This window comes from Cucumis melo, chromosome 12 (assembly GCF_025177605.1).
Source record: "Cucumis melo cultivar AY chromosome 12, USDA_Cmelo_AY_1.0, whole genome shotgun sequence".
Lineage (NCBI taxonomy): Eukaryota > Viridiplantae > Streptophyta > Magnoliopsida > Cucurbitales > Cucurbitaceae > Cucumis > Cucumis melo.
Window position 1 is genome coordinate 27,319,783 of NC_066868.1, and position 70,712 is coordinate 27,390,494.

Genomic DNA, 70,712 nt, shown 5'->3' on the forward strand with positions numbered 1-70,712 from the left:
AAATCGGCAAATTCGAGGTGAGTCACCAACTCGGTCACCGTACGCGCGGGAAAACGCGTGGGCCCAACGATATTGACAAACTAATGGGTCAACCCACCAACCGTTTCTTTTTTTCCCTTTTTTCTTTTCTTTAATTTTTCTACATAATAATCTCAAAGCAAAACAAATAATTTATATTTTTCTAAATAAATAAATAACTTCTTTAATTTTAAAATCTCTTTTTTAAAAAATTAAAATATCCAATTTATCACCGTTTTCCCCAAAAGGACATTGTATTGATTACGGGTCAATCATGTTTTTAGTAAGAAAGAAACAAACCACTTGCCTTCTTTCTTTTCTTCCACCTTGATTTGTCACTCATTAAATGTTTTTATTTCAATAATCTAAACTGATTTCATAATTTAGATGTTCAATTGAAACAATTATATGTCCAATCAATTAAATAAATTATTAATTAGAACTTTTTTTGGATAAAAAATAAGAATAATTATTGTTATTGTATATTTAGTAATAAGCTTTTAACGGATAATAGATTCAAAATGTAGAACATTCTATGTAGCTGATTCTGCGAGCTGATCTCAAAGTTTGAATTTTTCATGAACAGTAATGAGATTAAAGATTAAGGGCAAAAGAAGTGACGATTGAGAGCTCCAAGAATTTAAATATATATATATATGTGTGTGTGTGTGTGTATGTGTGTACAATGTTCAAACTATTGTAGAGATATAGAGACAGAAATCTGTCGTTATCACTATTATAGTTATGAAGCAAATTGACGTGTCTTTTCTTCTTCGTCTTCTTCGTTTTCCCAATTCCAAATTTCCCTTTTAGCTTCCTCCACCGATTCATCTTCTTTCAGTTGACATTTTGAATTTACTATGACTTTATTGTGACATCCACTTGATTTTAACTTTTTTTTTTTTTTACCAATTTCAATTTTTGTTTTCCTCAAATTCTCAAATTTTGACTTTTCAAACTCACAAATGATCTCTCCACTTTTTCTTATTCCTCTGCAACGACGGACTTAAGAGGCAGAGTCACATAGCTCAAGACTTGGTTTGATTGTTTGTGGGTTTCGTTTGAAATGGCTAGAGACGGCGGCCCAAGAGGCCGAAAGAGGGGTTTCTTCAACGGCGAAGGGGTTATGGAGTTTTTCCACCATTTAATGGCGGAGAAGCCTCTTCTTCGATTTCTAATACCTTTGGTTTTGATTGCTTGGTCTATTGAGAGATGGGTTTTCTCTCTCTCCAATTGGGTTCCTTTGGCTGTTGCTGTGTGGGCCACTTTACAGGTTTGTTTCCTGTTCCATTTTCCCTCCATTTTTTTTATCCTCGTTTTTCTTTTTCTTCTTGTTCTTTGTTTCCTTGGTTTGTTTCTGATCTGTTTCTATTCTTTTTGAACGCCATTCTTACCTCAATTGGAATGTGTTTGACTGGAATCTTGCATTTTCTGTCTCTGCGCATATGGTGTTTGATATTTGTCAGAGTCAATGCTTTGTTCTTCAACCATTTTCTTATAACGTTTGTGGATTTGGATTATGGAGTTTATTGTTATATAGTGTGTATGCTTCATTGAGACCTTGAGGTCCAACTCAAGAACTGTTGATCATTTAGATCCATCTTTGATGATATAGAAACTGGATGATAACCCCCACCGACGGGCTTTTGCAGCCACCACTGACCAAAATGTGTGGCAATTGATAATCAGATGTACAATGTACTAGAAGACGTTAATTCTAGGATTAGCAGCAATCTGATTAAATAAGTTACTGAACATTCAAATTCTTTATCCAATGTAACATGTCAGTGGTTTTTATTTATTTGTAGTACATTCAATAAAGATTAGAAACATGGTATTGAGTAGATTCGTTGATTATTGAAAACTATCAAGTGAATATTGTAATTTTGGTAACTTCTGTCAGCATAGGCCCTTGGTCAACATCCCTGACCACTTGGCTTAAACATTGTAATAAGGAGAGATGTTGGCTGGAAATTTGTGTTATTATTACATCATTGTATTTGGGCAACCTAAAGATTGACACATGTTTGCAGAAAAATACAATTTTATGAGTGGTGGTTCTGTGTCACTTTGTTGTCTTGACCTTCTTGAAGTTTTCTGTGTTACTCTTACATCTACTCGCTACAGCTTTGGCAGTTTTCAATGTCTATAATTCTCATTATAATGTTTCAGTTGAAAAAATGTCTTAAAACCTTGATTTGAAATTTATTGTTTTCGTGATTCTTATGTGCTGCAAGTTAACTGATTAGATTTAGCAGGGATTGCATGCAGTACTGACCACAATATCATCTTTCTCCTGCAGTATGGGAGTTATCAACGCCAATTAATTGTTGATGAGTTGAACACAAAATGGAGGCGAATCATAACAAACACTTCGGCATGTCTATTCTTTTTCTTGACTTGAACATTATTTGAAATGTTGAATGTGCTGGGCTAATAGTTCTCTTTTTCTTTCATTGATAATTTATACAGCCTGAAACACCTTTAGAACCCTGTGCATGGTTGAATAAGCTGTTGATGGAAGTATGGCCAAATTATTTTAATCCAAAACTTTCCACAAAGTTTACTTCCACAGTAAATGTGAGTAGCATACTCTTTCTCACTTCCTCATGAGGATAACATGATTTACATTGTTCAGTTGTTTGTAGGTTCCAACTTAGCAGTAGTTCTTCTTTCGGTTGCGCTTCTATCATGACTGGATTTATTATTATCTGTTTGGTGAACAATGGATATTGAATTTTCTGACCTTTCTTTAGTTACCCTTATGTGGCCTCATCAGAATTGAATTGATCCTTATTAAGGGGAAATATATGTTCTAATTTTTTTATTATATAAATAAATAGATTTTCAATTCTAAATATTTCGGGAGTAAATTAATGTGAAAACTTGAATCTAAGACAAACTACGGGCAATTGTATTGTTATTCCTTCTTCGCTTCACCCTTCATTTTTTTTTCCTATTCTATTACTAAAACTGTATAATTTATTCAGAGAATATACTTTATCGCTATTGGTTATATTAACAAATTTGGCATCATTTAACTTAGTTAAAAATTTCTCTGTGCAGAAACGGTTGAAGGACCGAAAGTCCAGGCTTATTGTGAGTATACTAACTTTTGGCCATTCCATCTTGTAAATCTTGTATGCAAAAACATAGACATGCTCATAACTCATACATAACCAAATGCTTAACTTTTTTGTAGGAAAAAATTGAACTGCTGGATTTTTCTCTAGGCTCATGCCCTCCTAGCTTAGGTCTTAGTGGGACTCGATGGTCAACTTGTGGTGATGAGGTCGGTCTCTTCTTTTTCTCCTTCGTCTCCTTCTCTGTAGATAACATGTACTCTTCTGGAAATTCTTTCAAGGAGCTTCCATTTTTACCTCCCTCTTAGGTTCTTGTTTTTCAGTAGTTGTCTTGCTATTGTTAAGGTTTATGGAAAAACAGTGGAGAAGCCGTTGTGGCTAGCTCCTGTAGTAGTTCATGGGTATAAATGGGGTGCACTATCCCAATTAGCTACAAATGTGATGCTAATGATCTTTCGGGTCTGCTGCACTGTTTAAAAAAGAGTCTTGTTGACTGTTGATTATCCCATTGCTACTAGATATGTTGATAATAACAATCACGTTATATACTTCGCAACTTCAATCCCCAAATTAAGACTAGAAATCTGTATACTTTGCAACTTCAATCCCCAAATTAAGACTAGAAATCTGAACGAAGTTTTCTCATTGAGTTTTGACAGAGAATCATGCATTTGAGTTTCGATTGGGACACAAATGAAATGAGCATTTTGTTGCAAGCAAAATTGGGCAAGCCATTTATGGGAACTGCACGGATTGTCATAAACAGCCTCCATATAAAGGGCGATGTAAGTTTAATTTCTTCCCCTCTTTCCTCAGTTGTCCTTCTTGTAATTTTTCAGCATATGTAGCAAGGTTAATTCATGAAATATCATTGATTCACTAAAGAGAGAGTGATCACATTCATTTGGTTTCAAAGTCATTCACTAATTAAAATCTCAGGAATACCAGAGTCTCTTCCTTTTGATTTGAATCAAATAGCAGTTTCCTATCTGTTACAAATGATAGTTACTTTAACCAGTTCTACCTGTGCTACTGCCAAAGTTGTTTTGGTACGATACTGACAACTGCATTCACCTTGGCTCATAGTTCAAGAGTTTTTCCTATGTTTTTAGGGTGTCTTTGGAGTTTCGGTTGTCGCTCAACCATATAAAATCCACACTTTCACTGAAAAGTTAGCAGCTTCGTAAAATTTCATCTGTTGTTTGGATTACCTTTACAGCTTGTCTTGATGCCTATTTTGGATGGGAGGGCAGTTTTATTTTCATTTGTCACGACTCCTGATGTAAGAATAGGAGTTGCTTTTGGGAGTGGAGGAAGCCAATCATTACCTGCAACCGAGCTCCCTGGCGTATCGTCCTGGCTGGTATATTTCTACATCTATAACTGGTAGTCCGTAAGTAAATATCATATGCCAGATATTGCCTTAATATATCTGCAAAATTGTTTTTATCATTTTTTCTATTAATCGCAAAATTCTTTCAAATAAGTACATAGAAAAAATGCAATCAACACAATGGTTGCAAAGTCCGTTTGAGTCGCTTTAACAACCTGTCCTCTTTAATGCAGGTTAAAATTTTTACAGATACCTTGGTTAGAACAATGGTCGAACCTCGCAGGCGTTGTTTCTCTTTGCCAGCTGTTGATCTGAGGAAAAAAGCTGTTGGTGGTATTGTATATGTGACTGTCATTTCTGCCAGAAAACTCTATAGAAGTAGTTTAAAAGGAAGCCCAACCAGAAGACAACAAAGCTACTCTGCCAATAATGGTTCATTTGGAGAGCATCTTACTGATAAGGATATGCAGACATTTGTTGAGGTCGAACTTGAAAAGCTTAGTAGAAAAACAGATGCAAGATCAGGGTCAGACCCTCAGTGGAATTCGACATTCAATATGATTTTACATGAAGATACGGGAACTCTACGGTTTCATCTTTATGAGTATAATCCAAGTCATGTGAAGCATGATTATCTTGCAAGTTGTGAGGTTAAGGTATAAAGTTATTGATCATAAGCATATAAACTCGTTTCAAGTTGATGTGTGAATTTCTGAAGATTAAGCTGGCAAAAACATTTTTTATGGAAGATGAAAAAAGGAAATAAATACGTTTACTGTCACGTTTTCCAATACCATGATTAATATTATATCTATCTTGTATGAAGATTATTAAAACTCTTATAAGAGATGAATTATTAGACTTCTTTTTACAAGGGGGTCTTCAAAATGTGGCATATCTTCATTTAAAGAGAAATACTTGCTAAGAATGCAAAATGAATACTGGGAGTTTTCAACCAAGCTCTAGTATAATTCAAACTTTGTTCTCTATGACCAGATGAAATATGCTGCAGATGATTCCACAACATTTTGGGCAATAGGACCGGATTCCAGTGTGATAGCCAAGCATGCTGACTTTTGTGGAAAGGAAGTTGAAATGGATATTCCATTTGAAGGGGCCCATTGTGGAGAGGTAAAACCCTAGCAACTCTGTCCTATATATATCTACATACGCACACGCTTGTGTGTAGAAAAATGAAGAACAAAAGTATATATAATGTTGATGGGGGAGAATGAAACCCACAATTTGAATGGTTGAGCTTTAGTGCCTACATTGATCATGTGTCTTGCAAGTCTTGGAGAAGTTGGGATGAATCTTGGAACGATGGAAATTTCTTTAACTAATTGTAAAAACATTCTAGAGGAAGTATTAATTAGTGATATTTTCAAAGAAAGTTTATGAAAGAAGTGTTCACTTAAACATCATACATTCAAAAGTCATCAAAAGCCATCCTAAACTCACTCTAACAGAGATGGAACGAAAGACACCCGGGTTACTCCATATCCTATATGTTTTATACCCCTTTATATGTTATGATTTAATGATTTTTTTCTTCCCCACTAAGAAGCATGGAACACTTTAGTTTAACTAGCGTGTCTGTGTCCATGTTCGATACTTGTTGGACTCGTATTGAACACTTGTTAGTGCAACAAATATGTTCAGATGTTCATAGAATAGTTGTTAATTACATTGGAAAGACATATATGACAGTATTAATAAATTTTAAGTGTGAAATATGTCAAACTGATTTTTTAAGCTTATAAATGCATCAATTCATTTACTTCGAATTTTCTTGTAATTCAAAAATGATATATACTTTTAAAAATGTATATTTAGTAAACATGTCCTTGATGTATCATGCTTTGCTCTAGATCTTAAAAAAATTACATTTTAATTGTGTTTGTGTCATGTTGCGTACTTGTCTTGTATCCCATATCCGTGCTTCATAGCTTCCAAACCTCTGTTTGCAGCTGCGGGTGAGGCTTGTTTTAAAGGAATGGATGTTCTCGGATGGTTCACATAGTTCTAACAGGTATCATGTTAGTCCACAACAATCTCTCTATGGGGCGTCAAGTTTTCTTTCTAGCACTGGAAGGAAAATTAACATCACTGTCGTGGAAGGAAAAGACTTACCCACGAAAGACAAAAATGGAAAGTGTGATCCATATGTCAAATTGCAGTATGGAAAGGTAGCTTTATTGCCTTAAGATTTCTCAAATATTTCTTCGATAGCAATGCTCAATATTGGTAGTATCAATTATGCTACCTTTTAACGATCTGTCTTGTATAATTTCAGGCTCTCCAGCGCACAAGAACTGCTCACTCCTTCAATCCAACATGGAATCAGAAGTTCGAATTTGATGAGATTGCTGGTGGTGAATATCTCAAGTTAAAATGCCTTACCGAAGACATTTTCGGCAACGATAACACTGGCAGTGCAAGGGTAAATCTTGAAGGATTAGTAGAAGGGTCAGTTAGAGATGTATGGATTCCGCTTGAAAAGGTCAATTCTGGAGAATTAAGGCTTCAAATTGAAGCCATCAGAGTGGATGACAATGAAGGATCGAAGGTAGCCAGTCAATCTTCTGTAAAACAGATAAGAAAAAGACCATATCTTATCGATAAACTTAGAAATAGATCTATCTTTTGCTTGTTGACATGATTTGATTCAACATTCCTCCATTTCCACAGGGCTCAAGCTTGGCTCCAACAAATGGCTGGATTGAACTTGTTCTAATTGAAGCAAGAGATCTTGTTGCTGCTGATCTTAGAGGGACAAGTGATCCTTACGTGAGGGTCCAATATGGAAAGTTGAAGAAAAGAACCAAGGTATCATTCAAGTTCCACATCATCAAGTCAAAATTAGTTTCTTTTTTAGGTCAGCTTGTTGAGAAAGAAATGGTCAATTTTCTTGCAGGTCATGTACAAAACTCTAAGTCCCCAATGGAATCAAGTTTTGGAGTTTCCTGACAATGGAAGCCCTCTGCTATTACATGTGAAAGATCACAATGCTCTACTTCCCACATCAAGCATAGGAGATTGTGTTGTGGAATATCAAGGGCTGCCTCCAAACCAAATGTTTGATAAATGGATACCACTTCAGGGGGTCAAAAGGGGAGAGATACATATCCAAATCACCAAGAGGATTCCAGAATTAGATAAAAGATCTAGTTTGGATTCAAAAACCAGTTTGGATTCCGACATTCACATGAACAAAGCACATCACATTTCCAGTCAGGTCAGTGTACTTAAAAAACCTCTTTTAATTCTATTTTGGTTCCTCTAATTTAGGTTTTGGTTCATTTTAATCCTTTTACTTTAAACATATTTTGTGTACTGAAAAACCCCTTTTCTAATACTATGGTTGCTGTAATTTAGGTTTTGCTTTATTTTAGTTGCTATACTTTTAACACATATATTTTGGACTTCATATTTTTAATTTTGGTTCATTCCGACTTGCCTACTTTCAAAATGTTTGTTTCAACTTTTATATTTTTAAAAAGTAACCATTTTGGTCATCTATTTTCATTTTTAAGGGATCAAATGATTCTCAAGTTTAAGGATCAAAATAAACCGAAGTTGAAAGTACAATGACCAAAATAAACATTTTGAAAAAACCGAAATAAACCCAAATAAAAAATAATGGGGCCTGAATAGTGTTTTTTTTAAAAGTATTTTAGCAAATTTACAATCCAACTTCTTGACATGATAGCATGGAATCCCTTCATCTTGCAGATGAAACAGATGATGAATAAGTTACAAACATTCATTGAAGATAGCAATCTTGAAGGACTTGCAACAGCAATGAGTGAGCTGGAAAGTCTAGAGGATCTCCAAGAAGAGTACATGGTACAGCTTGAAACTGAACAAATGCTTCTAATAAACAAGATCAAGGAACTTGGTCAGGAGTTTCTCAACTCATCCCCTTCCTTAAGCAGAAGATCATCTGGATATTAATCAGATCCATCAGAATTCTCGACCTTGGCAGTTTGCAGTACAAATCACGACTCTGTCTTCATTTGGAGATTCTGATGCAAGTGTACATGTTATTTAGAATGAGTCCATAAATACATATGGACCCGTCAAGTTCATTTTCATATAGGAATTCTTATTTCTTCTGAACAGTTGGGAAGAATTAGCCTCATTTGTTATAGCATTAAACTTTAAGCTAACAGCCCCCCCCCCCCCCCCCAAAAAAAAAAAAAAAAAACAAAGAACTTGTAGATGAGGACCGTCAGATATCTGAGTACGATCACGATGAAAAGAAAATGGTGCCCCACGATGTGGCTCTTTGTATTTTGACAATTTAACAATATTGTTCTAAGCATTGAAAAATCTTCTTACATAACAGTTTCCACATCTTAGTTTGACTAATTCTACTTTCATCTGCAAAGCTGGCTTTATGAAAGTAGTCGTTCACACAAACATGTAAGAATGCAAAAAAAAAAAAAAAAAAAAAAAAAAAACAGCCCATTGGATAGCAAAACTGTAACATATCAGTCTGCATGGCAATACTTAAGAGTTTTAAAGACGGCAGTAAAATGGCTTCCCCTAGTAGCCTAAAACCATTTAGATCATGATCAATGATGTAAGAGTTGACAATGGGTTGGGGGGAAGAAAACCAAGAGAATCCTGCCTCTTAAAACATTATTCATTGGCGCAATATCTTCTGTAGTTGAAGCACTTGATTCCTTTGCTCGGGAGGAAGGAGATTAATTTGTTCGGGTGTGAGACTCATGACTTGTTGAAGTAACATCTTTTCCATCTCCTGACTCAACTGAACCACGCACCGGGAGAAAAAGAGGGGAACACAAAATCAATCACAAAAGATGGAAAAAAGATGAGAACTTGTCATTCCAAACAGAAAAAAAAAATAAGGTCATTAGGTAAGTACCGGCGGTGCTGGACGAGGTTGATTGTTAGGACCCATCTGACCACCAGGAACCGATGGTATAGGTGGTGGTCCGGATAGTTGCTGTGGAAGTGTAGGGTTTTCTGGAGGGCCAGGCATCCAAGGCCCTCTGTCCGCAGGCTTTGAAGTTCCAACTTGATTCATGAATTCTGTACCTAATTTAGAACCTCCAGCCTGAGAGAGAAATGCACCAAACGAGATTGAAACAGCTAATATTGTGGTTATTTGTTAAATTATTTTTAACGGCATTAATAATTTGGTCTAAATGTAGATGGCATGTTCATTCAATACCTGCTTGCATATACAAACCCTATTTTTTATGATAACTAAGAACTATATATAGTTGGCTTGCATGTACAATATCAATAACAGAAAATAATTAAACAATAAAAGCCACTCATATTAAACATTTGAGAAGATAAAATTTAGTCCTCCATACACCTAAAACACCAAGAACACAAACAAAAACTCAATAGAGAACCATGCAAGATTAAAGGGATATCAAACCCGTTTCTCCTTAGAGAGAGGCAGGGCCAATAGGAATATCTGCGACTATGCAAGGCAAATCAAACACGAACCATTATGATATTCAACTTGAATCCTCTAGAACCAACAATTCTATTCCGCTTCTATGGTGTGATTACAATTTACAATATCTACACCAGCTAATAATGCCTTACCATTAGGACTTTTTTTAAAGAAACATTTCATTGAAAAAATAAAATATGGGGAACCCCCAAGCACCTAGAGGTGATTACAATAAATATTTACACCAATACAGCAGAAGAAAAGTATAATCTAAGATTATACTGCCTTACCATAAGGATATTCAGGCATTTTCAATATATGCCTTACGTTAAATGAATAATATCATAAATATTTAAAATGATAAATATTCCACAGACACATATATTTACTATAAGTCAATAGCAATGAGCACATCCTAAGAATAATACTGTTGCAAAATGAGATTATAAAGATGTACAAGTTCATAGTGTCTAAACTGCTACTATTGTCAAATAATAATTGAAAAAAAAAGATTGCCAAACATAGTAATCCAATCAAACAAAATTTAGTTTTTTCTTCAAACAGAAGACATTAGCCCATGCTCAAGTCAGGACTCATCAGCTTTCTAGGAACTCAGTCGATCTAGTATGTGCAGGACAAACACTTTGTAGTCAAGTAAAAAGAAAAGGGAAAGAGAAATACCTGATACATTGATTGAGGGGGTGGTGGCTGACTAGGTAGTCCAGACTGTCCTTGGGGAAATGAATTTCCTAGGCCAGGAGGGAGTTTGGTACCTGACTAAAACATTCAAAAATAGACTATAGAGGTTGAGAGATCATTTTCACTTGAAGATTTGTGTACTGTAAATCCCAAGAAGAAGGAAAACTGTGGCATGAAAACTAAAACCCCAACTTACATGAAACATGGGTTGTGAAACATGCTGTGGGATGCCAGGAGGTTGGTAATTCATATTGTGGCCCATTTGAGGGGGGTAGTGCTGGTGGAAATTTGGACCCGTAGGTGGCCTGGAATGTGGGGGTAATGGTGCCTGTGGAGGCAGGTGGTGAACTTCGGCTGTTTGTAATGGCTGCTGCAGCTGCATGGAGGCCGTTGAAATCTGAGGTTGATGAAGTAAAGGTGGCTGAGCAGCAGATGGAAGAATTGGAGATACACTTGGAATTTGAGAGGGTTGTGGGACAGAAATGGGATTTGCTTGGGGGACATCAAATCCCTTGGGATGCTGCGGTGTCTGTAGGGGAATCAGAGGTGTTGGCCGAGGCTGAATGTTTGCAGTAGGAAGAGTAGTCGATGAGATAGGCATTGATGGTTGGTTCTGATACTGTTTTCTAGGGGGGGCCAAAGGTGGTGCACTTGTCTGTTCTTGCAAACTTATTTGAGGAGCGGATGTTTGAGTAGGCTGAAGATTTGATTGTTGAGTTGCCTGTGTTGATGGCTGAGAATGCTGGGAGGCTGAAGGCTGAATGCTTGGAACCTAAACAGAAGAATAACTTAGATGTCTACTAGAAAATGCAGAAAAAGAAAAAAGAAGGAAAAAAAAAAAAAGAAGAAGAAAAGGAAAGCAGAATAACAATGACATCTACCTGAGGCGGCCGTACCATCCCAAGCATTATTTGTGCCTGGTAGATAAAACAGCAGAATCAATAATATTTTCTAAATGTGCATATAAACTAGTAAAAAGGCTCCTTACTATTAACCACATAACTCTGTATCCCAGACCATAAAATCTTGTTATGAATAACACTTGCGATAACACCTAGTTGCTACAAATTATTCTGAACAGAACAATCAAATGCCTAATAGAATCTAGTGTTCAAACTTAGGCCTTGCAGTCGGCCGTACAAACATTTGACAGTCAATGAAGTCTTCGAGGAAGTAACAAGAAGAAAACTCAGGCTACGGACTACTTTTCTCGTCTTCATGAATACTACACATTCTTGAATGCAATTGAGGAAGATAAAAAGGTGCTTTGAAACTAACTTGATTTCACCCGGTACAGACAAATCCACTCACTCAAGAAAATGATCCAACACTTTACGTTCATAAAGATCAAAATTAAACCTAGTAAAAAATTGTACAAATGTGCACACGATAATCATACATGACTAAAGCACATTCAATTTCCTCGAGATACCAGCAATGATTCAAAATCCGTTTTCACATACAACCCTATTTATACTCTGCCAAGACAAGATTCACTATGCAAGCTTTGAATGGTAGATGAAAGAGAACAATTCTCAATACACGAAAAACCTAAAAATTGAAACCTGGAAAAGAGCTTTGGTTAGTAGGGGGTTTTGGATGAGGATTTGTTTCGCCTGCTGCTGATTCTGTTCGATCAGTGTCTGCATAATAATAAACACAACACTAATCATTCCACCGACATCCAGACATTGCTCGAAGACGAAAACCGAATTCAGAAAGCGGAAAAAAGGGGGCGGACCAACATTGATTCTGACAGCGAGAAGGAAAAAAGAAAAAGGAAGTACCTTCATTTGAGACATGATATCATATAGTTGGTTCTTCGACATTCCTGCAATGCTCTCCGGCAGACCGGCGCCGGAAACTTGCTTTCCGGCCATGTTTCACGTTCCTACGTCAATTGGGTGTGAGGATTTGGTTCCCTCTCAATTTGTCGCCAACAACAACAACGCCGCGAGATTTGGTTCGTATGTTGCTAATGCCAATGGGAGCAGTTTAGAAATGGTAAGATTTTCAACAAAGCACACGTTTCCAAAATTGCAAGCCTTTGCCCAAAAATTAACACAAAATGTTACTCATAAATCATAATTAGCTTTCAAAAAGAAAATTTAACACTTTGGCCATGAAATTATACTTAAATTTGTGAGAAATAGCACTTTCTTTTTTCTTTTTATATTTCAAAAGTTACTCTAATTTAAAAAACTAGTAATTTATGATGAAGTTCATGTGAATAGGGTAACATGTATTTGTGTCCGTGAGATTTTAAATAAGAATTAAGTTGATTAATGTTAGTCTTATTATTTTTAATATTCACTTGAAAAATGCACGAGTACCTTTTAATTTTTGTTTCAAGTAAAGATGAAAAAGAGTCACACCACTAAGTTATTTTTGGACATTTCTTCTAAACCTCGACAAATTTGAGAGTTAGAAACTTTTTTTAGACCAAAACGAAAAGGATAAAGATAATGATATATTGGCCAAATTATGGATCACTCTATTATAACTTATATGAACATAACTCGAGTTCTAAATCCCTAAACTATTTACTTAAGAATAAACCTCAAGATAGATATAGAGATAAAACATTAATCTTATTCGAAACAACCTTCCTAATTCCAATCGACAAGAACCCGAATTAGAACAAACCCCTGCCCAACTAACTTTTAGCTAAGGATACATGTTTTTGCATATTGAACTATACTTAATGTGACAACTTAAAATTATATTTATATTAGTATGTTTGTGCAATTATTATTATTATTTTTTGTATTTATGGAATCTGAGTTTTGAAAGAAACATTTGGGCCAATTCAGTTGGGCTTTATGAGGAACGAGAATGGGCCCAACAACAAAAAGCCCATTAGTTAGCAAAGAAGAATGAATATGGGCGCGCTGTGCTCGCGTGTTGCGCGAAAGCGATTCGTAGACTGAGAACAGGCACAAGGAAGAGGAGAGAAAGAGGAAAAGCTATGGGGAGGAAGAAGACAGTGGAGTTCGATGAATCTCCCCCGGACGATTTCGATCCGGAGAATCCGTATAAGGATCCAGTGGCGATGTTAGAGATGAGGGAATACATTGTAAGAGAGAAGTGGATCGATATTGAAAAAGCCAAGATACTGAGGGAAAAGCTCAGATGGTGCTACCGTATTGAAGGAGTCAACCATCTGCAGAAATGTCGTCACCTCGTTCAACAATACCTTGATTCCACTCGTGGCATCGGCTGGGGCAAGGACGGGCGTCACCCATCCCTTCACGGTAGTTCTCTCTTTTCATCTCCCGTTAAGTTTAATTTTCGAGAAATTTAACAAATTTGCATTTTTTTTTTGCCTTTTTGAGAGCAAATGTTGATATTTCGAGGTACTGGAATTAGGTTGTGATTGGGAATGATGCTCACCAGTGGAAATTTGTTCCGTATTGAAGTTGTTGTTTTCTGAAATATCTTTGATTTTGAATCCCCGTGGGCGTATACTTTTTGAAATTAATCTGATTATTTTTAAAGTTGTGGCTGGATTTTTCTCCATTTTTTTCTTTTTTGTTTGGGATTCCTATGCAATTTTAACGTCCGAGTGAATGAATTAACTATACGTTATCGACAATCATCTGATGTTGTTTGCTTCTTGCTTTTGGTTAGGTCCTAAAGTGGAGCCAGCCGAATCGGAGTGAATCGCTGGGTGGAACAACGGTGAGTTCAAATGTTTGCAAGTTTTTGGTTGATTTCAGTTCCTCGTCGTACTGAAAATCAAACCTTTTCTTTTTTCGAAGCTTGAATAAATAACAGTGTATATCGGCTCTTTGTTTTATTCGTGTACTGTTACAAGGTGTGAAAAGAATTATTAACTCAGATCAGTGGTTAATAATTTCGTTTCTAACTCTCTGTAAGTGTGATAACTTTGTAGCAATGCCTGCAAGATTTCCTAACATTTCTTTCAATGGTAGCTAGTTTCTTAGAATGACTGAAATTGCTGAAAGGCTACAGAACCATAGTTCTTTTAAGTGTATGTAGGAGACATGAAGTTACCATTAAGTGGAGGGTTGTCGAAGCTGTAGGTATCATGGGAATGTTCCATACTGTCGGATTCTCATAATTGGTTGTCCATTTTTGTTGTTGTTGTTGATAGAATCAACAACTTTTATTGAGAAAAAAAAAAAAGAATATGAGGGCCTAGAAAAAACAAACCCACAAAAGCAACCCCTCCAAAGAAAGGGTTTCCAACTAATTAAGATGTTATCTTGGACATAATTACAAAAAACCTTCAATACCAAAGTCCAAAGCGAAACATGAAACCTCACTAAGGTCCTTACGCACACGTCTAAATACTCAATTATTCCTCTCCCTCCAAATGTCCCACGGGCCACAACACAGCACACACCATAGCAAATCACAACAAACGACCTTTCTCTGTAATTGTTTGTCGTTAGAAGTGGTGAAAGTTGGGGATTTTGTCATTTTACGGGGCCCTTGTAATTAGTTTTACTGAGAAGTGATGTACGGTGGTTGTGCTTCTACTCACTTTTCCAGTAATACTATTCCATTGGAATCGATCACTGGTGCTTGTGCTGTAACACTATAGGGAGAGACGTGCTCTTTGAAGGAGCTGGTTCAGCCATCTTAGGTTTTGCAGACAATGTTGGTGTATTTTTGCAGGCTTTAATGTTGCTAGATTCACCCTGAAGAAGTTAAATGTAAATGGGATTACTACTACCATAGAGGATTTTTGTGGATCTATTCAAGTTCATGATGAGTTGGGATCTGCTCCTGTGAGTGGTAACTTCTCTTGGTCCAATCTTTGTCTTTCAATGGTACATTGTACACTTGGCAGAAGCATTTTTTGTCTATAGGGTGGCTTGATATGTTTCAAGGACATCAATCAATATTTCTATTTGTAGACCATTGGTCTGTTCTTTTCAACATTAGGGTTGCTGAGTGGGGCTCTTGGCTATGTAGTTTTGAGAACATTTTATTACGGTGCCCTCTTCTTTAGCTGGATTTTTTTGGCTGGGCTTCATGAATGCCTTTGTATTCTTTCATTCCTTTTCAATAAAAGCAATTAGTTTCTTTTAACTAAAAAAGGTCTTTCCCTCTATATTATGGGTTTTCAGTTGATTGGTAAGTGGGAAGGGTATAATTTTATCAAAAGACTTGCCTCTCCCGGACGCACATTGAGGGGATGGAACTCCAATGTAACTTTTAATCTTTGCTCTAACAAACAAGGATGTGAGTTTAGTGACTTTGAGGACTGAGAGGGTTAGTTTTGAAGTGAGGAGAACTTAATTCAATTAGTTATTGGTGGGATCTTGCTCTTCTCTGTATCTTTCTTTAGGACTTCATCTATTTGATCTATGTTGGAAAAAATGGTGAGAGTGTGTCGATGAGGAGGGAGGGAGGGAGGGAGGGGTGGGATTCATGTTATTATTCAGAGCGTGAGACCAGGTTGTGTGATTTGACTGTTTTGGAAATTGGTAAATGATGATATACCAAATCAATACTTTTTTCGCTTCCCAAAGTGATTGGAATGGTATTAGAGGGATATTAAGGGTGTATTAGTAAATAGCTAAGTCGTTTGTTAGGAAAGTTTGGTTATAAATACAGTCAGCAGGGAAGAAGGGGGGTAAGCATATTTTGGTGGGTGAAACAGGGCTAGAGAGTGATCTCAAGATTGGGAGGGTCAAAGTACCTTGAACACTTGGTTTATTTTGTGTTTTATGGGCTTGTAATCCGCAGCCAAAAAATCCAAGCTTTGGACTGGAATACCATGATCTTAATTAGGGCCTGCACGTCACTTCAAAGCAAGGCTCCCTTAATGAAGAACGTCTCAGACTCTCAATGCCTAGGCTTGACTTTCTACCTCTTTTTAACTCAACTTTTAAGGAGAAAAGTGTTAATAATTTTAAAAGCTTTTTTTTCTCTACAATCTCAAATAAAAGCTTAACTATCTTCAACTTTTCACCATCTAACTATTCATCATGCTACTTTTCTTCACATAGAAAAAGAGGAAAAATTATTAACATTTTTGTATTTTGCGTCTCATGAGAAAATTTGTTTCTTTTAATTATCTTTTGCGCACTGTACTTAAGCCCTATTATGGTTTAGTATGCCAAGAGTTTAATAAGACTCTGGCCATTTTTAATCAAGTGTTCTTAGGTAGTTCATTTCAACCATTCATCCATTGGGACTAGTAGTCAATAAGAGCCATGGGTAGGGTAGGTGGGTGATTACTCGAGGTGCATGCAAGCTAACTTGGACACTCACAGATGTTAAAATAGGGAAGGAAAAGGAAGGGGGAAAAATAAAACTTCACTCCTAGAGAGTCTGTCTAATAGGAAAGTCAATGTCTATTCTTCTTACTTTCTCTTCTTCCCCTCTTTGCCCAAGTTTCAATGATAGTTGTATTTGGATTTTTGTTGCTTGATGTGTCCCCGTGGGTGCTCTTGTTAATCTTTCTGATTTTGCTTGTCCTGAGTCCTTGATCATTCTTTTCTTGGTTGGTTGCTTTAGAGGATTTATCACGACTACAAAGGATCTTATGTAGGGTGCATCACGTGTTCTTTGTTATATGAGCATTACTGCATTAGAAGATCTGAATATTTCCTATTGAGATATCACTTTGTGCAAAGATTTGGAATAGATTCTCGAAGATCTTTAGTGTCAATTTGAATCTCAAGCAGGGGATTCGTGAATCATGATGGAGAAGTTTGTCATCCATCCAATTGTCATGAAGGAAGCTTATCTCTTTGGTAGTTGCTTCTGTGTTTTTTTTTCTTTTAATTATTCGTGGGGAAGGGTATTTCCGTGTTGGCAGAGAAAATTAAGCTCAACACACTGAAAATACTCTAAATATTTATTCTCTAACAATTGGAGCCGCTTATAACTTTTCTTGTTTGTTAGGCCCATTTTTCCTGTCGGCCCATCTTTTCTTTTGTAGCTCGTTCTTTCTCTGTCCTGAGTGAGAGGCACTCTTCATTTAGAAAGAAAAAATAAAAGAAATTGGATAATAAAGGGGAAAAAAAATTATGAACTTGAGCTAGGCTGGAGTTTGGTTTTGCTGGAAAGAGCAATACAGCTACCATTCCATTAATAATCTGTACTAAGTGTATATTATAACTCAATGGCCACAACCCAGCCAACAGAGGGACTACGAGAAAAAAATTGGCCCAAATGTGCCCCAGCCTCTGAAGGCTTGAAACATTTTTTTTGTTTCTTTCGTACCAAATTGTTCATATAATAATAAAGTAGCCAGCCTGCCATAACGAATGGCTTGTATCCTAAAAAGGAGGGCCTAAGATAACTTCATCATTGCACGACCTGAATTTATAACTGAGGAATCCAAAAGTCTTCCAACTACAATGTGATGCACGCCTTAGTTCAACAATGGCAAAGCCGCAAAAGATGGTTTGAATCTTCCAAAGTTTACCTAATACACTATAGGACCAAAAAAAAAAGAAGAAGAAATTCTTTTGATAAAGTTGGATATTATTCCTCATAAATCAGCCAAGAAAACAGCCAGATTTCTTCTAGATCTTAATGGCCAAAGCTTGGAGAGATGAAATGAGGGAAGAAACTTATGGATTACAAAGTTCTGTACTTTAAAGTCAAGTTGATGATGTGTTTCGAGGAAACTTTCTTATTCTACTATCAGCATACTTTAAAAATAGAGTAGAGTTCACTTACATGAAAAAGAGTATGGTACTATTGGAGTACTGGAATTTTTTTTGCCTTTGGTGGTTCTTGTTTGTCGCTATTTCTTATTCCGAGTTGGAAAGATGAAGGTTTTTCGCATCTTTTGCAGGTAAACTAAATGGCTTGCAGGGAAATGTTTGGATGGTTTGACGACCCTCATCAGCTGTAGTTTTTATTATTATTATTTCTTTATAAAAGAAAAAAGGAATGTGCATGGATCATCACAAACAATGCTATTGGCAATTGATTTACGTTAGGTTTTTTGTTATTGTCAATAAAACTTAGACGTCAGAAACACACCCAAATAATCAAACCTCTATCACTGCATCCTTCTGTTCAACCTCCGTATTACTCTTTTCGTTTAAAGTATGGCTTCATCAGGTTGCCTATTTTAGAAAATTGCAAGCCATACTGAGACCCATCACAAGACTTTATAGTCAACAATTCGATTATGAATTTGTAATTGGATTCTGCTTAAGTCGTTTCCTGTGCAAGTTTAATTTGTATTTGGATTACCGACTAGATCATTTTGTGCTTATCTCGCCTAATCTCATATGGAACAATTCTATAACCTAATATTAATTTCTATTCTTGATTGAACTCATTCTCTCCAGGTCATTTATCAAATCCATGATTTTTTTCCTAGACGTGAACTTATTTTTTCATAGAATTATTTTAATATCTTACCTTTAAAAGAGGTTGTTCTTTTTGCATTCAAAAGTGATTCTATTAAGTATCAATATGTTTTTTTTTTCAATTTACTACTGCATATGTTGACGTTTTTCAATATTTGGACTCGTTAGTTAGATTTAGATAAGATAGCATATTTTTATCATTTAATATCACTTAAAAGACACTATACTAAGTACCTTTTTGCACATTAGTAAATCTTGTATAGTATTATTTGGTAAATAAATCCAGACCTCAGACCCAGATTTTTCTTCCCCAGATTTTTCTTCTTAATAAAAAAAAAACAAAGAATCTTCCTTTTAGATATTGTTCAAAGCTCAAATATTTCTTCGTCAATGAAATTTATCTATCATATTTTTCCATAAAGTTATCCATAAACCTGATAAGATTTTATATCATATTCTAAAGTGTAAACCATTCAATAGGGCAATTTGTAGTTTATTATACTCAAATTGATTGATTAGATTAGACTGCCTAACCTATTGGGTTTATGAGTTCATTGGTGATTTATAATTGGAACAGATGGAGTGATTTATTTGATCCTGTTCATTGCTTTTATGGGGTTAAATTCCTGTAGATAAAATAGAATAATGTTGGTAAGTTTCTTTTTTTTTTTTCCCCTCCTTCGAATATAATATTTTGGCCTTTTTCTGATTCTCATTCTATTTCAACTAAAGGCAAAAGGGAAGAACAAAAAAGGAAGAAAATTTTGGAATCTGAAATTGAACAAATTGATGATGTTGTGAGAGAGAATATGCATCTCATTTCAAAAAGCTTATACTCGTATGCACCTAAACATTGTATTTCTTTTTAAGTTTATACTTCCATGTTATCATGTTGAATTTTTCGTAATTTATAAGTCTCTTAAATATTTCGAATTTGTATAGAATGGTTATCGAAAGGGTATGCAAATTTAGAATCTATATCCGACTTTAATCTAAAATAACCTTTCGAAAATAATCATTCCTAAAATCTTCTTAGAAATTAGTAAATGAATAGACCTCTCATTATATATATACACAAGTGTGTTGTGTGTTGTGTGTTGTGTGTGTATATATATTTCTTCTTAGGATTCTTCTTTAATTTCCCTCTTCTTTCCTCCCAACTTCCCCCATAAAGTCCTTTTTGCCAACATCTTAGTTGGTAAGTTATGATGCAATATGATCAATTTATTCCATTTAGATTTGATGACTTAATTTATTGTGCTTAACACATACAAAATATCATATAACATTTGTATCATATTATTGTAGTAAAGTCAATTTGTAGCTTCCTATATGATAAAAAGGAATGAACAAACACAAAAGCATGTATTAAATTTAAAATTATCTTGGTAGTTGGAATCTTTATTATTATTATTATTATTATTATTATATCATGTATTAATTAAATTATATATAAGATTGGGTAAGCTTTAATGAAGAATAATAGAATCTTGTTGTTAGAGTGTCATATCACTTTTAGTAATAGTGTTCCCTAAAAGGGAAATCTATATATATGTTTACCAACAATTTAAAGCTTGAAAAAAGATTTAAAACATGCATGAATTATATTAAAGTTATTCTTTTTTTTCTCTTTCATTCATCTACAAAAGCATACACATAATTTTTCTTGTAATAATCTTTTTTTTTTATATTAGATAATATCATATTCTATTTCTCAAAATGGTATCTTTTTAATTTATTAATCTTGTTATGTTTTTCTTTTCCAACTGACTGTCAACTCTGATTTCTTTTCAAAACTAATTGGTTAAGAGAGAAGAATAAGTCGTTTACTTTATAAACATTTTGAGGTCCACTAATTTTCTCGAGGTGGGTCTTCACTTAGATTTATCTTTTCTCAATCACTATTCTCACTTACCTTTTTTTTTCTTATCTAGTTGAACTTTTATGACTTATATTCACAAATTTTCAAAATGTGATATGATTAATCGTATATTTAGAAGATCGATGAAAACCCAAAACCAACATTTGATTTATGTTAGTTAGGTGCGTTAATTAAATTAGAGAAAAAAATGTTTTGGGAGAAAATAAGACAAAAGTTTCAGCAACCCTATTTTTGGTGTAAAGAAAAGTTAGATAATTCCTAACTTATACGTTGGGGATAGAGAAGAGTAGGATTTGAAAAATTCATACCTTATCTTTTGTTTGCATTCCAAGAAAAAATTAAAATAATAACAAACCACATAGTTTGCTAAAAAAAAAAAAAAGAAAAAACCAATCTATGAATGACCAAGAAGATATATACAATTATATTTCTTTTCTTAATCCTTTATAGCTATTTCGAATAAAAATTTTGATTATTTTCCACTGACAAACATATTTTTAATTGGATAGAACGTATGAAAAGTAATTATTATAATAATATTAAAATACAGTCTTTTACAAAAGTAATATTTTATTTTTAGTCTTTGAAATTTCATTGATGAGGATCGTATTTGACTTTCAAATTTATAACAATTTAGTGTCTAAGAAATTTGATAGAAATTAAATCAATCGGTTATTATTTGTGGTAATTATCCGTAAAGAAAAAAAAAGAGGGACGTTTTTAAAATAAAAAAAAAAAAAAAAAAAAAGAAAAGAGAAAAGAAGGCGGCTGACAATTTGGAGAATGGACCCACAAAGTTTGGTTATTTGCAAAAATAAACTATGTGTTTTTTCATGAAGTGATCTTTGAATTGACATGGCGGCTTTCCCTTTTCTTCCTATTTCTTCCCCTTTTCTTTTTCTTTATTTTTATTAACTTTCTTCGACACAACAACTAAGTCATATTCTCATCATTCATCCAATGAACACTTCAAATCATTTTCCCCTTTTCTTTTGAGGAAGAAAGTAGGGGCATACTTGGAATTTTCTTTTGCATACGTATAGGAAAATGTTCGTATCTAGCTACTATCATATCCATTGATACAAATACGTATATTTAAATAGTCATCTGTTTGATACGTATATTTACAACAATGGAAAGTAATTAAATCAAAACATGTTATATTAAAAGGGTCGAGGATGGGGACTAGGACAACACTGGTTTAGGGTTTAGGATTATATTAAGAGTAAGATGAATAGATTGCATGAGTTGACTTTTTGTAATTAGCTAGGGGCAATATGGACATTTAGCATAAAAAATGACATTATATTGTAGAAATCATTACTATTTTATTAATTTTTTCTCTTAGTTCAACAACATATATACGAGAGTGACCAACATTAGCATATAGTTCAACTAGGGTGAAGTATATGTATCATTGATCAAAAGGTTTGAGATTTGAATCCCCCATCCTACAACATATTGTTAAACTAAACAAAATACATTGATCCGAGACTTTACCTTTTCTCAATAATATAAAAAATTGAATATGAGAGTACTAAAAAAAAACTAAAGGAACTTTTAATTTTGATAACTTCAATTAGATTTCATCCACAACTAACTAAAAGTGAAGAAAAAAAAGCAAAAATATAATAGATTCCAACCTTAATTAGCCTTTATGAGATAGAATATCTCATAATACTTTATTATATATCAATGTCCAAGTCAATCATCAATTATCATTCCAGAAGGTAACAAACGAGTTAAATGATGAATATAAAGTTGCCTCGATCTTGAGAAAATAAACTTCAAATGCAAGCTACACGGTCGAATTCAATAAATTCGAAAAATAAATTATATACTTCTAACATATACATCTCTATTTCCTTATTCAATTTAATTTTGTTCACAACTAAGTTGAATAGGAGAAGGATTAAATCCTTAGTAATTATCAAGAAATTAACAAAGTAATTATAAGTTTCTCAAATGAAATTTAACAGAAAAAAAAAAAAAAAAAGACAGAAACATGTGACAATCAATTGTCACCATAATCAATAGGTCAAAACATCAATTATGTGTATTAATGTTTACCGTAAATAAGAATTCATAAAAAGAAAGGGGAAAAAAAAAAGGAATGAATTACTATTTTAAATTCCACAATTACATTAATGGTTTTCTGAAAATATATTAAATTAAATTACTTTTCTCCAAAATCATATATGATATAAGGGAAAAAAAAGAATTAAAAAAAGAAGTCTGCTGTACTAAAAAAAAAACAGAGAAATTCCCAATATGTTGATAATAATTGAATCAAAATGGGAGAGAGTTGGGAAAATTCAAACTCAACTTTTAAAGCCATGTGACAAAGACAAGAAATCTTTGACTTTTTTCGAATATTGAATGACTTAAGTCAAACGTAAATTTCACTCTAAACCCTTCAAAGAAATTAATTGGTTATTTATTTTTTTTTTTTAAAAAAAAAGATGGCTCCACTTTGATTGATTGTAGTGTTAGAGACTTAGGCTATGAAAATGATTTTTCTTTTTTTCTTTTTTTTTAGAAATGAAATGAATGAAAAAGGAAATATTCTTTTTAATGATAAAAGAAAAGTACATATAACCACTACCCTCAAATTATGCAAATATTGCTTCCTTATCAAGCCATCCTCTGCCTTTGTGCCACCGCCACATTATCAAATTAAAAACCACTCTTTTTTAATAACTTGCCCACCAATCCACAAAATAACAAAATACCAAATAACAATCATCCCTAAATTCTCAAATATATATATATATATATGTGTGTGTGTGTGTGTGGGTGTGTTGTGTCATTTTTCTTACCATTCCCTTTCAACTTCCCTTTTCATGTGATAAGCTTAATTAATCTCTCAAACTTTATCAAAACCTAATCACTCTTTTTCTCATTTCTACAACTAAGCATGTTTATTACTCAAACAAAAAGTTTTAAGATTTACCCTTTTATCAATACATCAAAGACTAAAGATTCCAAAAATATTTAGGGATGGATGTATGTTGCCCTTACAAAAGTTGCTTTTTTTGTTTTTGTTTGAGGTTCATGTTTGTGTTTGAAACTCGCACGTGGGTTTTAAGGATTAGGTCAATTCCTTTGGTCTTGGAGTTGATTTGAGAGGAGTACTCGTGTTGGTGTGGTGTTGAACCGAGTAGGAATATTTAAGTATAAGGAGATAATTTTGAGTTATTTGTTTGCTTCTCTTTTAGATTGTTGAAATCGGGATATTAATGAAACTATTTACAAGACTCTTTCCTTTAACGATTTTTTGGAGTTATGTATAACGTTAGTGGAGTCAAGGTGAGTGACTGTTGAAGTTACAAAGTGCTAGTGGTAAGCTTGGTTAAGTTATTTTTCCTTTGAAAAATTTCTACCAACTCGACTAGTTGACCTATAACATGAAAGTCTCACTTTCTCTTTTGAAACATGCAAATTCTTAAATTATTTTTCCTTCGAGGAAATTCTACCAACTCGACCAATCAACCCAAAACCGAAGGGTCTCACTTTTCCTTTTGAAACACACAATTCTCAAGTTACTTTTCTATCGAGAAAATTCTACCAACTCGACTAGTCGACTCGAAACCCAAAGGTCTCACTTTCTCTTTTGAAACATGCAAAACTTCAATACAACCTATTTTCTTCCTTGGGCTCGACCTTATCCGTGAGCCTTGAGACTTGCCTAGGGAAACCCTTGAGGAGTCGTTTGTTTAGTGACCTAACCGATTCAAGAAAGTAGAAAATAGAAACCAAATTATGAGGTTTGTAAGACATGTTTGATAACTTCAAGGTGAGCATGTTTGTCACGGTGTTGTCCAGCGCTTTCATGGTCAAATTTTATGTGTTTGTATATGTTTCTCACTCTACATTGCCTAACACTTGCCTCCTTGGCTCTATCAATCGTCATAAGGTTTCGCCAAACACTTGCCATAAAAAAAAAAAAAAGCAGCAAAATCAAACAAGAGACAAAATCAGGGAGTCATCTTAGAAAGGGAATCAAAAGAAAAAGCAACAAGTAGGACAGACAAGACCAAAACTCAGAGTTTGTCTCTCTATGACAGTACAGAAGAGGAAAGCAAAATAAAAATGACAGTTTCTGTATATGCAATTGGTGCAGAGCAACATGAAAAACTTATATCAGACTTGCATTCATAATAATAAAAATTATATAACTTAGCACTTAGCAGTACAAATGAGAGTTGAACAAAAAAATATCTTGGACGGCTCTAAAAGCACAGAGAAAAACCCAAGAACACTCTCCCCTCTCGACCAAACATTATCACAGATTGCATCCTCACAATGGTTTTATTTTCAAGATCAAACTCACTAAAAAACAATCTCTTTTTTCTTTTTCACTTTTACTGCTCTTAATACTTACTATTAACTATCTCCTAACTGCAAAACTTACATGCATGATATACTCAACGTCTCGTCGAACCAAGAAAACTCCTTGTCAAATTCTATGTCCATTGGAGGAAGATCAATTGCCCCGAGACTGTTTTCGATGTTGTATAGAGTACAATTGTCTATGTAGTTCATATCATTGGATAACTGATCGAAATCGTTGCAGATCATTGCATTGTCTTCAAGGACTTGAAAATTCATTTCCCGAGCATCTAATGGCGGTATTGGCATCCGCATCGACGACATCGGAGCCTCTTCCAGAATGTTGGAAATGTGTTGCTCATCATTACAGATGTATTCCAGCATGTTTTCAACTCCATCTAGCACAGCCTTACTTTTTTTGGTGATTGTATGTTCCCTAGTTTGATCCACATTGAATTCTTCAATTACATTCTTGAGTCCATTGCTGCATAAACTTCCGGTACAAAGATCAAGTACAGATGATGGTGAAGGATGGGAAAACATAGCTATAATTTCTTCAGATTCAGCAGTGTCATCAACAAGTGATTTGATCTTCTTCTCTTCAAATTTCCCTCCACTTAGTTCACTGCTGTAATTCTCCATGGATTGCATACTTTCAAACTCATGCTTCTTTCTCTGATAAGCAACAGCAGCTTCTTCTGCAGTGTTATAAGTACCGAGCCATAATCTTCGACCGCGAAAGGGATCACGAATCTCTGCTGCATATTTCCCCCATTTCCTTCGTCGAACGCCTTTATACATCGACGAGGATCTCTGTGTTCTTCTACTGCTTTCTTTTACTTCAGTCTTGGCTCTGAATTTGACTCTATCAGCCCTTTCTTTCTGTGAGCTCACCTCCGATGGCTTTCGGTGAATGTCTGGAATCGGTATCTCCCAGACAATCTTCTTAGCCCCTTGACTGACATGCTCATCTTCTTCGCTTGAGTAGTCTGTGGCATCAGGATCATGAAACAGTACACGAATTTTCCTCATAGAAATGGACTTTCCTTCTTTTAGTTGCTTCATTTTCTTCTCTTCTTTACCATACATATCTCGAATTGAAAACTACCTTCAGAATCCGGACGTTTTGTGGTCAAATCCTCAAACTATAATGAATAAAGAAACGAGGGAAAAACTTGTTTTACGAAAAAGGATGAAAAATTGAGAAGGTGAAGGGGAGAGAAATGGAAGGCAGAGGAAGCTTTAGGCGATCTTTAATGTCAACGAAAACCCAAAACACTGAAACAAAAATGAACCAAAATTGAAAAGAGAATATGATATCTGATAGAATCCTGAAAACCCTTCACCCCAGAACAAGACCTGCGGGAGGAAGAAGAAAAGGAAATGAAACAAAGACCAGAACAAGGGGTTTTAAAAAAACACTCATAAACCCATAAATCAGTCCAAAATTCTGGAGTCTCAGGAATTAAACTCTAAAAATAAACAAAACCCACTTACCGATTTGATCTTAATTGCATGAAAAAGGGTCGAAAACTTTGTTGTGGCCAGGAACCAAATTGCATGTGAAGTACAAAAAACAGAGACGAAGAAGAAAACCAGAGCTGCTTCAAAGCTCCAGAAAACAGATGAAGCTCAGAAGACATAAATCCCTCCGCTAAACCCCCTTTTGTGAGTTTTCTTATCAACGTCGACAGAGGAAGAGAGAAAACAAATTCTTCTACAATAAACAAACAACCGAAATGGGTCAGAAGCATAGACTGGAAAAACCAGAAAAACGTCAAAAATCCCACAAAATACAGAATAAATTCATCATGAATGGCGAAAAACACTTCAAAAACAGAGCAGATGGAACGAAGAAATCAAACAATACAAATTAATGGAAGAAAGTAAGCAAAAGGGGAAGGGGTTTTAGAGGACTCACCGAAGATTTGAGAGAGTAATTTGCTTTGAGGGGTGTGTGTGAAGTTGGATTCTGTTGTGAATTCTTGGCTCTCCAACAACACAGAGCCTTACCCTCAAACTCTCTCTCCCGTCTCTCTTCTTTTCTCTGTGTGTTGATTTTCTCCCAAATCTGTGAACAGAGAGACGAAAAGAGAGTGTGAAATGAGGCATTTTAAGGTGAGCTAAAAGAGCCTCTTCTTCCCCCTCGCGTGCTGCCTTCATGGGCCATCTGTCCACCCAATCCCAATCCTTAGCTCCGGCTCCAGTCAAGCTCTTTTTCCATTATCACTTATCTTTATTACAATCAAATCTAATAAGATATAATTCATGAAGAATTTACTATAAAATAAAATAGATTATTTACAAAATATACCAATATAGTATTTACCTATTATTGTTAAACCTAAAGTAAACATAACTCAATTGTCATCGAGTGTCATAAAGTGTATACGTAATTTGCCACGATCATAATAACAAGCGTTACTATCGAAATTATATTTCTTTTCATCGTGGGCCCTTTTCAAATATTGATACTAAGTCATTTCCATGGGTTTTTATTTCTTTCTGCAGCCTAAATTTTTGAACTTTGTATATATCAAATACTAAAAATCTCACTTTTGCCGACCATAGAATTTAAAAATGCTACAAAGGATTTTTTTCGAGACATGCCTTTTTTCAATATATCGTTGGTTGAGTTTAGTATTAACACATGGTGTGAGGAAAAGAACATGCATGTTGAATGATACCTAAGAAGACAATAGGTATGTTTTAATGTCGGTGTTTGTGTTACACGATTGTTGAATAATACATTGTTAAAGTTATACGTTATTTAAGTCTCTCGTTGTCTTAAATAATGTGTAAAATGATTACTTTCAGTCTTACGTGGCTCTATTACGTTATGTATTAAAATACTTGATTGGAAACTCCTTCACTTTGCAACATTGTATACATTTCATTTATTGAATTTTGAAGTTTTTTTTTATTGGTGTTATTTTAAGAAGTGTATAAGTAAGATATATTTTTAAAAAATAAGAAAGAAGAAACTTTTTTTATGCATAAATGGGGTAAATTAAAGTAAAGAAAAGAAACCCAATTGAGGTAAAAAAAAAAAAAAAAGAATAAAACTAAAAGTATCATTGTCATGGTAATTTATAATTAATAGTTTCAAATATGACACATGGGATATACTTGTGTTTTATTTATTTTTTTTATAAATTGAACTAGGTTTCTTGATTATTATTAATATTATTATTTTTCTTTCTATTTTTCCTATAATATCCACATCTTCATAAAAATATAGAATATTCTACATTAAAAAAGATGTATTAGAAAAAGAATTGAAAATAACTTAAATTAATTAATGAATAAAATGGAAATAGGTCCAATAGGATGATGTTTCCTTTGTCTTTGTCTTGATTTTTGGCACTAAGCATATTTGGAAGCCCAATTTTGTCACATTTTTTGGTTTCTTGTACCATTTTTTTTCATTTTTTTAGAATCTTCAAGTCAAAGTTCTAAGACTTTAATTATTCTAAAGTATCAAATATCAAATTCTATTCATCTTAATTTAGTTTGATAACAAATTCAATTTTTGCTTCCAAGTTATTTTTCAAAATTCAAGTTAATTTTCAAAAATTAAAAAGGAAAAAAAAAAAAAGAAAAAGAAAAGTCTTTGTTGTTGTATAATGCAGATTTTAATTTAATTTAATTTTAAAAAAGAAATCTCAAACTCATAATTGTAGAAAATAAACAAATATTGAAATAACCTAATTTTATGTAATTCTGTACTGTTTTCTTAAGGAAAAATAACACATTTTTATCAGTCAAATGCAATCACTTATGATAAATTTATTGGAAATAAATGAAATGCTGACATTGTTACAAAATCTCAAGAAGTAAAGATTCAATCTTTACCTTCAAAGTTTAATGTTGATGACCAAATTGAAAAAATAAAAAAAATAAATAAAGGAAGGAAGGAAGGAAAAGCTATAAAATTCAATACAAATCAGTAATAATTGAGATTATACAATAAATAAAATGCTTATATTGGTTGAATAATTTCATTTATTATCTTTTTTTAATAAATAAATTATTACTAGAAGGGTTTTTTATTATTATTATTATTATTATTGGAAATGTGAGTCTTAATTTAAAAAAATAATGTAGAAAATAAAGTACATGAAAATGCTTAGCTGGAAAGCACTTCTTCCTTTTGTTTTAGAAAGGAAAATTCTAAGGTATATTGTTTAAAATTTAAAGCTATTCATTAATTTGTAAAACAAAAGAACAAAAGATTTGTTTGATAATTATGTCCTTTATTCAAATATTTTCCTTTTAATATTAAACTTTCACACTTCTTATTTTTTTCAAAAAAAAAATTCAAATCGAAAAAAAAAGTAAAGCTTATTATACGTAATATTCAAATGAAAATTTTGGACTGCAATTCAAATTTTAAAATATTGATTTTTTTAGTATTGAGTAACGTTTAATTTAAAATAGAACGGAACCGAATCCAATGCTAATGCATGCAGATATATATCGAAAATAAAAAGAACGTTGGTGATAGGCATCATCTAGAAGGTGTAGAATAGGCACAAATTTTACAACCAAATTGCCTTACATTGCACCATATAAAAACAAATGCTTCCCTACATTGGCATGAAAAGGTGGAATAGTTCTCATATATGGCTTTCTTTTTTGTTATGTCAAGTAAGGTAACCAATTTACTTCACATTTAATGCAATTTCAAATTAGTTAGCCCTTCTCATAAATCCTTTTTTCTTTTCTTCATACATATCATATAAAATAAAATAATTTCGTACTACCCTATTACGACGACCTTCCATTATTGCTCAAATTCACGTTACTAGTACGACCCTTTGTCAAGGACAACAAATTAAAATCTATATCTATCTTTATAATTGTATGATATTATTATTTATTCTAAACCTAAATTCTCATGACTTACGCTTTTGATCTTATCCAAAGTGTCTTGTATGAGTAAAAATAACGAACTCGATCACTTGTATATCATGATTTCACTGTCCTTATCGTTATTCGTTAATAACAGTTTAAATGACATAGTTTTTTTTCTTTGTTCAAAACATCATTACAAACACGAGATGTACGTTACGTTACATTACGTTATGTCATGCTATAAAAGGTTAGATTCGTTGTTGTTGTTGTACGGTTAAAGTATAACGTATAAGAACTCAATGATTGAAACGACATATAAACGACAAGGCAGTTATGTACGTAATTTAAATACCATTAATTTTCGATAAAAGACAATAGAGAAATAGAAGAATTTAGATTTTACGTAGAGTTTTTATACCAATTAATATGTGACGTCAATTCCAAGTCATAGAAAAGACTCAATAATGTGTGATTATGAATTAAAGTGGTATGATGGTATATAAAGTGCTTGAAAATTTTGAATTTTGATGATATCATAATATAAAGTTCTTCATTTTTCTTTTTTTTCTTTTTTTTTTTTTTAATTTGTAAAGACCAAATTTGGGTCCTAAAAACATTAGAGGAAAACACTATAGTGGTCAAAAGCTATAGCCAAGCTGAGGTGTTTTTGTGTTAAGTTTGGTGAGGCCTTTCAAGTCTCCCAATAAAAAGATTCTACTTTTTTTTTTCTTTATTATTATTATTATTATTTGAAAAAACAGTCTTCTATTTATCTTAATTGCCCCCCTCAATGATTTCATTTTTTTTCTTTCCCCTTTCACTTTTCCAAAGCTAAAAAATGTAGTTTCTTCTTCATGTAAGATCAATCTATTATCCAAATAATGTTAACAATGATATCAATTTATTTGTAAATGGTTTGAGGTATTTATTCACATTTCCATATAGAAAGAAAGAATGGGACTTTCATTATCTTGAAAAAGGTAATCAAATAAGTTTCAAACCAAAAATTGGGCTCACAGGTGGGGTGTGGGCCTCTAGCCCAAATTTGAGTTGAGCATTGGCCCAATACAAGCCCAAGCCATTTAAATGACAGGTGGGCCCAATCAAGAAGTTCATTCCTTTCAAATAATATAATAAAGTTTTTTTTTTTTGTCCTTTTCAAAATGATATAAGCCTACAAACCTTACTTTCAATCCTAAACTTAATGGTTACAAGAAATATATCAAGCAACAAATTTGTATACTTATGTTAACAAGTATATCATATTTTAGTCTCATTTCAAGTATATGAATACTATATTAGTACTCATCAAACAACTTTCAGTAATATCGCATGACAATCAACTTTTAAGTATATCGTACATATCACAATAAATTGCATGAATATCAAATAGTATGCCGTAATAGCAATCAAGATGATGATTTTATTGATATTTTAGGTACATCATATCGATATATCAATAATAGAAACTTAATTTTTGACACGTAACATGTAAAATCAATCAACGTTCATTTTGTTTACATTCAAATTATTGATAGCAAATTACATACCATCATTTGATTTAGAACACCCTTGTCATTATTGAGTATAGCTATCATGTTTTTCCTTTTTTTTTTTTTTTTTTTGCTATGGAGAGACAAAATTGGACACATGTTTTCAATAAGGGTATTGATTTTGGATTTAATGTTTGGGTTTGGACCCATTTTCTTTTCCGCTACTTTTACGAAGGTCTTGAAGAAGGAGGACTATCAATTCAATATAAAGGCCCATTTTTGCCAATCCTACGATTGATATGTTTGGGGTAAAAACTCTTCGAGATTATAATAATCACTTCTTATTATATATTTAAAAATATTCGATCAGTTCAATAAATACTATTACAAAACTTATATTTTGTTACCGTTTTTACTATTTTATATTCATCATCTTTTTCTATTTATTATTACGATATTACGATTTACTTCTAAAACTAAAATAACATGTATTTACATCAAACACAAATTGTTATAACTCAATTATAATAATCTAAAACTATAACAACTCACTCCTTATTCAAGCACCAACGGCTCGTGAACACAACATTTATTGAATACTGAAAACATCGGTTCTTGTGGAAAAAGTTTGGGGTACATGTTTAATTATCTAATCCATTTTGCCTATTTTGCCCTTTGCCCTAAAAATGTTTTTTTTTCATATATAGAGAAATTTGACAATAATTCGAATATTTCCTTATAAACAATGAGAATAATTATTATATATATATATATATAAAAGATAGAGAATGTAAGAAAAGAAGAAGCATTATTTGTAAAAGTGTTAATAAGGATGGGACAGCTCCATTTTAGTGGATGACATTTTCTTCTCACTACCTATCTACTTGACTATTTAATTAGTTTAGATTAACAAATTAATTTCGAAAGTAGAGATTGATTTTTCTTTTTAATTTTGAAAAAGTAAAGATGATGATATTTTAGAAAAGAGAGATAGATAAGCAAACGTGTATGTTAACTACTCGACTTTATTATAAAAAAAAAAAAATAAATGTTTCCTCTCCACCAACTTGTTAGTGAAGTAGTTATTACCCATAACCAATACCATATCTTTCATAATATATATATATAAAGAACTACTACTACTATTTATCCATAGTTGCTTTCACTTGCTATATGCTTCTTTTTAATACTCTAAAATCATTTTTTAAATACTTGTGATGGCATGTGTTGGAACAACTATGCATAAGAACTACGTCAAAATATCCAAAATAGCATACAGTGACGGTCAACAAAACTTGTAAAACATAAACTTGTTCGGTGTGCAAATAGTTAGAAAATTGTCACGACATCTCCAGGATAAAACATCTTGGATTTTGTTTATCTTTGTTAAATTTGAACTGAAAGCCGGTTAGAATACTAATACCTTTATGTAATTGTAATGTCTTTTCTCATGGGTCATGGTTTCTCTCTTTAAGCTTAGAGTTTTCGTTTTCCATCTAAACCCTAAGTTCTTGAGCGTGTGTGTGCTTTGTTTCGTTTAATTTCTTTGTTATTTTGTGTTTATTGATAGTGATAATAATGAAAGGTTTTTCTCAACATTTACAACATTCAAATGTAAATTTGTGAGATATTAAATTTAAAGTGGGTGACAATCATGAAGTGAACTCATTTCGTTTAAATTATAATTTTAGAATATAAAACAAAAAAATTGATTCATTATGCTTTCGCACCTACCACATAATTTTATTCTATGGGACCATATGTTGTTAGTGTGGGATCAAATAAATATATGATACTAATGCTCATTTTATTTTAATTACCAAATCAAATATTGCATTCTCAACTATGAACAAGCAACACCTTAGTTCTTTTAAAAAAAATCAATTTTCATGCAAAGAAAAAATTTAAAAATCAGGCATAGATGAATAGTATGAAATAAATCTATGAAGTATTTTTTGAAAGTGTATTTACTTTCTTTCATCATTAGATCTCATGGATCAAATTAATACAAATTTGATTTTTTTAAATTACTTCGAACATACAAAATAATGATAATGGTTTAGACGCTAAAAGCAAAAAATAGATTTTGATGTCAATTCTCCAAATTAATAAATAATATAATATTTCAATACAATTAAAGATACGAGATTCGAATTACACATATCTTGTTATTGGCACACGAAAATGCACTATAAAATATAGTAGTAATTACAACTACACCCTCAAACTTTCAATAATAATTATTGAATTCAAACTTCTAAAAATGATAAAATTTGACCTTGAAGCTTAGAAATTAAAAAAAAAAAAAATTGAATTCTTAAACTTATACGATCACTAAACTCGAAAGGTCAACTTTTAAATTTGAGAAAAATTTAAGAATTTATTGTTTATGTTTCATTATTTTAAAAATCTAAGGGCATAATTGTAAATACGACCGTACATTAGGCCCAAATTGACAATAAATTTTTGTAAAGGTAATTAAGTACAAATTAGAAGGGCTAAAATGAAATTTCACAAATGCAAACTTTTCTACGAAATTGCATCAAAGACACCGAAATTTTAGTCATTTAAAAAAAGGCGACCTAGGGGAGATGCCCCCACCTTTAAGTCCACAAAAGAACAATCAAAGAAACACATCACCCCCCCCCCCCCTCCATCGTCTCTACGTCCACTCCACCACCCAAATCCAACCCTACAATTTCCTAACGATACACCCCCATCACCGCACGTGCATCGCCCTTTACCATTAGGCGCGTGATGTTAAGATACAAAGGTAACGAAAAGTTTTCAATATGATTACGTGGGATGACAAAGCCAAATGACGTCAGGTGTAGTACACACTAAGCTTTTTAAATCCAACGGTGGAAAACGAAAGGCCACACAATTTAAATAACTCATTTAAGACGCGGTGATCATCATTATGATTCAGCATACAAGAGAGAAGAGAAGAGAAGAAAAGAAAAGAAAAGAAAAAAATAAAGGTGGCCGCTCTTACAAATCTCCGTCTTTGATTTCAACGATTGTCATCGAGAAATGCTCTGAGCTTTTAGATCGCCGCTCCGGTATCGAAGGATTTGTGTCTGGGATTTGGGAATGGAGAGGGAAAAGAGGAAGGAAATGTCAGCGGAGGAGAACGGGGGAGTGGTTGAAGAGATGAAGAGGAGGAAGAAGAAGAAGAAGATAAGGAAGGAGGAGGAGGAGGAGGAGGAGGAGGAGGAGAAAGAGGCGGTGGGGGTGGAGGAACCGTCGACAGAGGAGGTGGAGGAATTTTGTGCCATTTTGAGGAGAATGGATGTGGCTTTGCGGTACTTGAAAGGGAAGAGACTGCCGGAGAAAAGAACGACGACGGGTGAGACGGCGGTGGTTGGGGAAAATAAGGAACTGAATTTGAATTTGAATGAAGTGCCTTCAGATTCTAGTAACTAATTTGAACAATGAGAGGAGAGGAAGAACTAAGAAGAGGCTGTCTCGGGGGAGTTGTTTTGTTTGTTCATCGTGTTTTACGCTTAACTTTGCTAATCCCTTTTGTAAATATTAATCGTAAAATAATAATTTTAATTAATTACCTTAATTTGTTTCCATAATTTTAATTAATTTCCTTAATTTGTTTCCATACTTCTTAATTACCATATTCTCATTCGTGATTTTTCTTCTTGCTAAAACTCAAAAGAAAGAAATATATATATATACACACACACACACACATATATACATACTTTATTCATTCATTTATTTAAGTGTAATTAATGCATGGCGTTATATACACTTTCGTATAACAGCCATAAACGTTCAACGGTGATTGGTAGAATTTTTTTCTATAGAAGGCTTGAATTTTCGTTGAAGGGTGGTTGAATTTTCTCTGTTTTAATTTTTAAAAATGTTCAAACTTTTATTTAGAACTATTATGGGTATATGGGACAAATATTTGAACTAGATAAGATGTTATTGGAACTGTTAAATTGTACAAATTGTATGCTATTATCAATTTAGACTAACATTCTGTAGGGTTTGTTTCTTTCTTGAAAGTGTATATTACAACAAAAGGACGAGACCTTGAGAAGCAAAGTCATGTTAAAGAAAAAAGAAAGAAAGAAAGAACTCAAAGGTAAGAGACAAGAAAAACATATATGCACACAACAACGTGCATAAAATAAAGAAAAGAAAATGACAATTAGGGCAATGGGATGAACATCGTTCGAAGGTGAGAACTCAGATAAGACCTATCGTTTACGACATCCACAAAAATCTTCCCCAAGTGTGAAACAATAAGGCAAAAAAAAAGGCAGCACAAATTGAAAAGAGAAATGAGACGAGGATGCCCAGATGAGAGTCGTCTTGGACCAAAAGGCAGCATACGTACGTTTGAATATCTAACACTCCTCTTAATTGTGTCATTTCCTGGATTCAAAATATAACGAATATCTAATAAACGGAAATTAACATTAATTGAAGGGAATACAACAAATCTATAGAATTGAACATCGAATAATAGGCATTATGACATTTGTATATATTTTATTTAATTAAATCATATTAGAGACCAAAATTAGAGAAATTAAAGAACGTTAGACCATGGTTGCTCGTACCCTAAATTAAAATGAAAAGAAAAAAACTAGCACTTTATCTAAAAGTCAAATTATTTTTAATTGAAACTTAGGCATTAGTATTCATTATTTTTCTATTGTAAAATCCAAATCATGTATTAAAAAAAGACTTCTATAGTAACCATATATTAAAAAAAGACTTCAAATCGGACGGTTTCGGTCAACAAAAATTCCACAATTTAAATTTAAATAAAACGAACAACTTAGTCATACATATAAAACTTAAAATATTTATTCTCAATTTTAAGACCTCAAGTAAATTCAATAATTTACCTGTATTTGATAACAAAAATGAAAAACATGATAAGAAATTAAGAAAAACTAAACTTTAAGTTTCAAAAACTAAACATAAAACGTAAAATAATTATCAAACGGGATCTTGATATCCTACTATCAACCTATTGGTAATTGTTGATAGATTGAGTAGCTCATCATTCAATTTGATTAATTTATTTACCAAAGTTTGCCTTTTTAACTATATTATCAAATGTTTTATTTTTATTTGATAACCTAAAGTATTCTGCAGTCATTAGAAAAAAACAGAGAGAGAACTAAAGTCTTGAGGTGTTAGGTTAAAAAAAAATTGGTTTTTGAGTATAGTTTAGAACCAAAATAATTAAAATATATAGATGAAATTATGTCACTTTTATTTCCATTCCACTCTCTACCTAACATTTATTTTAACCATATCTTTAAATATATGTCATAGTCATCAAGAATATTTTCTATCTTCAAAAAGAATATAAAAATAAATTATATGCTTTTTAAAAAAAATTAAAGAGAAAGATAAATTTAACATTTGTAAATTATCTAACAATTTTTTTTAAAAAAATTAAGTCTCAATCCTACATTAGTAATTAGGCTATTAAGTTTATTCTCTCTTTTTTTTTTTCATTTTAGTTTCTTAATTTTTAAATCTTCTATTCTATTATTGATTCTAACTTAGCAAACAAAATTCTATTTTACTTTTAAACCAAGGGACATATTAATTTAGTCTGTTACCTACAACCCTTTCTTTCTTTTTTTTTTGCTTGAAAAGTTCAATATATAACAATTGGGTCAAAATAAAATATTTATTTCTCACACTTTCATTTTTCATGTTCATAATATAATATATAAAAATGGAACTCTTACAAAAATACATAATTCAAATAATAATATAAAGGGGAGGTTGTTGAGTCCACAAAAGACAGTGTATATATATATTGAGAAAGAGAAAGACTTTAAAGCACTTAACAATGAAGACTTTGAAACAAAACCTTGGATTATTGGAAGAGTCTTGGAAAACAATTGGATGCACCCAATTAATAAGTGACAAATGACTTATAAAAAAATTGTGTGTATATATATATATATATATATTGTGTGTATGCAAGAAGAGAACGATCGATTGAAGTTGGTTTCTCAACTAAATTGTCATCAAACTGACTATGGTTTGTTTGGGGAATGTTCAAACCAACTTTAACGGTTGAAGGTTAAAAGTTAGACAGTTAGTCGTTAATTTGGTTGATTAAATTCTTTTAAATTTTTTAAGTTTGTCGATTTAAAATTTTCTCAAATTAACATTTATCGATTTCGATAATTCAGTCGATCGGTTCGATTTTTCTATCTATCATGCTCATTTCTAGTAAAACTTAGATACAATCTAAAATACACAACGATTATAAAGTTATATATATACAAAATAAATTTTTATTGAAAATGGTCCAAATTCTTTTTCTGTTTTTCCTTGAAAGTTTGGTTTAAGACTAATTCATAAGTGGTATATGATAATCAAAATTCAAAGATTGGAATATTTGAAATTTTGGGGTTTTTGAAAAATGTCTGTCCCATGTTTTTCCAATTTTATTGAATTTAAAGTGTTGGATTATTGTTTGTGTCTTTTCCTTTATTTTCAAAGGGTTTGGTTTTATTGACCATTATTTGTCCCTCTTTTCTCTCTCTCTCTCTCTCTAAATAATTAATCTCTTTTTTAGATTTTTCTTTTTCTTTTGTTAATCTTGATTAAATTATGAAATCATATTATTAGTGAAAATTAGTAGAAAATTTTAGAGAAGACAAAACACAAAAATCTTTCCAATCATGTATTCCTCCAATACTTATTTTCTACTCTACTCTTTTTTCTCACTCCATTTAAGAATTATGTCAACTTTTAAAATGAAAACTTAATTTAAAAAATATTAATCAAAAGGATTAAATTATAATTTTTGGCCAAAAGCTTAACTCAATCGACTACGAGATTATAAGTACAAAATCGACTACGAGATTATAAGTACAAATAATCGAAGTTTTAGGAAGGTCATGACAAATATGTATTAAATACTTGAGTTTTTCTATTTTTGTAGATTAATTTGCATGCTAAGCTTTTCCATTTGTTCTTCTTCTTTTTTTTTTTTTTTCAATTTTCCTTATAAAATTGCAATTATTCTTTTTCATTTTTATTAAATCTTATAACAACTAAATTATAGTTTAAATACAAAATATGATTTGAGCACAAAAAATGAATCAACACTGCTCGATTTTTTAAATTAATCAAAGTTATCTGACCAAATTAGTTGAAGTTAAAAGACTATGAATGTGATTAATTTTAACAATTTTATAAATCAACTTCTAAAAAAATATTAACAAATTAACTAAAGAGACATACTTATTATTACTTCTTTTTATTTGTTTATTTATTATAATTTTTTTTGGTGACAATGCAATGTGTTTCATACTAAGAAAAGTATAGATAAAAAGGAAAAAAAAAAATCAAAAGTAGTGGTTGAAGAATAAATCGCAAAGAAATGGAATTCAATCTTTGCTTCTCTACCCAATTCTTTTGTAGATTGTGAAAGAAAATAATTATTCCAAAATAAATTTTCTTATGAATATCTTAAAGTATGAGATAGACATATTTAAATTAGTAATTAATCTACGTAGAGGGTTAAGTAAGTCTTTCAAGTTTCATTTCAAATATAAAAGTAGAGGGAAATAATTAAATTCCCTAATAAAACTAAAATAATAAAAAATAAGTTTTAAAAAATATTCTTATTCAATGGAAGAAAAAGTCTCACTTCTAATACTAATGAAACAATTCTAAAACGAAAAAGTCTAGAAACCCACTGTGGAAAGTAGCAAAAATATCTAGTCAACAATGCACCAATGCGCGTTGGTACACGATCATTTAGATTTGACTATTGTTTGATACACGATTGTTTAGATTTGTTTTTTCAATTCTATCGTTTAATTTGGTTACATGATCGTTTTAAATCTAAACGATTTTTTTTTCTTCAAAATGTAGTATCTAAACGATTGTTTTGAAGATTCTTTATACACAATATTTATGCACGCAACGAACATAGAAAAAGAAAAAAAAAAAAGAAATACATGCACACAAAAAAAAAACAATGAAAGACGATAGAAAAAAAATCATATTTGATTATCCAAATTATAAAGTTTTAAAATTAATAAATTGACCTAAGAAGAAAATATAAATTTGGCCAAAATTGTTTGAATCTAACTGTCTTTCTTCTTCCTTTTCCTATCATCTGTTTCACCTTTGTTTCTATGGCACAAAGCAAAAAATTGGTCAAATTCACATCCTAATTTGGAAGCTTTGTCTTAACTGTTAAAAATAAATTAAAATAAAAATCATCGAACATAATTGAAGCTTTGTCTTAAATTTATTTACCTTTCATAACTTAGGACAGCAAACTGCAATAAACTCAACACTACATTATCTTAAGCCTATCAACCCAGACAACGCATAGAGATCAAATTAAGAAGAAACAGGTGGGAGTCCAACGGTTAATAAAAATTTACAACAAAATCGAACACAAACGAGATATGCTATATGCAGCAGTTGAGATCTGTGATATTGATAACTCAGTGGGAATATGCTTATTCCCTTTATTCTACATTCAAAAAGAAAAAGAAACTAATAATAGAGGGGAGGGGATATATTTGGGATTTAGTAGGACTTGTTTTCATGATTTCAGACTCCTTTTTACATTGCATTATACCTCAATTCTTTTCTCCCTCCTTAATTAATTATCCTCTAATAAATTGAATTAAAATATTTATAAGATATTCGTTAATATATTCAACGGTGATATTAAAAGAAATCTATTGTTATCTATCCTTATCTATCAATATTTATAAAATTTTAAAAAATTTCTTAATTCAGAACCATATAAAATATTTTCTTTATAATACAATACTCAAAATAATAAATTAAATTCAAGTATTTATTAAACCACATCTTAATTGAGTTAAGTTTGCTTCACCCTACTTACAAAATTGGTTAAATTGTAATTTTAATTTGCATTAGAAAACTAATGATAAAAGTCTAAACTCATTAGACTTTACTTTAAAATTATATAATATTGTATTTCTTCATTTATATCAACAAAATGATCATGATGGTGTGACATATGCTTTAAGTAATTTGACTAATTTAATGGTAGATAGATAAATAGATAAATCATAGTTTGTCCTCGTCCAATTATATTTTTCATTTATCTATTTATTTTACATTTCTAACTATATAATATCCCCCTTAAGATAAACATAAAATTAAAAAATAACAAATCCAATCATCAATATTCTAACCTCTCCAATCGATAATCAATTTTAATTTCTTGGGTATTAATTATTTTTGCCTCCCCTCGAAGAATTATTCTACAAATGCTTCCTTGGTCACTAAAATTATTTCGATCTTGTATCCATATATCTTTAGTATTTTAACATTTATGTTACAAAACATAGGAACTTATCAAAGATTAGGCGTTAATACTTAGATAATGGAATCAATATATATCTTACATAATTGATGTAAAATTAAACGTTTGTGAATTTTTGAGGTTTTTTTTTTTTTTTTTCCTTTTGTACTGAACATTGAGAGATTATTAACCTCTTAGGAAATAAAAAGCCTTTGAAGTATATATATTTATCTCAAAAGTTGATCAATTAAATGTAATTTCTGGTTAATAACTATTGATTTTTAAAGAGTGGGCTTGTAAACACTATAAATAAAAAGAAAGTTGGGTAAGCAAAGAATGTCATTTATTTTTTTCCTTCAATCAATGAATGATGGAGAAAGCATATATACATATATATTAGATTGAATGAGACTTTTGTTTTAGATAGAGAAAGGGAAGGGAAAAAAGAGAGAGAGAAGAAGAACAAGATCACTTCTCTTTAATTTTGTTGTGAATAATGCGTACAATCATATATATATACAAGAAAATAAAGAACGAATTTGATTAATTTTGTTACAATGTGTAGATTGTTTCATTTTTTTCAATCCATCAAACTCTCTTCGAGTATTATTGTACATACTAAACCCATTATCCTTTAGCCCCATCCTTTTCTTTTTTTCTTGAAAAAGTACTTATCTTTTAGTACAAATATACGAAACACGAAATTTGAACGTATAACTTCTTTATTCTCGACATACGACCACAGTTTTTTTTATCATCACTAGTAGAAAAATAGCATACGATGACAGTTAAATGTTGTCATTAAAAGCTTTCGTGACAGTTTTTTACAGTCATTGATGCGGCAGTCATGGAAAGTATTTTATGACAGTTCTCCAAGCTGTCACGAAATGTGGTTTTTCATGACATAGAATAAATGTCACGAATTTGATATATTATGACAAATTATAACTGTCATTATTTATTTTCGATGACAGTTAATAATTATCATTGTTTATATTTTATGTCATCGGATAACTGTCATTGTTAATATTATATGATAGATATTAAATGTCATTATTTATCTTTTATGACACTTATTAACTGTCATCATTTCACTTTCCATGACATTAATTAACTGTCAATAAAACTTTTTCGATGACAGTTTTTTTTACATTTAAATGTCATAATTTTGTTTTTAGTCACTTTTTTCTTTTTCATGTTGCTCTGCCATTACACAGACCAATACAATCACATATGGAAAGAAACCGTAAACGCTTTAATATAAAGAAACATACACTTTATAATATCGCTTTAAGTGTTGGTACATACATGGTTTGTTACAAACAAGTTATTTAAATAACTACATACAATCACACATGGTTTGGTTCAATTAACTAACCTTATACCCCTAACCCCATACTAGAGAATACCTAACAGTTTCTTAAAGAAATGTGAAAATCATAGTATGGACATTTTGGGAGGAAATGAACATAAATTTCAAGAGTAGAAAACTAAAAACTAGACCTTTATCAAATGGGACCAAAAGTTTATCTACCAATAATTATTTAATGAACTTAACATGATTTAATATTTGGAATGTTAGAAAAAAGTGGGCAAGGAATGATCTCTTAATAGGACATATACAACAAAGCAAATGCCAGATTTGCAGAGAAAAGATTCCAAAATTTTCTACATCTAAAAATCACAAGGCAACATATAGATTCTAGAACCAAAGAAGAGGGTGTACACATTGCTAACTAATCATAAACAATAATTAAGTATCTGAAAACCAAAATTCAAAATAGGTTTTTTAATCAAAAAGTTGAAAATGTAAGACTCTTAATTCCGTTACAAATTTTTTAGTTCAACTATATCGGGAATTGATTTTCATATCACTTAACCTGTGTGATATATCTTATACTTCATTGTTTGAGTTTTATACCATTGTTTGAGAAGTTTTATACAACAAGATGAATTTCATTGTTTGAGAAGTTGCAAAAGAAGCTCAAACAATGATATCAGGAACAACTACACACAACAAAAGTTAATTAGGTCATCAAACTCGAAGGTTAATAATGCTAATAAGCAACAAAGTGACATAAGGATATGAATCACAAGCCCCTTGCCCCACATTAAGCAGTAAAAATAAAACCACTTTCATATTTTTTTTAACAAGGAAACAAAATGCAGAACTCTGATATTTATAACATAAGTGCAATAATTTATCCATTCAAAATTTTGGAAATAAACAAACATTATCTTTTACTCAGGCTTGCTATTCGAAAGACAATCAAAAGCTTACTACTCTTCTTAGCTTACAACATAGAGAGATCAACGTTTGCCACCGCCACCGCCAAGCTTTGATCCTTTCGATGCAGCTCCCCTACCAAGGTTACCTAAACCCAAACAAAATAGGAAATGCAATGGAAGTCTAAACTCTGAGAGGGCGTTTGGGCGGCAGATTAACACTGTGGAGTTAGGGTTACTTAACCCTAACCCGCGTTTGGTACTCGGGTTATGGAAACCCTAGTTTTAGGGTTTCCATAAACCCGGTTTTATCCCTGCCCCTTCCAAATTAAATCTACTAAAAACTCTTCTTCAACCCGTGTTTACGCTCTCCTCAACGTCTTCAACTTCTCTTCGATTCTCTGCTCTCTCCTCAATCCGTCTTCAACTTCTCTTCGATTCTCTTCTTCTTTCAGTTCCGATTTCGTTTCTTATTCTTTCTATTCTCTTCCATTTTCAATTTGTGTCGATTCCTTGAACAGAAGTTCGGCAGGTATAATTAAATAAATTTGATTTTCCTTTTCGTTCTCCTCTGTCTTCCTTTCCTTCCTTCAGTTCTTCAGGTTTGCTTCTAATTTCTCTTGAATTTGTTTGTAAACGTTCTTCGTCACCCTCTGTCAAAATTGGTTGATGGATTCTGTTTTGTAGTAGAAATTAGAGGAGAATTTCGTGTTTTAGGGTTTTTTTAATTTAAAAAGTTACTTTATGTTCACTGGGATGGAGTTCAATTGTTGTTACTTCTTTATTGTTTATTTCGTATTTATGGTGAGTTCTCATTCCTCTTCTACTCGATTTATTCTATTCTGTTCTCTTTTCGATATGTTCTTTTCCATGTTTGTTTCTCCCAAATTGTATGAATGCTAAGTTTAATGTATTTAGGTGTATTTTAAGCTATGGGTTTTTTACTTTATACTCTCTTAAATGATGGATTTGTATTTTGGCAGAAGAAATGATACATTTCAATCCTTTGTTTACGTTTAAACTTATGGTTGTCTTTTGGGGTTTTTTGTTTTTTGATTTAATTTTTCTTTGAATGAATGTTTGATGATTGAGAATCATGTGAATGATATTTTGGGAGACGGGTATTGTAGGAAATTAGTGGCATACTATGTTTTATAACGTGAGTTGAGAATAAAGGGGATTCTTCTAATTTTTAAATAAAAAGTTGGAACCCTACAGTGAAATTTGAATGGAATTATGCACAAAAATTTCAAACATTGAAGTTATAAACATTCAAACACATGCTGGCGCTTATTGATTTTTTAGAATTGCAAACAAATGGAATGTTCTTAATTGTGTTCAAGCTTCCAAGTGTAGCAGATACTATTTGTTGATTTTGTTGTTTTGCTATAGTCCCTTTCTTATTAATCTAATGTTAGTTTTTGTTCCAATGTCTGTGGCCTTGAAAAGGCGAATCGGGTTGTTGACTCTGGAGTTGCTGAAATGAGATGTTTTGTTTTTGTATCTACAGGTTCTTCAAAACGATATTGATTTACTGTTGAGTTAGAGAAGAGGAAGCACAAGCTCAAGCGTCTTGTGCAATCACCCAACTCCTTCATGGTATTCTTTTTCTTCTATTTCCTTTCCATGCCATTTTTTGTGACTGTTCAAATTTTGCACATCAATCTAGTGTTGTATCACCAAGTTCTCTTTGTTCAGTAGTTAATGTTTCTGTTTTTGACTTGATTTCCATAATATTATGAGATCCTATACTGCTTTAATTGTCATATGTTGACGATTTGAAGGACGTCAAGTGCCAAGGATGTTTCAACATGTAAGTTCCATCACTTGTCACTAGTTCAATATATTTGCAACTCTTTTGGATTCTACTTGAAGATGATGTAGATTGAAATTTCTGATGACGATTGTTTTGGTCAATAAAATGCAGTACCGTTGTCTTCAGCCACTCTCAAATTGTTGTGGTATGCGCTAATTGTCGAACAGTCTTATGCCAGCCGATGGGAGGATGTGCTAGACTCATCGAATGGTGTTCTTTAAGGAGAAAGGGTGATTGATGATACGGTGGATGGCTTCCTTCCTTCAATAGCTCAACTTAGTTTTTTCTTTTTTAAAAGTGTAGATTGATATGTCAAGAGTAAGTGGGTGGTTATCATAGAATTACCCATCTGGTCGCTGTGTATTGAATTTTTAGATGCATTTAGTAAAAGATTAACTTTCTTTTATCCACTCTTTATTGTGCACTATTTTAATTTGCATGAGAATCTTCCAATGGTCAACTTGCATATGTTTTCCTTCTGTATCCCTTCACTTCGGTTTAAAAATCTTTAGGCGAATAGTAATAATTCGAACATTATGGCGTTCAACTGTTACGTAATAAGTAAAAACAAATGTACAATATATCGCTAATTACAAATATATGCAATAAGTAGTTTGTAATTGTAAACAATGACTTTAAATAAAATTACTACAATTTTTTAACAAATTATTTCGAAATTTGTCAATTGTATTTAATAATTTAATAACATTACACATAGAAAAGACGGATTGTAATTGTAATAAATTTATCACAATATGTTCACAAATTTATTTTAATTTCGGCAACTGTATGTATTAATTTAATAACATTACACATACAACAAATAAAATAGGAGAATAAGACGAATTCGAGGATTTCGTAAAAAAATATGCAATAATTTTTTTATGATATTTACAATTTAATTTAAAAATATTATACCACATAAAAAATTAATTAACCCAACCCATTTAACAATTTTCCCAAATAAAATTTATCACAAAATACACATAAACCTACCCACCTAACCCTTCCCCCAAACACATTATCATAAAATTCCCATAAAACTACCCACCTAACCCTTCCCCCAAACACATTTTATCATAAAATCCCCATTAAACTACCCACCTAACCCTTCCCCCAAACACATCTTATCATAAAATCCCCATTAATCCTCCCCACCTAACCCTTCCCCCAAACACATATTATCATAAAACTACCTTTTTAAACCCTTCCCCCAAACAAGGGTTATGATAAAACTAGGTTTAACTTAACACTAGTTTTATCTTAACACTAACCCTTCCCTAAATCAACCCTTCCCCCAAACGCACCCTGAGGTTTTATGGGTGATGCCACTGCCAAGTAGAGATAGAGACTAATAAAAAATGATCAAGCAACATCAGTTTTACTTAATTAGCATCAAATTTTATTTCTTGATTAAACATCATCCAGAAGGCCCCTTTAGAGTTTTTAGTTACACTATTTTAAGCTTTGTAGTTTTAAGAGTCTCATACGTATATTAAGAACTACTTGAAATCTATTAATTCTATCTTAGCAAGAGAAGTTCAGAAATTCTACCTTAACTACCTATGATATACCATAAAAATTATACACATTAGAGGATAAAAAAACTAAAAGTCATGGCAAGGGAATGAATGTCCTAAAAACTAAAGTAACAGCCAGGCATCAATGAAAATCCACAACAAATGTCAAAGAAAATCCACAATAGCATACTATCCTCCCATAGGCATGAAATCTCCCTTGACCTTGATTTTCTAATTCAAACAAACAAAAATCAATTAAAAATCAACCAAATGCTTTATTGAAGCATTTCATCAAACACATTGTAAGCTACCAAAATGCTTCATCATATAGCGAATAATATATTTCACAAAACCATCAATATACAAATTAAGTTCCAATCAATCACCTATCATACATAATCTTGCACTTCCAACTTCCAATTTTATGCATTGACATGAAATTCTTTTGAACCTAAAACAAGAAAATAACATTGATCTAACATCGTGCTAAGAAAATATAAAAAGTTTTTTCCCAATTTACACTAGAAAAATTAACAATTACAAACAAGAAAACATATTCTCAAGACCTTGTTATTTGAAAGTAGAACTTCACTCGCTAGTGATACATAATAGGAAGCTAAAACAGAAATACATGTGGTTTTCCTTTTTCTTTTGGACAACATTATGCTCCAGCTATCACTCCTTAAAATTTTTTTCCCAATTTCAATTCAAGCTCTAGTAAAATGGGGTTGTTCAGAAAATGACGTAGTGCATCGGGAAGCCAGACCATGGGAGAATTTAAAGAAATAAACAAAATCAAAGCTTATGAATTTAAAGAAAAAAGTTTTGAAGATAGAAGAGCAAATTATGAGATTGAAAGATAAAATAGATCAGCTAGAAGTAGAAAAGCAGTATCTACGAGACCAAACTTTCTTGCCGGAGTAGAGGCCAAAGGAAGGAAGAAAGGAAAAATGTCTATACAATACCTTGCAATAAACCATCGTCCGAGAAAAAAGCCAGTCACCAAGACGGGAAGGAGAGTGTGCGTAAGGGTTTTGCTTGAGGGAGGAGACGGGAAGGGGAGGAGACAGCCGATGGCAGCGTTGAGGGAGGAGACGGGAACGTGAGGAATTTTGAAGAAGGAAAGGGGAGTGTGCGTGAGGGTTTTGGGTGAAGGAGAGATTTTACCTTTTCATTATTTTTTATTTTAATAAAAAAATTAATTAATTTTTGTAATGCATAACAGCAAATAACTGTCATGTATTTGAGCATTCCGAAATTACCGTCTTTTCCCGCTAAAATCCCGCTTTTTGACATTTGATGACAGTTATTTGTTCGATCCTTTCAATTTGGGATGGAACCAACTGTCATAATAGGGGGGTTTTCTTGTAGTGCATCTATATATTTATTTGCTAGAACTATTAGCACACAAAGCATGCCCCAACTTTAATCTATTATTAATTGAGCAATATTTAGGTCGCACCTAAATTTTTACTTATACAAAATATTTTTTTCATAATATCTACTATGCTAAAAAGGACTATGTTAGAAGAACTTTTACCGTTTAAATGTCTATTTTGTATCTTTTTCATAAATTATCATATTACCTTTTTTTTTTTTTTTTTCATGTGATCAGGTGGGTGTCCATTTAAAAGACATAAAAAATGACATTTGAGAGACGATAAAAGTGACTTTTTCGATTTTTAGTTTACCTAACAAGTTTTTCTATTCAATTTTTTTTTATCCAAAAGATACATGCAAATTGAAGTTGATAGAACATAAACACCATGCATAACATGCAAAGAGTAAAAAATCAATTAGGGTTACAAGCTTTCACTCTAATTACGCGGCACAACAAGAAAGCTATACACAATGCATTGGATTGCATTTAACTTCTTCTTTTTAACTCTCTACCCTTTTTTAGAACTTTTCTTCTTTTTCACGTTTTGTTTTAACCAAAATCTCGATTTGACCACACAACCAAACAAACTCAATTTTAAAAAAGTAAGTCATGAAATTCAATTTCAAATCCACTAATAAAATAATACATAAAATTCATATATTATTGTCGATTATTATGTAAAGAAAGAAAGAAAGAAAGAAAGAAAGAAAGAAAGAAAGAAAGAAAGAAAGAAAGAAAGAAAGAAAGAGTAGATGCAATGTTTTATGAGGAAAGCGACAAATTGGAGGATACGAAAATGGAATGGAGAAAAAGGAGGCATAGAATAAATCGAAAATATCTGAGGAGGTGGTGGTGGTGGTGGTGGTGGTGGGGTCAGACAACACAACCTCCACACGCGTCACGTGACGGCGCCATCCTCCAATCCCTTCCACGTCACTCCCTCTACATTTAAAAAAAAAAAAAAAAAAAAACTTTTTCAGGGCCCACAGTTTTAAAATCACCCGCCGGAAGATCCGGCATGGGCGTCCGTAAGGCGGTTTGTTGGAAACAACCGTCGAGCAGCGGTGCCGTGTGGAAGGCTGCGAGGGCGGAGTGCGACCACGTGGCGTGATATCTATGATGTGGCACCTTGCATGTACTGTAGATACACTTCAATTATTCCACCTCCAACTCCACCTCAGACCTCTTTGGGATCCACGAAAACTCCCCTTTTTCTCCATTGTGCGTCTCCCCCTCCTATTTCTACCAAATTAAAATTCACTGCTCTTTTCCCTTTTTTCTTTTTTCTAAAAAAAAAAAAAAAAAAAAAAAAAGATTTCGTCTTCTTGTCATTTTTCTTTTATCACATTATCATTAACATAGGTTTTATGTGACCTGACCTCCTCGTGTTATTAAATTTTTCAATTAACATGTATATTTTTTACTAAACAAATTCTAATTCTATCATTTAGATATAAGTTTTTTGAAATTGCGGTAGGGCGTGCTGGTTCAAAAAGTTCTATATTTGAATCTTTTTGTATTTTCAAGTCTACGAGTGGAAATATATTTTTGGGTTAATTTAAAAATATCGTAAAATTCCATTAAGTAAAATCGATTTTTACTGTGAGTAAACTTTTATGTCTTTGTAAATAGATCGATATAAATTTTTTGGAAAAAAGGTATTAGAAATGTCACCTTCGTTATTCATTTAGTAAAATCAACTTTGCAGGGATGGTGTTTTAGCATTTTACTTTTTCAAACTTATCTCCTTGCTTTATGGTATAATATTTAACATTTTTTAGTATAACAATTTTAAAATAAGGATTAAAGATGAAACTATGGTTAAGTTAATTACTAATTGGATGCCCTAATTATCATAAATATTTATCTAAATTAATAGTTTATCGACATTTTTATAGAATCAGAATATTTTCTTTTTTATTAATTGCACCTACTCCAACAAAAAGAAAAGAGAGAGAGAGAGATTGAATTTAGATATTTATTGTTACGTGGATTAAAACAAAATCAAATTGGATGGTAGGAATCAATATTCTATCATATACATAGGGTTGGTGTGAGTATGCATGTGACTTTAATAAAAAAAAAAAACTTAAAATATTAAAATTATTTTTCCACACCATTAGTGGTTGAATCTATATCACAAAAGTTTAGTATATGAATTTAGAGTATTATTATTGAGAAAAGAGAGGGAGGGAATGGAGAAACTATATTTTCTCCCAAACAAATTCAGAGAATAATAATTTTCTATCTTTTACTACAAACTAATTATCATACATCTAAATTGAACTTTATTTAATTTCCCAATTAATAAGCACTAAAAACACTTCTTTTTCTTTTTAGAATTTGAATTATGTGTTCTCCTAAAAGATTCTAAAAAAAGTCAGGATAATTAAAATAACCTATAATTGTTTTGGAGAGTGTTTTTGTTTTTTAGAGAAAATAAAATAGAATTAATCCAAATTGGTTTAAATTAAAATAAAATCGAACGGAATGAGGAGTGTTTATATGTTCTTAAAATAAACTTTAGAGTATATTCAAATATAGTAAATATTGAAACTACTAAGAAAATGTAAATTGATTTAAGTTTTTTAAAGAGTTTTTTTTTTTAAACTATATTTCTAAATAGTTTTAATTTTAGTTTTCTAGCTCAATTTTAATTTAAAAATAGAAGAAAAATATCGATTCAAAACAAAAGTTAAAATAAAAGTAAATTTGAAACAAAGAAGAAAATACCAATAATTGAGAAATAAACTAAACTGAATAAAAAATAAATTTACTGATTTTTTTTTTTCGTTTTATTATTATTGAGCATCTATTTGAATCTCCTTTTTATAAAATGAATTAATATTTCTTACCGTTATTTGATTGAATCCAAAATCAAAAAATTTTTGAGCTACTTTTGTTTGAATAAAATAAATCTTCTAATAGTGGATGATCCGTTTTACCATCCAGATATTTAATATAGGCTTAAGAGTACTTGTCCCTCTCAATTTTATTTATATAATATACATAAAAAACTATTTAATTTCCAATACTTATAATTAATTTAGTAGTTATTTTACTATCAATTCTCTTATATCTCAAGTTAAAATTCTGGATCAGTCATTGCTCCTCACATTTTAATATATCGCATGTACCATCCTAATACAATTGATCCATCTTTATCACAATCTTCTTATTTTAAGACAAGTCTAACAAAGTGTAAGAAAAATAAAAGAACACATCAAACATTTCTATGATATTTTAGACGACGATCGTTATCATGTTAATAAAATAAAATAGTGAATTATGACATAAGCAAAATGTTAAGTATTTTTAGGACATATTGTGTTTATTTGGCTAATATGAAATAAGAAAAAGGAAGTCTAAAACAATTAATGGAAATTGATAAAAGATGAAGTTGACTTGTTCTAGTGGTGTGAACGGTGATGACAAGAAAGAATAAATATGAGGCGTTGATTGGAATTAATTCTTATAATTTGGGATAGGGACCCACCGAGCAATTACTTGGAGACAAGGTTGCCGTTTACCACCGGGAAACTGCGGCGACACGGCAGTCAAAACGGCAACATTACCATCGTTACCATTTTTGTTCGTTTTCTCATGCAGGCGTTAAATGCTTCACGTGAAACACCCCCCCCCCCCCCCTCCCCTCCCTTTTCTTTAATTAATTTCACTAACTTACCTTTTTAGTCCCCTAATTTTATGAACCTTTTTTGTATTTTCAAAACCTATTTGTCCCCAAAAGTAAACACAATTAAGATTGGAAAATTACGTCACATTCACAAAATAAAATTAGAAAAAGCACTTCATAACACTTAATTTTTCATTTATATATATATATAAAAACAATTTAAATTCTTGATCAAATATTAATATAAAAATCATCTAGACTCGTTTTGGTAATCATCTCGTTTTTTATTTTGTTTTATAGAATCAGTCCTAAGAAAAATAATAAAACAAAGGGTGACGAAAGAAACTCACTATTCATGTTGCTTCTTTCAACAATACTACAATTAATTATTTACTTTAAATTCCTTTTGAAACAACCTTCCTTTTCTTCCTTTTGTTTTTTTCTACGTCGTTTTCATCGAATTGTTAGTATTCTGTTTAAAGCCACTGTTTTTCATCAGTTTGAAAGTAAAAACACTACAAAAGAAATTCACAGATCAAAAGAATCAAACACTAAACTTGTAATTTAATCAAAATTTTAATATACGAAAATCTAAAAATTTTATGTCAACTCAAATTATATTAATCCTTAAATTAAAATTAATGGTAAATAAATAAGTACTATAAAGCTTAAAACTCGCTGTATTAAGTCATATTGAACGTTGAGTCCACAAAATTTAGTTTAGTTTAATTAATGGTTAATCTTAGGATAATTATAATATTATTCTTCAACGTATGGACTTTTTTAATCACTGATATGTTATTTATTATTAAAGTTTGAAGTGTTTAGTTTGAAGTGGGAAATTAAGAATCAAATCTTAACTAATACATCTTAATTAATTAAAATTTTTAATGGAACATAGTAATTTTGACTAAATCGATGGAGTAGAAAACTCTATATTAAATAGTTTCCTAAAAAAGTAATTGATCTAAACTTTATCCAATTCTAGAATAAATGTTGAATCACTCAAAAATAGTCTTGAATTTGGCTTTCAATTGTTTATTTGTCCCGTAAACTCTGGGATTTGTTTATATAGAGACTCTGGAACATTCTTCAAGTAAATGGACGTAATTAATTAACTCAAAATTCTAATTATAGGAATAATATCTAAAAAAAAAAAAATAGTAACAACAAAGAACATGTATGGTTTGATAATTATTTTGTTTTTAGGTTTTGAAAATCAAGTCGATAGAGAATGTTTTCGAGATAATTTTGAAACTGAAGTATTTTTTTTAAAAAAGAAAATGTCAAAATTTAGATGGTAAAAATGGTTATTCTTTAAATGAAGAAAAAAGTGGAGATTAGTTAATTGAAAATATAGGGAGAAGGAAAAATAGAAGAATGGTGAAGAAAGGAAAAGGACAGTGATGCAAAACTCAGGTGGACCGGTCAAGAGCCAATGCGTAGAGACCGATTCAACGCCGACCCCAACGATGTAAATTATTATTAATTAATTAATTAATTAATTAATTTCCCCAAAATAAAAAAAAATAAAAAGGTAAATAACCCCAAAAATGTATTTTTTAAGAAAAAGAGGCGAAATTCAATGCCAAGTCAGTGGGTCCCGCAACGGACTTCAAAATTTTCATTCAAATTTAGTTAAATAAGAAAAAAAAACCATGACCCAAATATATATATATATATATATATATATATATATATATATATATATATATATATATATTTATATATGTAAAAAGAAAGAAAAAAAAAGCGGAGGAGAATAATTTAAAACAAACAAAATGGATAAAATTGGGAGAGGAAAAAAAAAAGGAAGAAAAAAGTGGAACAAAACGACCGAGAAATTGTTTTTCAAAACCCTCTCTTTATTCGCCACGTGTATTTGTCTCTTTCTTCCCTTCAATTCCCCTCTTTTTAAACCTCCCTCCTTCCATTTCTCACACACCACACTTCACATTTTTTCCTCTTCTTTTTCTTCTCTCTAATGGCGGCTTCAACTTAGAACCCTAATTCTTCTTCTTCTTCTTCTTCTTCTTCTTCTTCTTCTTCTTCTTTTTCATTCTCTGTTTCTAAGTTTCTTCCATGGATAATTTCTACGAGGATAGAAAGCGAGTTCGCGACGAGTTCGACGATGACTCGTTGGCTGATTCAGCCGAGTCCAAGCTAAGACGACTCAACTCGTCGGATTTGAGATTTGTGAAGCCATGCACTAAGGAGAATTTCAATGTTGTCCAAGATACATCTGCTGTTGCTGGTGATTTGAGTATTGATGATTTGGTGGAATCTGAGGAGATTCAGGATGAGTTGTTACTCAATATTCTTGAAGATTCAGACGTTGTACCGGAGCGGGATGAGAGTATTGAAGGTCTTGAACTTGATTCGTTTATTAAAAGCTTTGAGGAAGAGATTCAAGCCGTGCCCTCGTCGGTGGATCAAAATAATAATGAAACCCCTCAAGCGGAACTCGGATATTTATTTGGGGCGTCGGATGATGAGTTAGGGTTACCGCCGAGTGGAGGTTCGAGTAGTACGGAAGGGAATAAGATGGAGGCAATTGATTTCATGCCTCCTGCTTCTTCTCGTTCTCCTGATGTATTCGAGTTGGAAGGGAATTTGGGGTTTGGTGATGAGATTCCGTGTTACGACTCGTTCGAGTTGGGAATGGGGATTGGTTCCGGTGCGGCGGTGGCGGAAGAGAATGGGTTGGGCGGTGGAGAGTTTGTTGCATTGGGTGGTTTGTTTGATTATTCCGACGTGCCGTTTCGGCCGGAGTCGTTATCGGCTTTGTAGAAACGGTTTTCGAACGGAGGGGGATGGTGGTTTTTGGGTTTTTTTTTTCCCTTTTAGGGTTGGTTTTTTTTTCACGTGTTAGCGTGAGAACCGACGTCGTTTCCTGTTATTAGGTTGTAAATTTGAAAAAACGAGAAAAAAAAAAAGGCACACAAATTTCAGAATAGAAAATGCAGAATTTTCAAAAACAATATTTTTTTCTTTTTTATTTTTAAAAAATACATCGATTTTTTTTCTTGGTGTTTATTATTATTGGTTGTTTTGAAAAGTTGACAAGAAGATCATTTTAATATTTATATTCATAAGAAACAATTCGTTTTAGTCCACATTAGAAGTTAAGATAAGATAAGATAATGTATGTGTTTGTTGAAATTTCAAATTCCCTTTATGATCTTTTAGCACATTGTTGAAATGAATTTAATTGGTGAAGATTTTTATTTAATGCCTAATTTTAGCCTTAATATAACCCATTAAGAGTGTGTGATCTACGGTAAGGCTAGTTTGAAATTGTAAATTTAAGAGAATCTAGAAGTGAATAGGGAATGTATTTAAAATAGGTAGAAAATATCTACAAATATATTAAAATTTTATAAGTAATATATAACTTTTTTTTTCTTTGAGAAGTAACTCATTTGGCTAGATATAAAAATTTAATTCAAAATTCAAGATTTTTTTTCTTATTTTTATGTGCCTATTGGGTATAAATAAAATGATAAAAATGAGCATTCATGTGAACTTTCCAATAATATTATTATATACATCCATTTGGGAGGGGTTAGTTTGGAAAATTGTCAAGATAATTTTAGTATTAATAATTATAAGAAATAATAATGAAACTAAAAGTTTATATTTATTTTATTACACTCTATACTAAAATAAAACTATAAATTCTTGGTTGTTTACATTAAAATGACAACAGTGATATTTGAACTGATATTCAAATGTCTTATTTTAAAATTAATAATTTTTAAAGAGTGTTAGGCTCTTAGTTATAGTAATAAATTTGTGTTTGTGGGTGGGATTGTAGGATGAGATTTCATAAATCTTTGCAAAAAATATGAACTTATTCGATAAATATACTCTTTATTATTGATGTTTTTAAAAATCAAATTTAAAAAAGCTTTTTATAGTTCTCAAAGATATGTTTTTGTTTTTTAAACTTAGATAAAAATACAATTCTTGCACTCTTAAGATAGAAAAAACTATCATAATTATCAAACAAGTTAAGTGTAGATAAAAAAAGTTTTTCGAAGTTAAATCGGATCATACACACGTCCTCTAACTAGTTAAAATAAATGAGATAAACATAAATGCAAGGAAGAGAATAACATTGGATGTGATTCATTACAAAAGGGATAGTTTTTCTTCAATATTACAAGTGATGAAAATAGCTATTAATAGGAATACTATGAATAAAAAGATCGAACAGAATGTAGAACGTTTGTGAAAAGGAACTAAAAAGAAGACAAAATTGTTTTAACAATAGCAACTAAACGAGAGCTCTGTTGGGAACTCAAAAGTAGGGTTATATATGGAAACATAAAATCAAAAAGGGTTGTGTTCATGTGAAGAAGAACAAGATGAAGAAGAAGTCTGCTGTAAACATACTTTTATGTATTGTGTTATTGGTTGGTTTGGAATCAAACAAGTACTCATGTTTAGCACAATCATCAAAGGTACAACTTCCATTCTCTGAGTGGAAAGTGACGATTACGAATAACATAGCAGATTCAAACCTAGTGGTTCACTGCAAATCGAAAGACAACGATCTGGGGAAACAGGTAATAAAACAAGGAGGGAAGTACTCCTGGACGTTTAAAGAAAATCTTTGGTCAACCACGTTGTTTTGGTGCAATTTTAAGAGCAAATATGGGGAAGTTTCTGGTGAGGTTTTCTGGCCGGAAAATGGAAGCCGACTTACTGATCAATGTGTAAAAAATAATTGTGTTTGGTTTGTTCAAGTTGGTGGGGTTTTCTTGTATTCTCATCATCCTTCCAAGGTCTATCATACAAAGTACACTTGGAAGTAATTTGTGTAACCCTTACTCACCTTCCTTTGTATGTCAATTCAACTTGATTATTGTACACAAATGTAACATTCAAACATATAATTTGAGTAATATTCATACACTTCTTGTTCTTGAAAAATAATTTATTAAATTATACAGTGAATAAAACTGATACGGAGAAAAATCAAACAAATTTTAATCTCTACTCCCAAAGTTGAAATGTTAATTTCTTTCGATAATGGTAAATGTTTATTAGCGTACAAAGTTATTAGTTTTGAGGTTAAAATTTCATCGTCCCATTATTTTCTTTTTCTTTCTTTCCCTTCAAACTCAAAGTTGAGATGACTTTTATCAATATTCATATTATTTCCTTCTTCTTGTCAATTTGATTGTTAGAATTTAAAAAAAATATATATATCAAAGTTGACAATAATAATACTTTAGGTTTAAATGTGCATTTTTAAAATTGTGGTAGTTTTTGATATTATTGGTATACGTCTAAGTTAATTTTACTAGCCATAACTCATTTAATGCTACAATATTAATATGTTAATATTTTGTATGAAGTGTATAATACGTTTCAAACTCGTATTTAATTGAAAAATAACACACACATCTATGCCAAACACTCAAAACATGACCCAATCTAACTAAAATATTATAAAGATATTTGTTTCGATCTTTTTTTTTTTCTTTTGAAAAGATATTTCTATCTATCTTTACGAGCTTTTGCATGTAATCAAATATTATATGTGCTACAAAAATATAATTGATCTTAGAATTTAGATCCTAAAACTCAAACCACATGTTCATCAAGATCGAATAGAAAAAAAATCAAAATATAGTGGGAACACGAAATTCTAAAATAGATCTAAGAATAGTTCTTTTCACCCTATTAACCAAATACCTACCATCCATCTATTAATGTATTCTGTTTGAATAGAAACAAAAGAGTAATAAGAAATTCTTGACCAACATAAAAATAGAATTGAAACAGATCTCATTAAAGTAATTGAATGAACATAATTAAATCAAACCTATTTATAGATATGTTGATGAATACAAGAATTAAATAGAATGTACAACAACCTGAAATGATCTAACAAAGAACAAGATTAGTAATTATAACAACACCAACAACAACAAAACTCTTTTAATAGACAAGAAATTTGGGGGAAACTGACTATAATAGGAACTAAATTTGACCACATAAACAAAATCAAAATAGGGTTGGGGATCAGAAAATTAAGATCGAACTCCAAAGAAAATGAAGACGATGAAGCCTCTAAACAGTTTGTGTTTTCTCTTGTTGGTATCTTTGGAGTTAAACATGATTATTAGGTCATCATGTTTAGATCCATTAATATATAAAGAATCGAAAGTACAACTTCCATTTTCCCCATGGCAAGTGACCATTTTGAATGATTTGATGGATTCAACTTTGGCAGTTCATTGTAAGTCAAAAGACAATGATTTAGGAGAGCATGTGATCAACTCAGGAGACAAATGGTATTGGATGTTTAAAGAAAATATTTGGCAAACTACATTGTTTTGGTGCAATTTTAGAAGCAAATATGGACAGGTTTCTGGTGATGTTTTCTGGCCAGAAATAGGAAATCGGCTTAGTGATCAATGTGAAGGTCATAACTGCATTTGGTCTGGTCGAAGTGATGGAATTTACTTGTATTTTGCTTCTCTCAAGGAATATCGTATAGCCTATCGATGGAAATGACGATGCATGCAGTGACTCCTCCGATGGACCTTCATTTCTGCATACTCTTCAAGTGATTATGTGTACATGTTTAACCCCAAATCCTTACTTTCTTTTTCAAAATAAATAAGCAAAAAGACTAAACCTCATCGATTATTTTTCACCCTCGAAAATAATTCCTTTTGATGGGGAAAATATTAACCTAAAAGTCCTATTCTTTGTGTGTGTGTGTGTATACTCTTTAATGTCATTGATATCAAATAATGATGTATTTATTAATATTGTCCTATATTAACTAATATTCCCTAAAATTTCTATTCAATATAAAAACATAAATTGACCCGATTTGAAGTCAAAAGACATCAATTATATTAATCTTAAAGATTTGAATCGTAGAATGCAAGTTACCGTTTTATATCGATTATTGTTCATGAACAAAATACGATTCAACGTAATGGTACGATAGTTAATTTTTTATCCGTTTAGCGTTATGCATTATTAATAGCTTGGAGTAGTTATCGAATTAAATTCAATTGTCAATTCAAAATTCATCTCCCCTATCTAAGTAATAGCTTTCTTTATATTAGACATCATATATCTGTATAATAAATAAGGTAAAGAAATTAAAGATTAATCTTCCATACGAAGGAATATAATTCAATTTGGCTATATATATATATTTGAAGCAAAAACTAAAATAGTTATATTATTACAAGAAACAAAAAAAGTGATCAAATCATGAAATTTCTAAACACGTTATGTTTCGTCTTATTTCTTTTTTTGGAATCAAACACGATGATTAAGTCGTGTTTTGCCCAATCCAAACTACAAGATCCACTTTCGTCGTGGGAAGTGACGATTTGGAATCATATGTATTACTCTAGTCTAACAGTTCATTGCAAGTCGAAAGACGACGATCTGGGCGTGCACGTACTCGGCTATAGGAAAAAATACAACTGGGCGTTTGATGAAAATCTTTGGCAAACCACATTATTTTGGTGCAATTTTGAAAGCAAATATGGAAAAGCAAGTGGTGAGGTTTTCTGGCCAGAATATTATGAATCTGATCTCACTGAATATTGTGACCATATTGTTTGCAATTGGAGTGCTGGAAAATTTGGTATTTCCTTCCATTTCCATGCTAACAATAGCTATGAATTAAGGTACCCTTGGAAATGATGTAGTAATAGTAATGATATTTGCATAATATTTGCTTTGATCATTTCCATGATTTCAATTGTCAATGCCCAAACATATACACTTCTATGAATAAATTTCTTTTAAGGCACAAGCTTCAATTCTTTATTTTTGGTATATGTTGACGAAAATATATATCCGTAGTTGCAAATATAAAAATTGAAAGTTAAAATTATTAGTAAATATATGACACAATGTAAAATAATTTATATATGTAGCAAAATTGAGAATTAGCCATCGTAAAATTTATATAGATATATTTTATTACACTTTCTTTTTTAGTTGTGAAAGTGTTAATTATTGCAATTACGGTCTTGAAAATAACTATATATCTCATCCAATAATGTCTTATAACATGAAGTCTATAGGATGCTTAATCAAAGTTACGTTAGTTTATGCTTGTAGTGGATAATTATAATATCATAATATTGTAGAGATATTCGTCAAATTGTTTATCTTTTTAACGATTTTCATATTTGATAAAATATAATATACGTCAAATTGTTTTACTTAAAATTTGGAATTTTACGGTTAAACTTTTAAATATTACTACAATCAAACTCTCAAACCATTCAACTCAAATTTACCTCGATAAAACTTTTGAGTTGATCAATAAATTTATCATTTTTAACATGAGAAAGTATGTATAAAATGGAACTATGTTTAAGATTATTTGATAAAATGGAAAACTGTTATTTTCATTTAAATGTGCCATTTTTTTGCATGGAAATTCTTGATATGAGTTTACTCGATTTAGCCCACAAAAGAACTCTAATCCCTTCAAGAATTTCAACTTAAATGGAAACTAATTCTACTTTCTTTTCCATTTTTTTTATTTAATAGTATTTTATAAGAATCAATTTTTTTCTCAAAAAGATATTATCATATCTCAAAATAGTTTGTGGCATAAAAAGAAAAAGCGGCACTTCAATTGTAGTGCAATAAAGAATAAAGTACATTCAGAATCTTAACAACAAAGTTTTGATGTTAAGGAAAACAAAAGACTTGACTTTTCTTTTTCTTTGGAATCAATCCCTTTTAACAAGAAAATTACTCTAAATTATTGTAGCAATTTTAATTTAATTGCAATTTAATTCCCTAGGAACTATAAGCTCTTTTTTTTTTTTCTTTTTAAGTTTGGCCCTCAAATTTATAAAATTTCAATAAAGCCCTCTAACTTATTAGTTCTTTTCAAGATTTATTTTTCTTAGGAAGTAGTTTTATAAAGTTGACATTTAGGATGTATTTTGCTTTTAAGAAGTCAGTAATGGGTGTCTAGACATTTAATGTAATTAATCTTGTACCTACTTGAATAGAAAATACATGAATTGTATGGCTTTTATATCTAGAGAAAATTCAAGAAGATGATACAATGTAAAAAAGTCAATGGTTATCGTCACTGATAACCATATATTTTATTAAATACAAAAACTAAGTCTTACGTAATATGTCAACTTAATATAACTCAACGGATTAAAATGTTAGTTTACCTTGAAGTTGATGCTCAAAATGCTACCTCAACATTGTTGAACTTAGAGAAGAATATTTAGCATATCACATTAAATCATCGTTAGTTTTCTTTAACGAAGTTAGGCATAAGGAGGAGTTTGTAATTTAGACTTTTGGATATAATTTATCTCTCGTCTTCATCTACTTTATTTAGTTTGAATTTACAGAGGTTGAAGTCAAAAAATACAATAAGGTTAAAATTGAGTATATGATTTGTGAGGAGAGAATCCAATCATCGAACTTACTATAATTAATGTCTTTATACACTCATTAACTCAATTTGACGGTATATATTAATTTATACGATTACACTAGTGTCTAGTGGATTCACGAATCCATAACTCAGAATAAATCATACCTAAGCGTAGGTTTTTGATTATAAATTACTCGAACCAAATGCACTAATAATTAAACTTGAGAGTAGTTTGGAATATTCCTTAATACAAAAGGGGGAAAAAGTTTTCTATATGGTTGTTGCCTTGTCATTGCTTGCTCTGCTAAAATTTTGAAGAAGAATTATGGCCTTATGATGAGAAGAAGAAGAATGACTTTCTGGTTTAAGAAAGGATGCCTTTTTTTTCTCTATACGAAAAAGAGGATGAAAAGGAGAAACAAAGTGAAGAAGCTAAGAATATAATGAACAACCTACAAACCACAGTGCAGAATCAGGTTCCAAATATTAATAATGACAATATTATTATTATTATTCAGTGTTTTAATATTCTCTCCCTAATCAATACCATCGTTAAACCTAGATGTTCAGGTCCATCTCTTTCAAGTTCTGTGAAAAACCACATCAGTTTTCTCTCTGTTTATGTGTTTAAGCATCATTCAGGGAGAAAGGTTTTGTTTTGGACAGTGTTTTAATGACAGGAAAGGCAAGTTTAATCTCACCAACTCTCCATTCTTCTTCTCCTTCCAAGCTTCATTGGTATTAATGAACTGTTTTCCCTTGACAACTATGGCAGTTTTTCTGCATGGTTTTGAGAATTCATATGGACTGCAATGGATGTTACAGGAAAGTAAGAAGAGCTATTCTCAGTATAAAAGGTGAAATCTCTCTCTTTCTCTTTTTCATTCTCTAATAGAGAAATTATTTAAGGAATTATTTAAGGGGGCTGCTAAAACAATATGGCTGACTATTTCAAATCATTCAAAATAAGAGAGTAATTAAACCCTGTTTTTTTTCACCATGAAACTAATGGTTAGAGTTTAGAAAAAGACAGCCATGTTGAGGAAGTCAGATTAAATAATTTTCCATCTCTGTCTCTCTCAATCCTTTTGTTTTGAAGTAAACTTACTCTCTTCAATTGTCATCTTGATAGAGTTGGAGACCCATTTGATAGAACAAAAGCATTGCAGGGTAAGCGTTTGTGGGAAGTTTAGCCCTCAAGATATAGCAATCAAAATAAGGAAGAAAACCAACCGCAGAGTAGAGATATTGGAGGTTCAAGAGTGTGATACCTTCAATGAAAACAATGATATCCAAGGGCCCTTGATCATCAATGCCTGGAAATGCCAATCAAACTATGACCAAGTCGAAACTTGTTGTACGCATGAAGGTGACACTAAAGAACAGCAAGAATTAGCTTCTTCTATAACATAAATTCTTCATCTTTCAAACTATTTTACCATTTTTCTGTCATACATGCAAATTACTTCATAAAGTTGTATGGATTTAATTGTTTACTGGGAGACCATAAGAGAACCTACAGTTTATCATGTTGGAATTTTGAAGTCCAGTGCTTACACTTTTATTATTTTATTCACAAATAAGCTATTTGTATTTATAGAGAGAACAATCAAGGCATGCCACGTAATAATTACTAACTAGTTTATCTTTAGACTGACAGTGTATCAAAATAGTGGGAGGTGTTTAATTTTTCTTGGATTGTGACAGTCGGATGAAGTCCATCCAATTCTCTGATTCACGTTGTCATATACGACCAATTTCCCACGCAATGCATTGTCTGAAAGATAAAACAATGAAATATAATATGAGTTTAAGAAAGGTTAAAATGATGTTTGAGTTGCAAACATCAGTAATTACGAACCAGGAAAATTTGCAACATAATCACACCTAGAACCTATTTTGATTGATTTTCTAAATGCTTAAAAACTTAGTTTCACTCAAAAACACTTTTTTTCTTTAAACTTAACAAAGTCATTCCAAACAGGCTCTTACAATGCTGAAAAACTCAAAGGAATCCTCCAATGCCATTTAAGATTAATGTTTCTGTTAACCATGAAGCATATTAAAAGTATGATAACGTGCTAGAACTTAACCGGAGGCCAGAGCATAAAAATACATGAAAACTCCTTATTGTAAAACGAAAAATAGAAATATATAAAAAATACCCATTATCATGAAGCATAAGGTTATGATGTAAGTCCATGAGGTAGCATAAAATTACACGAACTTTCTAAACTGTTTTTACCTCCAAGAATGATTGTGGACCCATCATGTACCTGGCTTCCATCGAGAATTCCCAAGCATACATTTCCTTCTTTCTGCAGAACATGGAGTTCTTATTTATTCCATAATATTTATAAACGCGAATCAAATCGGAAAACGTACAAAAACAGCAGGAGAAATATCTATACTTTTTCTAAAGGAAATAAATTATGGCTTACACTGATCAATAAATAATTCTCTGGAAGAATCACAAGTTTCGTGGACACAAGCCAAAATCTGCTCCCGAACTGAAGCGTTAGAGGCTTGAAGAAATGCTTGATGTCTTTAACAGATCTGCAGGCGTTCATGTGAAACTTAGGATCTACCAATAATGGAGAGTTGCCATTGAGACTGGAACTATTGAAGTAGAGCAAATTTTTACATGGTTAAGGAAATGTTTCATTCTACCAAGAATTTCCATAATCTTTTTTAAGCTAGAAACTTTTCACCAGGTTTTCCTTTATTTCTCGCCCATCATCATTATTCATTAAGGTGTTCTAAAAACAGAAAAAAATAAGCAAAGTTTTCTAGTCACTAAAAGTACTTTATTTTGATTAAATAATTAATCACTTGTGAATGGATTTGTAAGAGAAATTTTTAAGAAGTGTTAGAAATAATGGGCTTTTAGGTCAGGTTGAAAGGCCAAGGGTAGTTAAATAATTTACTTTGCCCTATTTTTTATTCAGTTAATTAGGCTCGTGTTGTGTATAAATACTTCCCTTTATACCTTTATGAGTATTAGAAAATAATAAAATTGTCAGCACCATGGCTTTTCACCCTAGTAAAATTGTTCTCCATCTCTACTTTCAAATTTCCATAAGAAATAAATGCTACTCATATTGAGGATGCAGATGGTTCAAAAATGTCTTCTGACGATGCAGATGGTTCTTATCTTTCTTATACCTGATAGATTGTTCAGTTTTCCAACAAATGGTATCTAATGAATCTTGAATAATAAGCCCAAACGCCGACACTTCTTCAAGCTGCAGAGGAATCGAAATACATAATCAGCAGATTAAAACCAAAAAAAAAAAAATTGAAGAAACAAGAAAGAAGATCCCTTCGGCCTTCAGGTTACAATAGGCTACTATATCTTGAAACTTACATTTGCAACCAATTGGGAATATGCTTCTTTTGTGAAGTACGTGTATGAACTGCCACTATCAAACACTACTCGTTCCCGGTTGCTTCCCCAAGTATCAAGACTCAGTGGGCTGCTTCCATAATCTATTCTCACAACCTTTGTTTGATAAAAATCTCTGGAATTATAAAATTGAAGCAGTTAAAGATCTATGACAATGGAGCACAAGTAAATGCCACACAGTACATAGAATTAAATGTACACGGCAGAACTCTTTAGCAGAGAAATATGTCGTGTTTGATCGGCAGCATTCGTGAGAAGAGCATAACTCTATGGTATGCTTACCTTTCCACTGTTTTATGGGGCATTTGGCTAGAGATAAATATGAGAACTTTAAGAGGAGTCGACAGATCTGAACTCTCATTGAGTTAAATGAACATCTGTGGACTTTCATCGGTAAGGTTCTTTCATAACTGTAACTGTAAGGTAGGTTGTCATTGTTTGGACTAAAGGCCCTTTTGTCCGGTTAGTTTCTTTTTTTTTTTTTTTTTTTTTTAATTTTTTGGTACGGGTTCCTTTTAGTAGAGAATCTTTTTCAATGCTCTTTTATATTCTTTCGTTTGTTTTCAAAGCTCAGTCTCTCGTTAGAAAATGTATACTGCAGAGTTAATTTGATACAAGACAACCAAAAAATGATTAGTATTCCATTTGCTTCTTTTTCGTTTTTCTTTTTTTCTTTTATTATTTTTTTTTCTCCGCAGAAAGGTAAGTATAGATATATTTATGCTACTAAAATTAGGAAGCTTATGAGCATCTATGTTGAGATCCAAATTCGATTATAGTTTCTGCTCTTCTACTTTCATTCCATCTTTAAAAAACTAGTTGGAAGAAGAATCTTCTTATGTAAGACAAATTTACACCCATAACAGGTGTAATTCATACTCACATGGAAGGGCTGTCAAGCATGGCAACCCATGCCATCCCCCACTGTGGCACAAAATCATCACCTAAAAACAAATATCCACCACCTGCTGGATCACCGGTAAGACAGTGACCTACCACATTGTTTATGATTCCTTGACTGGCCAACTGGGAAGGTAAGCTAACTTTAGCCCTGCTTAGTCCTAGAATGCCATCAGTCTTCGACAAAGTGTTCAATAGTAAGCCTTGCTGATCATAAGCACACCTTGTAATCAAATAAATAAGAGAATTTTATAATATTGACATTAAAACTAGAACTTGGATAACCTATACAACAGAGGGATAAGGAGAAAAAATTATACCCGAAAATGGCATTTAACTTAGCCAATGATCCATTGGAAAACCTTAAAGTAAACTCATCTTTAACAAGAACCCCCAGAGAGGAGCTCTGGTCGGCATATTGAACCTCGTAGTTACACTGATGGCAGGCTGCACACTGATCGCCATCATAATTTCTTTGAACTTCCATGCACAAAGAGTCCTTGAAAGATACAACTTTCTCTCTTCTTGGCTTGTATAATGGGCTTCTTCCCTACATAAACTATATCATTAGATTAATGTTTTGTTGACAACAACAAAGTCGTGTAATCTACAATGGTTGATTACTCAATAAAACGTTGCAATAAAAATTTACTGCAAAGTGCATTGTGCTCATAAGAAAATAAAATCAAAGGTGGGATCAGGTATGTATATAATTCATTTGTCAACGATAATATGTTTGTTTGTCTCTTTGAATCTTTTAAATGAAAATAAAAAATAAAAAAAGATTATCCATTCAAGTTGCTTCAGCTGGTGTCGACCTACTAAAAGTTTTTAATTTCCTAATGTGAAATTATTTGTCTTCTCCTTCCTTTAGCTTCATCTTCCCTAACATTCTCAAATATGATCAAACTACAACGCCAAAATATTTCCATTGAAGACCAGCAAACATGGTTCCATTATTCATTTGAATAAAAAAATTAACCTTAAACCAGAAAGTTCTTTCAACCTGTCTGATCAGTGATTACAATGATAGACCCAAAGCAGGTGCAAATGTAATTATGTGAATGTCCTCAATAGATCTCACCTGAAAAACACTTGTCATCACTGTCACGAAAAGTATGGCACTACCAAGAAAGTATGGTCAAAAAGTTGGATTGTTCACACACAAAATAATCCCCATTCAAGAACTAGGTAATATCTCATTTGAAAGAAGAATGTTGTAAGAAAAGGCAGCAATAGTGACTTGATAAATTGAATTTTAGATAATATACGAGTTGAAGAAAAAGACCCGACCAAATGGCTTTAAAAGAGATAAAAACACAACCAAAATAATAGCACAGTAATTAAGTTGTACAAGAGCATAAATTCTTCTATAACATTGGAACATTACCTTGCCACAACTGCTGCAAGGAGCGTCACATTGAACCCATGTCAGGTCACTCCCAGTATCAATGTCGAGGAAGTAAGGTCTTGGTGGCTCTCCAACCATTATGTATGTATAATACAATCTATATGTTGGAGAAAATCGATGTTAGTGCAAATAAAGGCATCTCCATGATCATGACAAACACTGTATGCTATCTACACAAAATGACCAGAACTCAGATGCATAAACTTGAGAATCCTAATTTACAGTCAGAAACGGTATAATCATATCTGTATGTGGCTTGTTCAGTTGTGTTACATAATTTCTTGATCATTCAAAAGTGGCATTAAGTAACCCACATCATCATTTTCAAGTCAAATAAAAAGTTTGACTTTTGGTATGAGCCAAGGTCTTTAACGATGCAACATCAGCTTTGCTGCAAGGACTAAGAATATTTATTTTTCTAGCCGCTTATTCTTCCCCCGCTAAAGTACCTTGTTATTCATTCTTCTTGGTCTTCCGATAAAAAGAAGCTTTCAAAAAGTATTTCAGTGTTCGACTACTTTAAGCTAAAAAGTTCGCCGCAATATGTTGGAATGGGTGACGACTGACGTATTCATCACCGAACATAAAATGAAGTGAAGAAGACAAGATAAAAACATACCCATCTGGATAGATATCTCCCCGCACAGGAAATACGGCTGATGAATCAGATTTTAAAGAGGCAGAAATCAATTTGCTAGGCTTCGAAACTCCAAGTACATCATTAAATCTTACACCCAGATCATCCTTATTTACACGAACAGTCCTTCCCAACTTAAGCTGGAAATCACTACTATCGCCCAACTCCGATTGGAAATAAAGGGGAAACAAAAACGATGAAGGGCGATCATCATCGTTCTTCTCAGAACGACGCAGCTCCTGAATGGTCTCCGGAAAATTAGAAGCATAAAGATAAACAGCAACGAGGGCAATGCCTAATACGGCAACAAGCTTCCTAGGAGTACCAGCAAAAAGCTCCCTCGACAAAGGGATACTTCGCTGACTCAAAGGGGTTTGAATCGGGAGATTCGGTGGTAGAGTCAAAAGGTCAGTGTTGGGTTGTTGTACTTCTTGATCAACTGCAACGGATTCACCAGGAGGTTCGGGGAAGTCATCGGTGAGAGTAAAAGCAGTAATGGATTTGCCTAACGAGGGATTGTCCGGCGGCGGAAGAGTGATTACGACGACCCCTTTAATCTTATCGGAGTCCATCTTCAACCACCGAGGAGGTACAGAAGTTGAAGATGAGAGAAGGGTGATTGTGGAATCTGCTTGTTACTTGGATGGAGTCTCCATCTTTGAAGTTCTCAAAGTCAAATTAGGAACAAATCAATGGATTGGGATTGGGGGAAAGTCCAGAGTGGGAACTGGCAGGATATTCCGAAGCTTGTAGGTTGAACCCAGAGTCAAGGTCAGGATCATAGCGGGCCCTTTTTACGGTCTTCATGTAGAAAACGCGAGGGAAAGCACAAGAGGAAGAAAAGAGTCATTTTCCTTTATGGTTTTATCCACTTTTTGGTGGGTTTGAATCATTACAACTTTTCCCTCCTTTATTTATGTTTACTTTTATTGAGAATTTAAATTCTCTTGTAATGAAAATTTAATTGAGTATTACTTTATCTACGTTCGCTTTAGCTTTTTGTAGCAAGATTAATACAATCACTGATAAATATGTTCATCGTTAGATTGAATTGTTTAGAGAGATCGTCTAACTTTTAAATAGAAATAATTTCAATGTTATGACCGTTAATTTCAGGTGATGCTTTACTTGGTTCTGTTTCGTGGAGCTTGCAAATTTCAAATAATGAAATGTTACAAAGTCTAGCCAATTTCTAGTAAATGATTATAGTTTAATGTGTTTTTCTTTGTAGCCAAACAAGTGCCCACATCCAACTTCTTAATTAACTATTCGTCATGGATGATATTGTTAGGGAAAAATATTCATATCAACTAACAACTTTGAGATAAAGATAAATGTGTGGTAGCATGTTCGGTTTTGTTATTATCTTTTAATATACATCACATAAAAATGTATATCTTCATTGGAAACCTCAATTTTCGCGGGCAACAACTCCTTGCTTTTATCACAATGAGAGTTAGTCTCGTGTGCATTATTGCTCGACATAACTCGCTAACCTTTCGACTATGCTTCCACTTTTAGCAAATTAAAAACTCAATTCCCGGTAAACGTACATCGTTCGTGGTCTCGAATAATCTATCAAAGCCAACACTAATCCATTGCATTTGACCAAACTGCATCCATGTTGAGCTTCCAACAACCTAGAGTTGGAGGATATCATATAGAGACAAGGGTGAGGAGTGTACCGCATTTAGCACGAAACCTCTCTCTCGAGCCAATCTTAAAACCATTAAGATTCACAAGGTCGATGTATGTCAAACATTTCAAATAGACTATATAAATCTCCACGATAACAAGGAGACTCTCTATTCACAATCCATAAACTTCAACACGACAATCAACATCATACAACTTGAAGACAAACAATCCTAGTAATTTAGAGGCTTGTTTCAAATATTATTTTACCTTAGTTAAACCCATACCAAATTACCTATAAAAAACATAACTATATCACAATAATAAACAAAAACGTTCATCTATTTTTATAGCATATAGGGTACAGGATTGATGATTTGAACTATTAACTTTTGGTCGACTAACACACTCGTATGTGAATTCATAGTTAATTTATATAAAAATTCTTATAAACATGACATGGATGGATGTTTTAAAATATAAAATAAATGAATAGTTGCAAATATAGTAATTAGATTTAAAATAATTAAGTATATAACAATATATATATATATATTTTTTTAAATATATCAAAATCTGTCAAAGTCTATCATCGATAGAAATTTATCGTAAAACTTGGTCTATCACTGTAGATCATAAGAATCTATCAACGATATAAGGATGACGGATAGGTTTTGCTATATTTACAATTTTTTATACTTAATTATTATTTCTAAAACTATCCTCTATTATAATAATCCTAAAATAATAGGATAAATTAACATTGAGGATAGAAAAACGTAATTTAAAATAAGTTGAGAGAAATAATTTAAAACTACTTGAACATTTTCCTACGTGTAATAATTATCTAAAAAACCAAAATTAATTATAGGACAGTAGGAGTTGAAGAAAACAGTTTCCATTTTTCCTCTTGAAAGAAAAGAGAAAAGCAATAATCAATAATTCTACGATGGTTAATGTTAAACGGGATAACCGGCAACCGGCCACGTATTTACATTTTCCGGTTTGGAAAATCTAATCGCGCGTCATTCCAGGACGGACTACGGAGTAGTTCTTCGTCTTCCCCTCCATTTCTACTCTCTATGATTCTACTATTCTCTCCTTCCATCAATTCCACATTCTGAGTTGGAATCGACCTTCTAGATCAGCTGGAACTTTTCGATTCTCTCTCTAGAATCAATTCCGGTGACGATTTAATCGGCCATCGGTGTTGAATGGCTCGGATCTTTGAGTATTTCGTGGTTTGTGGGATCGGGCCGGAGATTCGTACTCTAGATGGAAACAAGGGATTTCATGGATTCGGTTACTTGTATTTACCATCTCTTCTCGACCAGTATCCTCCTTCCAACAATTCTCGTTGTTCTCCTCCACCGCCTCAGCTCCCAACGGTGACTTCCAATAAAGAAACTCTATCCACTTTCAACCATACTTTTTCTGTTTTTTCTAGTGTCGAGTTTGTCTACCGATTGATTAACCGGAGTTGCTTGCTTGTGGATCGCATTTTGCCTGCAGTGTGTTTTACCAGCTGGGGTTGAGTTTTTTTCATCGGGATTTGATTCCAGTGACGCCAGCACTTTTCCGCGGAGTTATCCGATTGTTTTGACTGGTATGATTGGTGCTTAACTTTGAATTTCTTTCAGCATTCGTAATTCGAAGATGATTGGGATTGGCTATGTGGATGTATGTTATATTTGAATGGAATGTAATTATTAGGTGTGGTATCTGTGTATCTCCACTCACTGCTATTGTGGAAATTATAATGCAGAGGGCGATGGGTCAAAAATTTATGTCAGTTGCATTGCTTTTAGAGACCCTGTTAGTGAGGACATTGCTGAAGCTTATCGCATTCCACCGAATTCTTATGCTGATAAATGTATCTGTATTGTTTCGCGTTCACCGAGCTTCCGTGTACTTAAAGATGCATTGGAGGAACTATTTGCATTGTGCTTCTCCAGCAGTGGAAGTAGGTCAGTACATAAAT

General features: G+C 32.0%; 7 protein-coding genes and 1 pseudogene across 13 annotated transcripts in view; 5 read left to right on the plus strand and 3 right to left on the minus strand.

Moving 5' to 3' along the window:
- The first annotated feature begins 774 nt into the window (after positions 1 to 774).
- On the plus strand, positions 775 to 8,784 carry LOC103497666 (synaptotagmin-5-like). The gene is made up of 14 exons (XM_008459959.3): positions 775 to 1,291; positions 2,321 to 2,395; positions 2,491 to 2,598; positions 3,085 to 3,117; positions 3,221 to 3,310; positions 3,761 to 3,886; positions 4,321 to 4,464; positions 4,668 to 5,090; positions 5,431 to 5,565; positions 6,405 to 6,623; positions 6,731 to 7,003; positions 7,126 to 7,263; positions 7,352 to 7,672; positions 8,170 to 8,784. Exons 1-14 carry the CDS (start codon positions 1,085 to 1,087, stop codon positions 8,389 to 8,391), a joined length of 2,514 nt encoding a protein of 837 aa, XP_008458181.1. The 5' UTR covers positions 775 to 1,084; the 3' UTR covers positions 8,392 to 8,784.
- On the minus strand, positions 8,693 to 12,658 carry LOC103497597 (extensin). Its single transcript, XM_008459864.3, has 7 exons — positions 12,361 to 12,658; positions 12,139 to 12,216; positions 11,455 to 11,490; positions 10,770 to 11,345; positions 10,556 to 10,651; positions 9,329 to 9,520; positions 8,693 to 9,211 (listed from the first exon to the last, which is right to left on the minus strand). The coding sequence occupies exons 1-7, from the start codon at positions 12,451 to 12,453 to the stop codon at positions 9,086 to 9,088; spliced, it is 1,197 nt and encodes a 398-aa protein (XP_008458086.1). The 5' UTR covers positions 12,454 to 12,658; the 3' UTR covers positions 8,693 to 9,085.
- An 805-nt stretch (positions 12,659 to 13,463) lies between these two features.
- On the plus strand, positions 13,464 to 19,876 carry LOC103497523 (NADH dehydrogenase [ubiquinone] 1 beta subcomplex subunit 10-B). 3 transcript variants are annotated; one of them, XM_051080223.1, is made up of 3 exons: positions 13,464 to 13,827; positions 14,204 to 14,254; positions 19,618 to 19,876. In XM_051080223.1, the coding sequence occupies exons 1-2, from the start codon at positions 13,542 to 13,544 to the stop codon at positions 14,233 to 14,235; spliced, it is 318 nt and encodes a 105-aa protein (XP_050936180.1). In that variant the 5' UTR covers positions 13,464 to 13,541; the 3' UTR covers positions 14,236 to 14,254; positions 19,618 to 19,876. The 3 variants fall into 3 exon arrangements, with proteins under 3 accessions (XP_050936180.1, XP_008457988.1, XP_050936179.1); XM_008459766.3 differs by lacking the exon at positions 19,618 to 19,876 and adding an exon at positions 18,360 to 18,772 and having other exon boundaries at positions 13,465 to 13,827; XM_051080222.1 differs by lacking the exon at positions 19,618 to 19,876 and having other exon boundaries at positions 13,465 to 13,827; positions 14,204 to 14,441.
- A 5,021-nt stretch (positions 19,877 to 24,897) lies between these two features.
- LOC103497434 (ethylene-responsive transcription factor CRF4) lies at positions 24,898 to 27,303 on the minus strand. 2 transcript variants are annotated; one of them, XM_008459667.3, is made up of 3 exons: positions 27,021 to 27,303; positions 26,597 to 26,816; positions 24,898 to 26,458 (listed from the first exon to the last, which is right to left on the minus strand). In XM_008459667.3, the coding sequence occupies exon 3, from the start codon at positions 26,186 to 26,188 to the stop codon at positions 25,178 to 25,180; it is 1,011 nt and encodes a 336-aa protein (XP_008457889.2). In that variant the 5' UTR covers positions 26,189 to 26,458; positions 26,597 to 26,816; positions 27,021 to 27,303; the 3' UTR covers positions 24,898 to 25,177. The 2 variants fall into 2 exon arrangements, with proteins under 2 accessions (XP_008457889.2, XP_050936181.1); XM_051080224.1 differs by having other exon boundaries at positions 26,597 to 26,813; positions 27,021 to 27,293.
- Positions 27,304 to 43,738: 16,435 nt separating this feature from the next.
- Positions 43,739 to 45,208, plus strand: LOC127144195 (40S ribosomal protein S27-2-like; annotated as a pseudogene).
- A 15,703-nt stretch (positions 45,209 to 60,911) lies between these two features.
- On the plus strand, positions 60,912 to 62,271 carry LOC103497018 (heavy metal-associated isoprenylated plant protein 7-like). Of its 2 annotated transcripts, none has more exons than XM_008459111.3 (3): positions 60,912 to 61,427; positions 61,518 to 61,599; positions 61,912 to 62,271. In XM_008459111.3, the coding sequence occupies exons 1-3, from the start codon at positions 61,364 to 61,366 to the stop codon at positions 62,153 to 62,155; spliced, it is 390 nt and encodes a 129-aa protein (XP_008457333.1). In that variant the 5' UTR covers positions 60,912 to 61,363; the 3' UTR covers positions 62,156 to 62,271. The 2 variants fall into 2 exon arrangements, with proteins under 2 accessions (XP_008457333.1, XP_008457410.1); XM_008459188.3 differs by having other exon boundaries at positions 60,928 to 61,427; positions 61,875 to 62,271.
- Positions 62,250 to 67,965, minus strand: LOC103497165 (aspartyl protease APCB1). Its single transcript, XM_008459362.3, has 9 exons — positions 67,079 to 67,965; positions 66,439 to 66,556; positions 65,369 to 65,598; positions 65,032 to 65,271; positions 64,110 to 64,263; positions 63,908 to 63,987; positions 63,184 to 63,298; positions 62,988 to 63,060; positions 62,250 to 62,519 (listed from the first exon to the last, which is right to left on the minus strand). The coding sequence occupies exons 1-9, from the start codon at positions 67,666 to 67,668 to the stop codon at positions 62,407 to 62,409; spliced, it is 1,713 nt and encodes a 570-aa protein (XP_008457584.1). The 5' UTR covers positions 67,669 to 67,965; the 3' UTR covers positions 62,250 to 62,406.
- A 1,734-nt stretch (positions 67,966 to 69,699) lies between these two features.
- Positions 69,700 to 70,712, plus strand: part of LOC103497299 (DENN domain and WD repeat-containing protein SCD1) — a 12,775-nt gene continuing 11,762 nt past the window's right edge. The window contains exons 1-3 of one of the 3 annotated variants that reach the window (XR_001761887.2): positions 69,700 to 70,119; positions 70,244 to 70,337; positions 70,497 to 70,698. Coding sequence is in view for 2 of the 3 variants with exons in the window: in XM_008459548.3 (XP_008457770.2) it covers positions 69,946 to 70,119; positions 70,244 to 70,337; positions 70,497 to 70,698 (470 nt within the window). In the remaining variant the exon portion in view is untranslated. The remainder of the gene's footprint in view (positions 70,120 to 70,243; positions 70,338 to 70,496; positions 70,699 to 70,712) is intronic. The other 2 variants (XM_008459548.3, XM_008459467.3) reach the window with 2 other exon arrangements.

Bases quoted from the DNA above. Each gene is read 5' to 3' on its own strand.
- LOC103497666 (XM_008459959.3), top strand. From the start codon at position 1,085: ATGGCTAGAGACGGCGGCCCAAGAGGCCGAAAGAGGGGTTTCTTCAAC. The intron at 5,091-5,430 runs GTATAAAGTTAT...CTCTATGACCAG, and splicing joins TTGCAAGTTGTGAGGTTAAG to ATGAAATATGCTGCAGATGA. The intron at 5,566-6,404 runs GTAAAACCCTAG...CTCTGTTTGCAG, and splicing joins AAGGGGCCCATTGTGGAGAG to CTGCGGGTGAGGCTTGTTTT.
- LOC103497597 (XM_008459864.3), bottom strand. From the start codon at position 12,453: ATGGCCGGAAAGCAAGTTTCCGGCGCCGGTCTGCCGGAGAGCATTGCA. The intron at 11,491-12,138 runs GTTTCAATTTTT...TTTATCTACCAG, and splicing joins TAACCAAAGCTCTTTTCCAG to GCACAAATAATGCTTGGGAT. The intron at 9,521-10,555 runs GTATTTCTCTTT...TTTCTCTCTCAG, and splicing joins CCCCTCAATCAATGTATCAG to GCTGGAGGTTCTAAATTAGG.
- LOC103497523 (XM_051080223.1), top strand. From the start codon at position 13,542: ATGGGGAGGAAGAAGACAGTGGAGTTCGATGAATCTCCCCCGGACGAT. The intron at 13,828-14,203 runs GTAGTTCTCTCT...GCTTTTGGTTAG, and splicing joins GCGTCACCCATCCCTTCACG to GTCCTAAAGTGGAGCCAGCC.
- LOC103497434 (XM_008459667.3), bottom strand. From the start codon at position 26,188: ATGTATGGTAAAGAAGAGAAGAAAATGAAGCAACTAAAAGAAGGAAAG.
- LOC103497018 (XM_008459111.3), top strand. From the start codon at position 61,364: ATGTGTTTAAGCATCATTCAGGGAGAAAGGTTTTGTTTTGGACAGTGT. The intron at 61,428-61,517 runs GCAAGTTTAATC...CAACTATGGCAG, and splicing joins GTGTTTTAATGACAGGAAAG to TTTTTCTGCATGGTTTTGAG. The intron at 61,600-61,911 runs GTGAAATCTCTC...AAAGCATTGCAG, and splicing joins AGCTATTCTCAGTATAAAAG to GGTAAGCGTTTGTGGGAAGT.
- LOC103497165 (XM_008459362.3), bottom strand. From the start codon at position 67,668: ATGGACTCCGATAAGATTAAAGGGGTCGTCGTAATCACTCTTCCGCCG. The intron at 66,557-67,078 runs GTATGTTTTTAT...TCCAACATATAG, and splicing joins GGAGATATCTATCCAGATGG to ATTGTATTATACATACATAA. The intron at 63,299-63,907 runs GTATAAGAAAGA...GAACGCCTGCAG, and splicing joins AAAACTGAACAATCTATCAG to ATCTGTTAAAGACATCAAGC.